Source organism: Prenolepis imparis, unplaced genomic scaffold, assembly GCF_030444845.1.
Source record: "Prenolepis imparis isolate NDT839.2.m4 unplaced genomic scaffold, iyPreImpa1.0 SCAF_56, whole genome shotgun sequence".
Taxonomy (NCBI): Eukaryota; Metazoa; Arthropoda; class Insecta; order Hymenoptera; family Formicidae; genus Prenolepis; species Prenolepis imparis.
Window position 1 is genome coordinate 73,735 of NW_028141214.1, and position 72,089 is coordinate 145,823.

At 44.0% G+C, this 72,089-nt stretch overlaps 9 protein-coding genes across 9 annotated transcripts; 4 read left to right on the forward strand and 5 right to left on the reverse strand.

Annotated features, from left to right (window-relative positions):
* Positions 1-4,609: 4,609 nt before the first annotated feature.
* LOC145947239 (uncharacterized) lies at positions 4,610-5,395 on the forward strand. The gene has a single exon (XM_083057042.1). The coding sequence runs from the start codon at positions 4,610-4,612 to the stop codon at positions 5,393-5,395; it is 786 nt and encodes a 261-aa protein (XP_082913168.1).
* On the forward strand, positions 5,392-6,999 carry LOC145947240 (uncharacterized). The gene has a single exon (XM_083057043.1). It carries the CDS (start codon positions 5,392-5,394, stop codon positions 6,997-6,999), a length of 1,608 nt encoding a protein of 535 aa, XP_082913169.1.
* Positions 7,000-15,248: 8,249 nt separating this feature from the next.
* Positions 15,249-16,622, reverse strand: LOC145947241 (uncharacterized). The gene has a single exon (XM_083057044.1). It carries the CDS (start codon positions 16,620-16,622, stop codon positions 15,249-15,251), a length of 1,374 nt encoding a protein of 457 aa, XP_082913170.1.
* A 247-nt stretch (positions 16,623-16,869) lies between these two features.
* Positions 16,870-19,974, reverse strand: LOC145947242 (uncharacterized). Its single transcript, XM_083057045.1, has one exon. The coding sequence runs from the start codon at positions 19,972-19,974 to the stop codon at positions 16,870-16,872; it is 3,105 nt and encodes a 1,034-aa protein (XP_082913171.1).
* Positions 19,975-23,545: 3,571 nt separating this feature from the next.
* On the reverse strand, positions 23,546-24,067 carry LOC145947244 (uncharacterized). Its single transcript, XM_083057046.1, has one exon. The coding sequence runs from the start codon at positions 24,065-24,067 to the stop codon at positions 23,546-23,548; it is 522 nt and encodes a 173-aa protein (XP_082913172.1).
* Positions 24,068-31,040: 6,973 nt separating this feature from the next.
* On the forward strand, positions 31,041-32,831 carry LOC145947245 (uncharacterized). The gene has a single exon (XM_083057047.1). The coding sequence runs from the start codon at positions 31,041-31,043 to the stop codon at positions 32,829-32,831; it is 1,791 nt and encodes a 596-aa protein (XP_082913173.1).
* Positions 32,832-33,131: 300 nt separating this feature from the next.
* Positions 33,132-33,818, forward strand: LOC145947246 (uncharacterized). The gene has a single exon (XM_083057048.1). It carries the CDS (start codon positions 33,132-33,134, stop codon positions 33,816-33,818), a length of 687 nt encoding a protein of 228 aa, XP_082913174.1.
* Positions 33,819-52,860: 19,042 nt separating this feature from the next.
* Positions 52,861-56,184, reverse strand: LOC145947247 (uncharacterized). Its single transcript, XM_083057050.1, has 3 exons — positions 54,634-56,184; positions 54,329-54,551; positions 52,861-54,233 (listed from the first exon to the last, which is right to left on the reverse strand). The coding sequence occupies exons 1-3, from the start codon at positions 56,182-56,184 to the stop codon at positions 52,861-52,863; spliced, it is 3,147 nt and encodes a 1,048-aa protein (XP_082913176.1).
* Positions 56,185-56,256: 72 nt separating this feature from the next.
* LOC145947248 (uncharacterized) lies at positions 56,257-57,045 on the reverse strand. Its single transcript, XM_083057051.1, has one exon. The coding sequence runs from the start codon at positions 57,043-57,045 to the stop codon at positions 56,257-56,259; it is 789 nt and encodes a 262-aa protein (XP_082913177.1).
* Between the last annotated feature and the right edge of the window lie 15,044 nt (positions 57,046-72,089).

Genomic DNA, 72,089 nt, shown 5'->3' on the forward strand with positions numbered 1-72,089 from the left:
ATAAACCAGTCGGTAAAATTCAGCACAGAGAAATCGACAGATTTATCAACGATCTAAAAGGTCAAGATGAAACAACAAGGGAGGAGGAACTTACCTGGAGCGAGCCGGATGGAAACTCAACGCCGATAGATGTGGAAATCACAGACGACGAAGCAGGAACGTCAACGGTCAGCCAGGAAGTCAACCAGAAATCCCTGAAGAGAAAGAGAAGAGAAAAGATTAGCGAAAAGGGGATGCGCCATATATCAAGAATAACCAAGTTGATGTACGGAAACAAACAAATTCCGTTCACCATGGGTCTAGTAGAAGGTCAAATAATGAAGATCTTGATGGACACACGTGGAGAATTCAATGTAATCACTAGAAAAGCAGTCCAGAGGATTGAAAGTGATGGACACATCTTGGAGAGGATAAAAACTCCAAAAAACATCCCAGCTTATCTGAAAAGAGAGAAGAATATTAAAATCCGAACAGTTCCAATAAAAATTGAAGCCTACGGAAAAGAGTTAAGAATAGAAGCGATGATTCTCGAAGGAGACGAACCATGTCTTATGATCGGGAGGATTACGCGTAGAGAACTTGCCAAAAATCTCAACAAGAGCAAAGGTGCATCGATCGACTCACAATATGCTCTAACGAGATGGAACGAACACTTATCTTTGGAGTCCAGGGGAGCAGACAGCCACGGTGACCAGAAGAATGACCAGGAACCCGGAAGCAGCCAAGCTGACCAGAAGGATGATTATAAACCCGAAGGAAGCCAACGCCAACCCCAAAACGAAGGACGACCCAAAATAAGGCAAAGTGTGCGCGAAAATAGTTTTCGTGTGCGCGAAAGCAGAGAAATTCCGATTCAATCGGAAATCCGTATTCCTGACAGTGCAAAAAGTGCATGCGTTGCGGAGAATTCCCAAATTAAGGGAAATCCGGATCAAACGAGAGTTTTCGGCAAAGACTTAAAAGACATTCATAGAGACTTTAAATTTAGTCCTAAGAAATCGAAACTATCCGAAATTAATCGGAATTTAACTTTAAGTCACGTAGATTTAAGGTACGATATCGAAAAGTCACTAGATTCTAGTGATAAGATATTTATAAAACAAGAATCGACTAATGAAGTCGAAATAGTCGATGTATTAACAAATTCATCGTTAGAATCAACATTTTCAACACCTATCGATAACGAGACAGAAAGCGGTGCAATGGCGATGCTAAGTACCCAAAAGTTGAACAAGTTACTTCAGAATAAAGAAAAAGGCAAAATTTTCAATAATTTAGCTGAATTTAAGGAAGTTACTAGGGAAAAATCACTAGAATTTAGTGAAAATTCACAAATTAATAATAATATAACAGGAATATGCGATTCCGAGAGGAAATATTCCAACAATTCGCTAACAATTAAGAAAATAGCGGATAACAGCGTTAATAATAATAATTTAGCGTTTAAGAATATTAAAAATAGTTCAAACTTTAGTAATAAGTTAGAATTAAGCAAGAAATCGCGAGAAACAGCGAAAAATACGATTTTCCAAAAAGTCACTAGTCTAGGGGAAAATATAAATCGTATTAGCATTGAAGGTAAAACTTCAGAACACACCCAGGATAGATGGCAGAAGAACAGCGACCACAGCTACATGGAAACATGCCCTGAGGTCAAGATTCAATATGGCCGTTTACGTGTGACAGCCGACAACACGTGCGACAGAGTAATAGTGAAATCCGAAAGAATCATGGACAAGGGACAGCAATCCAGCTCCATAAGTGATTTCTACAAGGAAGAGGACGCTGAATTCAAAAGAGCGTTGCAAGCGATAAGGCTGAAAGGCATCAAAAGGCGAAGAGAAACGCGAACACAAATGTTGCGAAAATTCGCCGACGCCGAAGAGGAATATTCGAGATTTACGTCAGAAGAAATTGACAAAATAATTGAGACCGAACACGAGAAGACCACGCGCATAAACGCGATGATTATTTCGGCGATAAAGGCACAGGGATTGTCGCAGACGTATTACGACAAGTCACTGTTGAAAGATGACAACGGAGAGGATCTGTTCGAAGTTCAAACAATTATCGAGGTGAAGTTCCTAAAAGAACAGGCGGAGAAATCCAGACCGTTCACAGCGGAGTTTAAAATAGAGAACGGGATAATGATGAAAGACGTCAAATTATGCGAAGCAGACGAGACGATCATCGAAGTGAAAGCCATCGAAGAAGGAAGAAGCAGGGCTAGCACGAGCAAGGAAAAGCTCAAACCAAAAATAGTGAGTGACATCCAAGTGAAAATGCCCAATAAAAGAAAACTATCCTTCGAGGAGGAAAACAAAGAAAACATTGGGGCATTGAAGGCCAACTTACCGACTGAATCACGCAAGATAAGTAAAGAGCTTTGTCGTGACAAAAGGCCACGACAAACCCCTTTAGGGGGGGCTATGCAGCCGGAAGTTAGGCTGAGAAGGATGGCCACAGATGGCTACAACCAGCGAGGAGCCAGCCAAGCAGCCGCCAAGCTCAACCAAAAAAGTGGAGACGGTTGGAGGGGCCCCGAAAGGCCAGATTCGGGACCCGGAGAAGAGATCAGCCGCTGCCGATTTCTTTTAAAGGTAACTAAGTGACAGAAGACACAACAGTTACCGACAGCCGACGGTCGGTAACTAACCGACCCAAAAAGGCTTTGCAAGTCGAGCCTGACCAATTACCGACGGACGATAAGTGACCGACCGCAAGGTCGACACAAAACTTACCGACTTACCGACCGAGCACAGTCGGTAAGTTTACCGATACCGACTTACCATCAATGGTACTTACCATTGAGAAGATAAGAGTAGTATATTTAGTTTCTTATGTAATCTTTATTATATTATTAATTAATATTAATTGCGGTAGAATTAAGCGTGTATTAAACCATAAGCGGTTAGATACAATAAGCGCATATGTATTTAGAGTTAAGACGCCTATGCGTAATTGTAGGAGGCGCTGGCGCAAGGAGCCCGCCATCATGCGGAGTGGGGGCCGTCGCCTATATAAGGAGAGCCGAGAGAGGAATCCAGGCTCTCTCTCCAGTAACCACCGACGCGTTCACGTCGCGGAGACAAGCGTGCAATTAACACGCAAAGCTTATTTTTGTTTTGTACGTAGAGAGTGATTTATTTTGTTTGGAAGAGGGCGAGTTAAGATATATTTTATATTTTATTCAATAAATATTTTATATTTATAATATAAAATCGAGTGCTCGTTCATTTATCCATTAACGAAATCCTGTGCGCGGAGACGTCTTCGGTGAATCCTGGACAGTTCCTGACGCATTAACGGGAAGCTGCCACATCCTGGTGATTCCTGGAATAATAATTAATACGATTAATTATTAACAACGCGTGTGACGCGAGTGTTGCGTCATTGCGTATGACGAACAAAGGTGACAGTTGGATGACGTCATCTTGTGCCTTTGTCTCTGACAAAGGAAGCTACGCAGTACAGCGAGCAGTGAAGCAGTAAAGGTGCTCATCTGCAGAAGGGGTTCTCATCCTGGGGATCCAAAGATCTTGTCGGGAGACAAGGTAAACCAAGTAGCAGTGGTGATCATCTGGAACAGGGGTTCTCATCCTGGGGATCCAGTGGTCCTGTCTGTGGACCAGGTAGACTACGCAGCAGCGGTACTCATCTGGCGAAGGGGTTCTCATTCCGGGGATCCAGAGATCTTGTCCGTAGTGTAGAGAAACGGACTGGCGACCGTGTTAAAGGTAGGAAAACTACCTAAATCACATAACTCCCGAACTCTCAAGACCCATCGTCCGGTCACAACCTTACTCAAGTCGACACGGTCCGCCTAGCTAAACTCGATTTTTCGAGAACCATCGCGCGTGAGCCTCTTTGGCAACCGCCTAGATACCTTGCACATTTAATAGACTCTGATAACCCACTCATGTAAATAGTTTTATTAGTGACGAAACAGAAATAAATACGTAAGGTGAAGCCTCTTTGTTTGTTCTCGCGAACTCTACGCGTTTAACTCCGGTGGCCACCGCTATCCGAATTCCATCCTATTTACCGCGCTATATGTGACCCGTCACCCGATCGCATTTTCGATGGACGCGGGCGATACATAAATTATTGGTCCTTCGAGCCGGATTCTTCGGTAATGGTAGTGGCTTGTGAAAAACCGCGTGCGATCCAGTGTTCGCCCGTTTATCGCTGCCACGTGGCTGCTTCGGAGCGAACTCCCCTTTCAAAGCGGGTAGGAGTACCGTCCGAATAGTGAACTCAGTGTGAAGTGCAGTGTGCTGCAACGTCATACACCGAGAACAAGACTCTAGAGTGCATCAAGTAGCTGCACCCCCCACGCGTATCTCGCGCCTTCGAGTGCGCGCTCCGTGCCTCGCGCTCCCCGCGCCTACGAGTGCGCGCTCCGTGCCTCGCGCGCCCCACGCCAACAAGTGCACGCTCCGTGCCTCGCACGCCCCGCACCTACCAGTGCGCGCTCCGTGCCTCGCACGCCCCGTGCCCACAAGTGTGTGCTCCGAGCTTTGCGCGCCCCGCGCCTACGCTCTTCTCTCTTGTGTCGCCGAGCGACCTTCCGTATTGTCCGGTGCTGTGAGATCTCAGTACCTCGACCATGGAATCTTTGCTGAAGAAGCAGATGACCACCCAAGGGTACATAGATCGGTTCTGGGAAAACCTCCTCAAGGTGGGGAAGACCCAGATTACGAAACATTACTTGAAGGCTCGCCTGGCTCTCCTTGAGACTTATTGGCACAGGTTCGAGGAATGCCATTACGACCTGATCGATCAGGACGATGCGGCTACCAAGGACTATCTGAAGCAAGATATATACACAGTCACTGAATATAAGTACATCCATGTCAAGGCTAAAATTACAGGCTTATTAGTAGAAGAAGGCTCCTCTACCAGACAGGATCCAGCGTCTGCGTTTCTCAAGCAGCTCCAACTGCCGAAGCTTAACCTTCTCACCTTCTCGGGAAACCAGCTAGCGTGGGAGAACTTCCGAAATCTCTTTAAATCTCTGGTTGATGAGGTGCCAGACCTGGCCCCCGCCCAGAAGCTAAAGTATTTAATGTCGAGTTTGACCGGCGAAGCAGCTGCTGCAGTTGGTGACGCGGAGTTCACCGAAGAGGGCTACGCGACGGCGTGGGCTGAGTTAAACGCGCGCTACGACAACAAGCGCGTGCTGTTGTCGACGCACATGCGTGCCCTCCTCAATAGTGCGGCTGTCACTAGGGCCTCCTCTTCGGAGCTCAAACGACTGATCAGCACAGCACTCAAAGCAAAGCAATCCTTCACGTCACTTGGTCGACCAGTCGAGCATTGGGACGACTGGTTCGTCCACGTCGTCGTGGAAAACTGGACTCTGCTTCACGCCTACTCTGGGAGGCATCGATGAAAACCAGTACGGAGTTTCCGACGTTTTGTCTGCTTCAGGACTTCTTGCAGACTCGGATAAGGTCCCTAGACGCCGCCCACCCTCGGAGTCCGGCCGCCCCGCCCACGGCTTCATCTTCGAAGCCCCAGAAGGGCAGGGTAAACGCGCTGTCAGCCTCGGTCACTGGAACGTCGGTGTCGTCTCGACGCTGTCCAATGTGCCAAGGTAACCATCTCTTCAATTACTGCTCAAGATTTAAGGAGCTTCAGGTACCTCAACGGAGGGAATATGCTAAGAAACAAGGAGCCTGCTTCAATTGCCTCAGAACGAAACATGCCGTTTCGAACTGTCCATCAGGTCTGCGCTGCCAACGGTGTCAGGAAAAGCACCATACTCTGTTACACGCTTCAGATTCCTCGCCGTCATCGGAGCCGCCTGACGTCACCTCACAGATGAAGGCCCAGGCCCCGTCTAAGGAGACACCGTCGAGCACGCCGGTGACTTCTAATGTTGCCGCTCTTGCAATTTCTTCAGGCCGCTCCGTCCTGCTGACTACCGCCCAGACGACCTTCGCCAGCGACCTGGGAGACAAGGTCACTGTCAGGGCTTTGCTGGATACCGGATCAGAGGCCTCCTTCCTCTCCGAACGCGCCGTGCGCGCCTTGAGACTTCCTCGGCGACGCGTGCACGTACCAGTGTCGGGCCTTCAGGGAGCCTCCTCAGGTGCCGCTGCGCATGCGATGTCGGTGACCCTAGGGTCGCCCCATTCTCCGGATTTCTGTCTCAGGTTGTCAGAAGTGCTGGTGCTGCCGAAACTGACGTCAACGCTGCCGCACTGCCGAGTCGCACGACTCGAGTGGCCTCATCTGAGGGGACTTCCCCTCGCTGATCCGCATTTTGACCACCCAGCCCCGGTGGACGCTATCTTGGGAGCGGATGTCTACGGGCTGCTTCTGCAAGAAGGACTACGGCCGGGCCCTCCAGGTGCACTTTCTGCCCAGCTGACGTCGCTGGGGTGGGTGTTGATGGGCCACGTAGCGAACGGAGATTCCACTTCCCCTGAACGGTCGGTGTCCGTGCATCACGCCATGACCATGGACGACGACCTAGGCCAGGTTCTCCAACGTTTTTGGGAACTGGAAGAACTCCCCCGGAAACAGGTCCTTTCGGAGGACGACGCACGATGCGAGGCTGTCTTCACGGCTTCGCACACCCGTGACTCACGCGGGCGATATATGGTCCGGCTGCCCAGACGGGAGGATTCTTCGGCGCAGTTAGTCGGCAAGCGGAGGGAGGCGCTCAGCCAACTACTCAGCCTGGAGCGACGACTGATGCGCAATGCTCGAATTCGCGAGCTGTACACAATGTTTATGACGGAGTATCAGACTCTGGGCCATATGGAGGCGGTGCCGGCCGTGGAGGTCCCTCGAAAAGACGCTTATTACTTACCGCATCATGCGGTGTTCAAAGGTTCCGACGCAGAAGGCAAAATCCGCGTTGTCTTTAACGCATCTTATCGCACGGCGTCGGGCTGGTCCCTCAACAATACGTTGCTGCCTGGACGGAAGTTGCAGTCGGAGCTGTGGCTGATCTTGTCCCGCTGGCGCCTCTATCGTTATGAGTAGATATACTAGTCGGGTTCTAACTACGGGGCAATGAGGGGGGGTAAGGGGCGAGGGGAACCCAGGGCGCGGGGGAATGACGTCACGCGGGAGGGGGGAATGACGTCACGCGGCGAGGGGGAATGACGTCACGCGGGAGGCGTCCACGATGTACCGCGAGGGGTCCGCGGGGAGGGGGAGCGTCCGCGATTTTGGTGCAGGATCCGCGAGGGGTCCGCGGGGAGGGGGAGCGTCCGCGAGGGGTCCGCGCGGAGGGGGAAGCGTCCGCAATTTTAGGGTCCGCGGGGAGGGGGTGGCGTCCGCGATTTTGGAGCCGGGTCCGCGAGGGGTCCGCGGGGAGAGAGGAACGCGAAGGAGAACGCGAGGCGAACGCGAGAGAGAGATGACGCACGCGAAGGAGAGAGCGGTCGCGAGATAGTGCGAGATAGCTAGGGTAGCGAGATGACGCGAGGCGTTCACGAAGGAGAGCGCGAGGCGCACGCGAGAGAGATGACGCAAGAGCGCGAGAGATAGCGCGAGATGATGAGAGGTAGCGAGATGATGCGGCGATGGAGAGCGCGAGAGCTGATGCAGTGAAGGAGAACGCAAAGAGAGAGGCGTTCGTAAGAGAGACTTTTTTTTTTTTTTTTTTTAATAATATTTATAGTAATTTTTAATTAATAATAAGATTTTAATAGGAGGAAGGGGAGAGAGGACTTATTCTAAAATAAATACATTTATTTAATATTTAAAATAATGTTTATTTATAACTGTGTGTGTGTGCAATGATACAATTTTGTGTGTGTGTGTGTGTGTTTAAAAATATAAGAATGATAAAAAATATAAATATAAGAATAATATAAAATATGAATATAATTGATATAAATATAATAAAATTGATATAAAATTTAAATATAAAATATAAAAATATAAATTAATATAAAATTTACGGCAGCAACACATGGTTGAGCAAGGCCTGTTTGAACGAGAGTGTCTAGATAACGGTGAGGCGGCCGAATGCTAGGTGCTGCGAGGCGACGGCTGGGCGAGGTGGATGCGGTTTCTGCATAACAAAAAATTTATATTAATTATTTTAATAATTTTTAAAAGTAAAAAGAAATACTTACTAGTTACAATTTTCCACCACAGGTTCAGGTGGATATGACTCTAGACCAAACAGCTCCCGAAGAGCGTACATGTTCTCCCATAGCCCATTGTAATTGGCATCCATTTCCCGCGCCTCTGCAGTTTCGCACCACATTTCTGCGAACATTCGCCAATGTTCCCACCTCACCATTCTCACCCACTCTCGTTCAGTCAAGCCTTGTTCCACCATGTGTTGCAGCCGTAAATTTTGTACAATGCTATCGATTATCTGAAAATATGAATATTTAATATACATCTAAACATATTGCAATATTCTGTACAATAGTTTTAAATAAATTGTACAACTTACTATTTCGGGGAGCGTACGGCGCAGAAAACCTCCAGTCATTTTTTAAAAATTGTTTTAGATACTAACACGTCAAACGTTGAAGACTTTATGACAAACGTCGCGGAGACAGACCCGCTCACGTTAAAAAGAGTAGGGGATGTATGACATAAGAATTAGCTTGAACGCTTACTCGGTACATGAGATAAGAAAACAGATGGTCCGAGACAAAGATTCCATGATGAGAATAAACATATGAATAATATTTAAAATTGAAACCACAATCGAACGTCAATAGAACCACGTTCGAACCACAATCGAACCTCGATCGAACCACTTTCGAACCACGATCAACCACCTTCAAACCACTTTCGAACCACTTTCATACCTCGATCAACCACCTTCGAATCACTTTCGAACCACTTTCAAACCACGTTCGAACATCGATCGAACATCAATCAACCACCTTCGAACCTCGATCGAACGTCAATAGAACCACGTTCGAACCACAATCGAACCTCGATCGAACCACGTTCTAACATCAATCAACCACATTGAAACCTCAATCGACTACATTTAAAATTATAACATAAGAATGCTGTCGCATACTGAAATTAATACGAGCACGTGCGGACATATAATTCTTGTATGCATATGAGGAAAAGGAGAGAGAGAACAAAGAGAATATTATTTTAATATTAATTTATTCAAAAAAAGGGTGTGGCGAATCATTGCGATGATTTGACCACCAATTAAATATTTTAAATACATTTTCTAAAGCGCAATTTTTTACATGTTTACCGCAACGTAGGCTATAGGTAGTATCTAAGTTGTTTAAGGTAGGAATATCTTCATAGTCTGCATCCAAGGTCTCAATAATGAAACCGTTTCTCGCATCGTCCATTATATCGGTCAACCATTCTCGCTTTTCATGGCCTTTTACATACACAAGAGAGGATGACTCTTCTTCTTCTTGTATCATACCAGCGATAGCTGTTGTAATCAAACGCTGAGCCATGCTGTATGGAACGTTTCCATTTACCCATTGCAATCCATGATGATTTCGAGTCAACCATGAGGCTTGACGTCTCGCCGATTTTATGAGCACATCCCATGGTACGGGGCATGCGAAAAAATAATGTGAAACAATGAATCCTCTTCTGAGGATCGCCGCTTCCTTCACAATAAACTGTTTATTGAAAATAAATCCTTGTAGATCCACAAACGTCGGTACATCCATATTGTTGCAAGAATGTTGGACGACTGATGTCGATTGTTAAAAATCTCAATCTTTTATATTGGAGGATAAATGCTGGTTAAGTAATTTTACGAACTATGTTGGTCAACGGACAATATTCAACAACATGATCGTGCAAAATGAGACAATAGGCGGTAGTATTTGCCGGTACATCTTCCTTACATTCAAATTCAATTCTCACGTCCACGGTAGAATTTTTGACAGATTCATTTTGTCGCGAACAATCAATAACTGCGAGAGGGCCGCAATGTAGAAATTTTGCGATAGTTAGTACATTCTCAATATCACACCCGTAATAAGATTTGCGAAAACGAGAGTACATATCATACAGAATCGACCATCTGTTTTTATCGAAATCTAAATTTAAATCATCGTAGGGATAAGATTCCGAGTTTAGATATAACTTAACGTTGGCTAATTTACAATGATCAAATGTAGTATTATCTTTTGTCATAACATTCTTTTTACCAGTCTGCAGTGCAAAGATCACATATCTCGGCTTTTCCAGCTGAGAGGCGGTTTTCACAGTCCACGAATGCTTGGTCGTACTATGTAACAGCGGAAATTCGTACAGATCCCAAGAGCGAAAACTCATGTTTAAGAATCGCCCGCTTTCCAATGCTCGTAACATAGGATAGTTTATTGATTTCGTTCAATATTACATGCGGCATACGCCATTGTATCTTGATCAATTCAATATCAGCTTCCGCACGTCCATACAGGCAATTGTTGTCGTTGCGCGAACGTATCAAAATTAATTCATGGCGAGCGTTAATCACAACTTGCTTGTAATCTTCGCAAAATCCCAACAGCATGTTGAGCGGTACGCAAAAGTTAAACATGCAACTATCACCACATGATCCATTATGCGTCATATCCCACCCGGCATTCTTCAAGATTTTACTTCTCTCGGTAGTTAAAGAGACATAATTTTTCAACGTAGAAGTTATTCCAACGTTTCTGTTGCGATCAATCTCTACACCATCGAGTTCATATCGAATTTCATCAAACATGAACGCAACGCAGTTATTTGCCAATACCAGTGTTTCATTTGCATCTATTTTAGATACCGTCAACTTTCCCTCAACATACAGAAAGCTTTCGCATGGTAACGTGTACAAATCCTGGTGGTGTATAGGTATCCTTATCTCATCACTATGTCCAAGCGATGAGTTGGCGTATGGATTGTACGTATGTGTCTCAACCTTGACGATACGATCATCAAAGACTGGCTCACCACCAATATTCAAAATGTCAATCATCTTTTCGTACGATGAATCCCAATGATTTTAAAAATTCGCGATTCAATGCGCTGAGTTTCTTTTTAGTGTAACGAGATCTCTGATTATTGTCGCTCACTGCCGCAGCTGCTCTCGCAAAAGTATTGTCCCTCGTAAAATTATTGTCTCTCACGTGCTCCGTATCATTTAGCACGAGCATCACACGCTAATTTTGTCGACGCCGTACGTGTAATCTTACAGTAACTTCCTCTCCTCGAAAATCCAGCAATCGTCCTTCTTGATCAACAATGCGTATCGTTAGATCAGTAATGCTCCGTACGACGATCGGGAGATAAATGATCTGTGCAGGCGTTTCCGATATCTTATATCCTGGCGGCACGCTCGGTGAAAATTCATGTATCGTGTGTACGCGCTTGTCATTACTGTACGCACCAGTGGTGACGCTACATTCTATACGGATAATATTCACGCTAATAATATTTATAGGTAAATCCGAATCATGCCATTTGTGAGGTTGCAATATACGATTCGACGAGAATTCCAACAGCGATCCTATGCTGTCTGGTTTATTAAAATTTATTCTATAGATGCATTTGATTTCGCTCTTTAGAGTATTATGATTGGCGCGAAGCACTATTGCATCATCATTCTGCTCTTTATTGGAAGGATATTGTGAAATTGCACGTCTTAGATACTCATCTATAGCTTGTATTTCGTATGATCCCTCGGGTATCGTAATTTTCTTGTCATCGTTCTCAAAGTAAAATTTATTATTCTTAGAATTCACATTCGGTATCGTATGATAAGTTTCAAAGTCTGTTAAACCGAGCTCATAATCACCATTCGATAAATCTATAGCTGGAAAGTAGCTTACAGCGAGAACGCTACTTTTACCAGTCAACGTTAGTGTTAGTGACATGTTGTCAAACTGAATCGTGATGATGAATTGACAGGCTTTATATCAGTCGTTTGAAGAAATCGTAAACACAATTGTCCACAATTATTCTGATTATAATTTTGATAGGATGTGTGATTGTATTCAATTTTCGTAACATTTAAATATTGCACCAATTCTTTGGGTGGTTGAAGATTGCCAAAACTATCGAAATATATTGCTCGATTTCCTCTCTTTACATATGCCACCCAATGGGTACCGGAACCATCAACGTCATCCAAATTTACAATACCGCTTTCATTTTGTCGTATACCGCTTATCGGTAAATTATTGCGCATGAAAACACTTCTAAAGAATGGTATACGCATACGTCTTGCCAGTTGTTGCAATTGTACATTAGTTGTTACACCCACAGGCATTTTTAGTGTTTTTTTTGACGTTTTTTTTTCTTAGTTGAGAATCCCTGTCCACGTTTGTATGGAGCGAGATAAACTCCACGACCTTCCATAGCGCGATTATGACGTTGCATTTCTTCAAGCTGACGTTGCGCAGCCTTGCTATCATTCACAGCCTTTGCGAGCAGCTCCCGCTGCTCCACCGGCCAACGAACCGAGAACTTCCAACAAAGGTAAAATTGGCAAGATACCACCACGCTTCGCCACAGGCAGTATTCGTTTCTTCTTCTTCTTCATCAAAGATTTTTTCGTCTTCATCCCCATACCGAATTTTGTCTTTGCTTTCATAGCTGCCCAAACAGTCGTAGCGGCTGCTCTTTCACCAAGAGTCGAATCTCTCGCAGTAATACGTTTTCGTGCTTTCGCAGCGAGTATATTATCAGCAACGTGTCGTTCTCTGAGGGCGTTGCTTTGAGAATATGCAATGTCGTGCTCGCAACACGCGGCATCCAATGGATTAATACCTCGATCACCTCTAGCCAATCGCTTTTCCAAATGAGTCCCCGGACCGCAAAACTGATAGCCGGGGATATGGAATTCGATCGGAAGTGCGTTTATCGGGCGATTAAAGAGACCACTACCTATTTTCGTTAACATTCGCTGCAATCCTTTATCATCGGCGCTGGACCGTCGATGTGCGTTTGCTGCCACGGTCGATTGTAATGTTTGAATCAGCGGCGACAGGTCTGAATCTCTGGATCAGCCTTTATGTGTTCCGGAAGCTTGTCCCACACGTAGTGGATGTGATTTTCATATCGCAATAAAAATGCTTTTGGCACAAATTGCAGCTGTTCGACGCTTAAACCGTGAATATCGGAAGCACTTGTTAGCAGAACAAACATTTTTTCGGTACTGAGAGATTCACGGTTCCGCGCAGCTATAAATAGGCTCTCCATGACTCATTCATTCATTCATTCGAGAGAAAACATGCGGTTCGTTCAGCAATCGACGATAATCAAAGTTACAAATTTCGACGATAAAACGGTTAATGTTGGATAAAGAAATACGCAGACATGGAAACATGCTACCAAATACTATACGCGGTATCATCTGCGGCCCCTCGAATTGCGGTAAAACTAACACGTTGATTAGTTTGATAGAAAGCCCGTATGGTGTTCGCTTCGAGAACATGTACGTTTACTCGAAATCGCTTCAACAACCGAAATATCAATATTTGGAAAATTTGCTATCATCGATAGAAGAAATTGGTTATTTTACATTCTCTAATAATAGCGATGTCATTCCACCGAGTGAGGCGCTTCCGAATTCCATTTTTATCTTTGATGACGTGGCATGCGACATGCAAGATATGATAAGAGAGTACTTTGCAATGGGACGACACTCGAGCGTCGACTGTTTCTATCTTTGTCAAACGTATGCCAAGATACCCAAGCATCTTATACGTGACAATGCAAACTTATTAATTTTATTTAAACAAGATGGGACAAACTTGAAACATGTGTACAACGATCACGTAAATACAGATATGTCTTACGATAATTTTCGCGCTTTTTGTCAGAAATGTTGGCAACATAAATATGGATTCGCGGCGATTGACAAGGACAGTCCGCTGACTAATGGACGATACAGAAAAGGATTTAATGAATTTGCAATACCGCAAAGCAATTAGTCGCTTTCGATACATTGATCGAGCAACGTCTAAATTGCAACATGATGAATAACGATCGTGAAAAGATTGTGAGAGAGATTGCAAAAACGAGCGATTCAATCCGTAAAAAATATCGTTTCTTGAAAACTGGTAAAATGGAGAAGGACGATGCATTGGAGAGGCATTTTAAACCAATCTCTGAACCTCTGAAACAGCTTGTTGAAAATACAGTTGGTGTTGAGTCTGGTGAAGAAAAGATTGAACCATCGAGTATGCTCGGAGAGAAAAAAGAGTTTAAAACAAAGCGATCAAATATATCATTGAGCGATATTGTGCAATATCGCGGCAAGTGAAGCGCGGTCAGTGCGCGAGCGAATTAGACAAAGGAGACGGCACAGCACGGCACAAAAAAAGAAGAAGATAAATTTCACACGACGAGAATATATTTACAGAACTATATACAAAAGTGCGTTTAATGTTGTTCGAAAGTAGCGACAGAAAAGCGCACGACAATTGCAAGAAGTGCAATCGATAGAACGATCGAAAGTGCTTGTGAAAAAGCGAAAAAAGCAAAAGCGTACTAATCTCGGTCTGTGCGTGTAGAAATCGACAAGACGAGTGCGAGGAAAAGGCGCCGAACAAACGGTCTTTATCCCGCTGACCTTCGAGAAGATTCTGAGACAAAATCACAGTATTTGTGATTTTGTAATATAAAGATATCGAATCCTCTCGAAAGTCGGAGGACAAAGCCGTTTGTTTTCGTCGTTATTGTTTTCGCCCACGGAACGGTTACTCGTGAGCGATTAAACGGCGGTGATATTTAGCGCGCGAACCGCGCGCTGCGACGCGATATAGCGGGGCGCATCGTGGTGCCATTGGCGCACGGGCGGAAAGCGCGTGTCGCCGCGCCAAATTTGAGCGCGTTAATTGTCGCAACCGGCTGCGCGCTCGTTGCGAAGAGAACGTGCATCCGCGTTGCACCTTACACACACACATATAAGCACACCCTCTCCTTCTCTCTCTCTATCTCTCTATCTCTCTCTCTCTATCTCTCTCTCTCTCTCTAATCCGCAACATCCCGCTCGCCTCGTCGGGATACGAACGACGAAAGAGTCTAGGGTTTACTGGGGAATGCATCTGATAGTGCGTTATCGCGGCCGCGAACCGGGGGTGTCGCGCGCGCGCTCGCGAGTTGACAGGCGAGGTTAGGAACCCCGTGTGCAACGTGGTGAGAGCATGGAGATACGCCGGAGGACGAGATTTCACGAGACAGGTGAGTACGCGAGGACGCAATGTAGAAAAATATGAGTTAAGCATGATGAAAACGACTATTTACAATAATGTACATTATTTACAGGCGCGATGGGACTCGCGATACGCGGTCTACGCGGGTGGCCCTGCATCCGTGGCGGCTGCCGTCGGCAGTGGTACGATTTTAACCACTGGCCGGGTCAGCTCGCCGACGGAGGTGCGGATGTCCACCACGCGCACTTGCCCGTCCTCTCCCGGGTGTAAACGCGTGATTCGGGCGAGCGGCCACCGGCATGGCGGGGTGCTCTCGCCTTTCACGAGGCACAGCTGGCCTTTGCGGATGGCTTCCCGGGTGGCCCACCATTTGGGCCGCGGAGTGAGCCCCTGTAGGTACTCGCGGGTCCATCGCTGCCAGAGGTGATCCCGCATCTGTTGAAGAAGTCGCCACCGGGTGAGACGGTTGGAAGGTGCCTCCAAAAGTGATGGCTCCGGAATGGCGGTGAGAGGGCCTCCCACCAGGAAGTGCCCGGGCGTTAGAGCGCCCAGGTCGTCCGGATCATCGTACAAGGCCCCGAGTGGCCTTGAGTTTAGGCAGGCCTCGACCTGTGCGAGGAACGTGGAAAGTTCCTCAAAGGTGAGCCGGGCCTCGCCGATGGTGCGCCGCAGGTGGTGCTTGACGGCCTTGACGGCCGCTTCCCACAGGCCGCCGAAGTGGGGAGCCGACGGCGGATTAAATTGCCACCGGACTCCTTCATCTGCGAGGCGTCCGATTATGGATTGGGCCTCGCGGCTGTTCGCCTTGAAGAGGTCCCTGAGTTGCCGGTCCGCTCCCACGAAGTTCGTGCCGCAATCGCTGTGGACGACCGTGCACAGCCCCCGTCGTGATATGAACCGGCGGAAGGCAGCGAGGAAGGCCTCAGCGGAGTAATCGCTGACGGCCTCCAGGTGTACAACGCGGGAGCTAAAACACACAAAAACAACAAGGAAGCCTTTGTAGGCTTTGTGACCGCGGCCCTTTGTCGTCCTGAGCCAGACAGGTCCTGCCAGATCCACGCCGGTCTGCTCAAATGGTCGGCTCGGCGTGACGCGCGTCCTCGGCAAATCGCCCATCACCGGCTGCGGAGTGGCCGCCCGCCATCGCAAGCAGGGAAGACAGCGGTGGATATGGCGGCGAACCAGCTTGCGGGCTCGCGGGATCCAAAATCGCTGCCTGATGTCGCTCACGGTCGCCTGGACTCCTCCATGAAGAGTGCGTTTGTGGGCGGCGTCGATTATCAGGTTAGTGACATGAGATTCCGGCGGCAGAATCATCGGATGTCGTTGGTCGATGTCTAAAACAGCATGTTTCAGCCGCCGGCCAACCCGCAGGATGTCCTCTTTGTCGCACATGGGAGCCAGTTTGCGGAGCGGGCTCCTGGCAGACAATGGCTTCCCGGCATGGATGTCCCGCAGTTCTGAAGGGAAGCCCAAGGCTTGGGCCACTCGGATCCAGCGGGATAGTGCCATCTTCAGCTCCTCCGGTTCCAGAAGCGTAAGCGCAACCTTGCCGCCTGCCGCGCGACGTTGCCGACTCCTCCAGCGCCAGATCCAGGCCGACACGCGAAGTAGACGACGAAGATTAGAGAAACGGCAAAGCTCCGCAGGTTCCCGCACCTCGGCGACCACGTGGCATGTTGAAGGTCGCTACTCCGGGAGATTCGTCTCTGAGAGGCCGACGCCCCTCGGCCAAGTGTCCGGGTGGCTGCAGAGGAAATCAGGTCCCCGCCACCACAGCGGATGACGCACCAGCTCTCTGGGCGATATCCCTCGGGAGGCGCAGTTCTCCTGCCGGGTTCTCCTGACCAGGTATGTGCCGCCATCGCGCCTCCTGGTTTTCGCGGTGGATCTCTGCGACTCGATTCGCTACATATGTTGTCCATCTTGCAGGGTGTCCTCGAATCCAGCCAAGCGCAACTGTGGAGTCCGTCCACAGGTGGACCGCTGACTTCTCCAGGCCCAGGGAGACGCGGACATGTTCGGCTAGTTTGGCTAAGAGGGCCGCCCCGCAGAGTTCCAGGCGGGGAAGCGATACACGCATCAATGGTTCGACCTTGCTTTTCGCGACCACCAAGCTCACGCTCGGCCTTCCGTCAGTCTCAGCCCTGATGTAAACCACGGCGGCGAAGGCACGTTCGGAGGCGTCAGAAAACCCGTGAAGTTCCAAGGAACTGTGCGGAGCGTCGTGGTGCAACCAGCGTGGCAACCTGATGTCCTCGAGCACTGGTAGCTCCTCTTCGAGGCTGGTCCACAAGGCGGCGTCCTCCCCGACCAATGGTGCGTCCCAGTCTAGCTGCTGCAACCAGGCAGACTGGATCAGCAGCTTCGCACGCACGACGATCGGCGCCAGCCAGCCAAGCGGGTCAAAGAGACGTGCGGTTTGCGAGAGCACGGATCTCTTTGTGGGTGGAACGGTCGATGTCAGCCGCACGGACAGCGAGAAGGCGTCATCCCTCGGGTTCCAGCGGAGGCCCAGCACCGAGTGTTCGTCCGTCGGCAGTCGGGCGCCCGTCGTGGTGCCCAGTTGGTGTTCGCGAGGGATCTTCTCCAAGAGGCGATCGTCGTTGGCGGCCCATTTCCTTAGTGGAAAGCCGCCCGCCGTGCAGAGGGCGACCACCTGGTCTAGCAAGCTGCACGTGGCTTCCAGACTGGCCGCTCCGGTGAGTATATCGTCCACATATACGTCATGCTGCAGTACGTCGGCGCCCAGCGGGAAGCGGTCGGCTTCGTCGCTCGCGAGCTGACGCAGCACGCGGACGGCGAGATACGGCGCGCTCGCTAGGCCGTACGTCACTGTGTTGAGCTGGTATTCGCGGATCTGACCCTCTTCTCCCCACAGGATCCGCTGCAGGTCCCGGTCATCTGGATGAAGCTGGATCTGCCGATACATCATTTGGATATCGGCAGCGAACACGTAGCGATGCCGCCGCCATCGAGTCAACGTGTCAGCAAGCGATGGCAGCAGGTTAGGTCCGATGAGTAGGTGACCGTTGAGTGACGCTCCGGCGCCCGTGCGTGTGGAGCCGTTGAAGACCACGCGGATCTTAGAGCCGGCACTCGAACTCCGGAGCACTCCGTGATGCGGCAGGAAACTGATCCGGCCGCTTGGTGATGACGGCGCGGCTCCGACTGGCGACATATGCCCTAGCGTGCTGTACTCGCTCATGAAGGCGCGGTACAGCATCCCGAAGTCCCGATCGCGGTCGAAGCGACGTTGCATGACGTCGAGGAGGCGAGATGCAGCTCGGCGTGTGGAGCTAAGGTCCGGCAGCCCCTGGCGAAGCGGAAGTCGCACCTGGTAGCGACCGCCTGGAAGTCGTTCGTGCGTGCGCACGAAGTGGTCCTCGCACTCCTGCTCGTCAGCGGTCAGCGGAAGGACGGCACGGGGAGGCTCCTCTGCCTCCCAAAAGCGGCGTACGAGGTCAGCGAGGTCATCTGCGGTGGAGCACTGAAGCGATGACACGGGAGTCGCGACGTGGCAGGCTCCGACTAAGCCTAGCAATACCCAGCCGAAGCGAGTCAGCTGGACACCTGGTTCTCGAGGGCCTCCTCGGCGAAGACCTTCCGGCAAGGCGAGGTCCAGGTAGACGTCGGCCCCGAGTAGCAGCTCCACAGGATCCTGGCGGTGGAATTCAGGATCAGCGAGGTCGAGGTCATCAAGGTGAGGCCACGAACGAGCCTCACCCTCTGAAGTACCGCTATAGATGGTGAGGCGCGGCAACACGAGCGGCGAGACGGCGAGTGCGAAGCGCTCGTCGCGAGAAAAGACGTTGACTGCCACTCGACCGCGAGAGGCTCCCGTCTGGAGGCCACCCACTCCGAAGATGGCCACTGAGGATGGTGTCCGCGGCAGGCGAAGCCGCTGCGCCAGAGATTCCGCGATCAACGACGTTTCCGAACCCGGGTCGATCAGGGCGCGGGCCGCGTGACGAGTGCCCGCGCGATCGGCTACTAGCACGCACGCGGTAGCTAGCAGCGCTGGTCCGCACTCCACTGGCTGCCGTCGCGCAACGTGGACCGTCACCGATGAAGATGACCCTTCAGCAGGAAGGGCCACGGCTGTGAAGGCGTCATGCAGTGTAGTGTGATGTTTCCCGGAGCACGTGGCACAGGCCTTGGACGACTTGCAGTCGGCAAGCAGGTGTCGACCCAGGCAGTTCCAGCACCTCTGGTGAGTGTAAACGGCCTCTCGTTTTTCCTGCACGGTCTTCTTCTTGTAGAGCTCGCAGTATGCAATGAAATGGTCCTTTTTACAGAGTGGGCAGCTGCGGCTTGGATCGGACCCTTTGGTACCCACGTGACTGCTGCGAGAGGCGCGACTAGTCTTCTCCGGAGACTTGGTTGACGACCCGGACTTCACGGCCTGGAGGACCTCCCACGTCATGAGCTGCTCCTGTAGGAACTCTCGGAGCTTGTCATACGAAGGCGGCTCGGACGACTTGCCGAGGGAGCTCTCCCATTCCCGACGAGTTTCGGCATCCAGCAGCTCGATGACCAGGTGCACGAAAAGGTCGGTGCAATCGGAGATTGGACGCCCAATGCCCTTGAGAGCGCCGACTGTCGAGAGTACGCCGTGAAAAAGTCGGCGTAGTCCGTCGGCTGACGGAGTCTTCAACCGCGGCAACGAGGTAAACGCTGTCAGGTAAGATCTGACTAGAAGGCGCTTGTTCTCAAAATAGGTGCTCAACAGGTCCCACGCTTGTTCCAGGTTCTCCTCCATGGACGGCAGGTTCCTAATTAGTTGCTCAGCATCGCCCTTGACGCTTGTCTTTAGGTAGTGGAGCCTCTCAATTTTGGACAAGGATGGCTCCTCAAGAACCATCGAGCGGAACAGATCCCGGAAGGCTGGCCAGTCCTCGAACTTACCGCTGAACTGAGGCAGGTTGATCCGCGGCAAGGCCCTGCGCAACGGCGCGGTGTCTCGGGCCCGTTCGGCGAGCTCAGTTTCCTTCGGCTTGGTGAGTTTGTCCTCGAGCTCGCACAATTCAGAGCGCTGCGAGTAATATGCTGACTCTACCTTACTCGGCAGGTCGTCCGTCGTGTAGTCGTCCTCCTTGAGCTGCTTCCAGAAGGCGGCTCGGAGCTCTTCATGCTGCTCCACGAACTTCGCCCACTTATCGTCCAGGACGCGAATCGCGGTGCGGACGACGTGAACGGTTATCTTGGCCGCCCCGATCTTCTTCAAGTTCTCGATACTGCGCAAGATTCGCGCGTGAAGATCGTGCTGCGCGTCGATCATCTGATCCATCTCCATTTTTCTGTCACAGGTCACTGGACACGCTCCTGGTTACGGAACACGCACTCACTCCGACGGCGAAGTTCAAAAGGTGCCGGACGCGACGAAGACGCGGAAATCCGGCTCGAAGGACCAGCAAATGTGCAATATCGCGGCAAGTGAAGCGGTCAGTGCGCGAGCGAGTTAGACAAAGGAGACGGCACAGCACGGCACAAAAAAAGAAGAAGGTAAATTTCACACGACGAGAATATATTTACAGAACTATATACAAAAGTGCGTTTAATGTTGCTCGAAAGTAGCGACAGAAAAGCGCACGACAATTGCAAGAAGTGCAATCGATAGAACGATCGAAAGTGCTTGTGAAAAAGCGAAAAAAGCAAAAGCGTACTAATCTCGGTCTGTGCGTGTAGAAATCGACAAGACGAGTGCGAGGAAAAGGCGCCGAACAAACGGTCTTTATCCCGCTGACCTTCGAGAAGATTCTGAGACAAAATCACAGTATTTGTGATTTTGTAATATAAAGATATCGAATCCTCTCGAAAGTCGGAGGACAAAGCCGTTTGTTTTCGTCGTTATTGTTTTCGCCCACGGAACGGTTACTCGTGAGCGATTAAACGGCGGTGATATTTAGCGCGCGAACCGCGCGCTGCGACGCGATATAGCGGGGCGCGTCGTGGTGCCATTGGCGCACGGGCGGAAAGCGCGTGTCGCCGCGCCAAATTTGAGCGCGTTAATTGTCGCAACCGGCTGCGCGCTCGTTGCGAAGAGAACGTGCATCCGCGTTGCACCTTACACACACATATAAGCACACCCTCTCCTTCTCTCTCTCTATCTCTCTATCTCTCTCTCTCTATCTCTCTCTCTCTCTAATCCGCAACAGATATAACTTCTACTCCAAAGCGAATAAAAACAGGCGAATGCAACAATTATTGGATGCCACTACTTCTACTCCGATACAAGATGTACAACCAAGGCAATTATTGCATGATAAGACGTCTATCGAGGAAATTTTCGAGACTTCACCTGAATCGCTTGTGACATCAATTCAACATTCATTACAAACATCTGAGGGTCAAAATTCATTGCGAAATCACCTGGGTCCACTTGCTCAAAAATATGTGGCAGCTATATTGAGTCAAGATAAAAATTCCAAGATGGATTACGTATACGGTGTTAAATTTATCGACAAAGGAATGATGCTCGGTAATAAAAATTTCGATGTGGATAAAAATGATAATATAATTATCGATGGCTCAAAATACGTTGGAACAGCAGGTCTTTACGAGTTGGTTTTCAAGAGAATTCCCGACGATGAAATATATACTGCAAATGACTTGCAAAACTACAAAAGTATATTAATAAGAACAAATGCGCACAGACGAAATGGTAATGTGAATCAGCCTGTATTAGGTAACAAGGGATACAAATATAAATATATAATCGCACCATTATTCTCTGATAAAAAATCTGGAAAAGGTATACCGCGTGCTATGATCTTAAACAATAATAAGATTGATTACGTGCATTGGAATGATCCCAACGAGTTGGTAGATCGTCTGCGATTGCTTGAAGCTTCACGTCAAGCCGGCAACAACGCCCACGATAATGAAATATTGTCGATTTTCGAGGAACTTTATGAAGCTGGTATTATTATAAAATAAGTTATACATCCACGATACGAGTCAGTCTGTCAATATAATATATATTAGTGGTATCGAAATGTCGATTAATAAATTTGGATTATCACTTGGAACGTCGAATAATAATTCATATTATCAATGGAATGGATTACTAAGAAATTACGTGCGCGATAACACTCTGTGTCTAACAACCTCCGGCTATGACGCAAGGTCGCGCAAGATACGACGTGTAGCGCAACCGGAAGATGATAATGATGCAGCCAACAAACGATATGTCGAAGCGAGTGTCAAGCTTTTGAGAGATCAACAGAAAGAAATTGAGAAAAAAATAATCAGGCTTGAAAGGAATATGCAGGCGCTGTTATTAACGCTGGATAAAATGGTTGTAACGCAGCCTACATCAAAAGATACATAAAGAACTGTATGTGAAAATTATATCACATTATTACAAATATGCCTCGACCAAACACCTCTGAAAAGCAGCTACTCGTGGAGGAATTGCACGCTCCAGCGAGAAGAAATTTTCCGCGTAGACGCGTCATAGTACGTGGATACGACGATCTGTGGCAAGCTGACGTGGTCGAGATGCGTCCTTATGCAAGAGTCAACAAAGGTACAATTACATACTCACCGTCATCGATGTGTTGAGCAAGTATGCATGGGCCGTGCCGCTCAAGAATAAGAGCGGACGCGAAACAGCTGACGCTATCGCCGAGATAATTCGAGATAGCAAGAGATGTCCGAGAAACGTTCAAACCGATAGAGGAAAAGAATTTTACAATGCAAATGTGCAGAAACTCGTAAAAAAACACAACATCAATCATTACTCGACGTATTCTGTTATGAAAGCCTCAGTAGTGGAACGATTTAATCGTACTTTAAAGAACAATATGTGGAAAATGTTTACACTTAATGGCAATTACAAGTGGATCGACGCGCTGTCCCGACTCGTTGCAGAGTACAATGCACGAAAGCATCGCACTATCGGCATGAAACCTATCGATGTTACTCCGGAGATTGCCGAAAAACTTTTAAATACGGTATACAGTAACGTAAAAATTGCTGCTCCGGCAAGATTTAAAGTAGGCTGTCAGGTACGCGTGAGTAAATTCAAGACCATCTTCGAAAAAGGTTTTACACCAAATTGGACTACCGAAATATTTAAAATTATCAAAGTGCAGAAAACTAATCCTGCGACATATATACTTGAAGATTCGCGCGGAAATTCCGTCGCCGGAGGATTCTACGAGTACGAGTTACATCACTTTGCAAATCCCGATGTATATCTCGTGGAAAAGGTTTTGCGGAAAAAAGGTGATGATGTTTATGTGAAATGGTTGGGACTGGATAAATCTCACAACTCATGGATTCATAAAAATAATGTATTATAAACATTTATTTAAAATATTTGTACACTGTTTATTTTACAATATATTTATCTAATAATTTTATAAATACAAATATACATATAATATACATATTTATACAAAATATACATATTTTACAACAAATATTATTTACAAAGGTATTTTGTAATGTCCCCATGGTAATGTATCAGTGGTTTCAGGTATGATATACCGCTTGTCATCGTGAGAACTTAGAGCAATTTTCGTCTCACGAATGGTGTATACTTCATGCAATTTCGATCTTATACATGACTGACTACGTGTCATTTCAATCTCTTCATTCAAACACCGCGTGTAATCATCAAACGTTATCGTTCTCGCGACAACGTTACTCTTGACACCTTTTACTTTTTTCGTATCTTTCTTGCCATCCACTTGCAAGGCATACATTTTTGCTCTAAGCCCTACAAATTCGGTCATAATCACACCGTTGTTTTCATCTTTCATTAGACCAGGTACCTTTTTATTCACGAGCGGTATACCGTACACATTGTCTGCAGTGTAATCGCTCTTATCAAATTTGTCGAGGTTGCGCTTTATATTCTCGTATACATCTTCACATTCGATGTGGTATATTAGGCTGTCTGTGTCGGTGTACATTACCCGGCATCTGTCACGATACAGCGGTGACATGTACTCATGATGAAATTCATATAAACATGTTTTGGAGATGTCGAGTATGCACATGCCAACATAGATTGGTTTATAAAATTTTACCTCGAGTTTGCGTAATTCGATAGCGATTAGATTTTCCGAAAAGATGCTTCTACTGTGGAAATTTGGTTTCGCAATCATTGCCTCTGCACCGTATCTTCCTTCCCAATGTGTGATAAGTTTTACATCAACCCAATTACGCACATTTTCCATCGTTTTGCCGAATACTGCATTATTCATCAATTTATATAAATTTTTTTCAAAATCATTTTTTGCTTGCGTTCTAAATTGCGTATTAAGTTCGATATAATTTCGAAGCCATGGAGATTGCGCGAATTGTAATATGCGATGTATCTTTGCAACGCGAAGGCCGTGACGCGTACATTGCTGCAGGTTGCGGTAATGTATCACATATCGCTTCTTGTCGTATAGCGTTGCGAGAAGCTTATCTTCCCGCTTGCCTGGTGGCTTGTCGCGTGTCGGGCAAAACGGTAGGTCAGTGTGCGTGTCGTGAAGATGTCGCGGATATTCTAAATCTACCTCGAGGATGTAGCCTGTGGGTGAATCGAGCGCGATAGATGATGTGTCGAAATTAGATACATCGTCGACCAATTGAAAATCAGCATAAGGCAATGGTTGACACATTGCCCATCCATACAAATTATTTACATCGAAATACATTAGATATGAAGATGGTTTCAATGGATCGTACGACTGCATGTACTTGTTATTAGCGTGTGCATATCTGTTTGAACATTGACTCAGACCGCCGCGTATACCCCGTTCGATAAACATTACCATGTCAACGTCTGTAAGTAATTCGAATGTAATTTTTGTGTGCTTTAACATGGCGTCCCACGTATACCCGGGGAGAGTATAGTAATACGCGGGGTCGAGCCCATAACTCTCGATACATTTATCCCGGAAATTTTCAAAAATGTCGGCTAATAACATAACACCAGTTTTTAAATATAAGTCGCTATATTCGCCCAGCGTTCGAATGGAGAACCGCTCCCCTACGTTTTCAGCGTGCGCGTAATCGTTCTCGGATACAGTGTCGCCGGTCAAGGAACTATAAAACGATTCGCGCGGTGGTAGACACGTATCATGCATCCTTTCAAAACAGTTGATGTATTCATACGGAAAGACACCTTTCCGTGTTAATAAATTGAAATTTTCGGTAGATAAATTTTGAAATTTCAATTGTAAATTTTTGAGTTTATCTTTACTTAGAAATGATGCCAATTTGTCGAGACTAGTATTGAGAAATTTATATGAATCGATAAAACGTAATTTTATGCAAGCTTTCCAATCTTTGTCATCGTTGGTACTATTGACAGTTTTTGTAAATGATATATATTTTTCTTTAGTTATTGGAAGTAATTCGATTCCCCCTTCGAACGCTGTAGCTATTTCCTTAATTATGAAATGTGAGTCGTAACCGGATAAATTATGAAATACTATTGGAATACAAAAAGAGTTTTTATAATTTAAGTTGCAATTTGAGTGCGCGGGACCTCTGTACCGCCCGGTCAGATGGCAATGATCGCGTACGCGTGTATCGTCATCTTGCATGAATGGTTTCTCGCATATATGACAATGCGTCGCGCTATGAAATTTTTCCCACTCGTCTGATGTTAAATTTACCATGGGGACGTTAGTTGCTAAAATATTCTTTACGCGTATCGCTAAATTTTGTAGTTGTTCGGAAAACCACGAAACGCAATCTACACTACGACGAGAATAATACTCGGATAATGAATCGTCATATGAGCAATGTACATAATATGCTATACTAAATACTTGGTGATGTTGATATAAATTCTTTTCTTCTTCCTTCTTATCCGTCTTTGTCAGCACACATTCGAGGTCAGCGTATACGACAAAAGGAAGTCGCTCTTTGCGATTAAAGTTGTTGAACGCGAGCCACTTGTCCTTATCGCTCGGTAACCGGATAGCGCAGTCATTCATCTTTCCGCAGTCTACCATATGTGACTGCAACTTGTCTTCCGAACCGAAATAATGCAGACATCTGTAAAATAACAATTATAAACACTTTATAATTATTTTATGATTATTTAATATATAATTTGCAATAAATATACATACCGATCGCAGATATATTTTCTGTCATTGTTTTTGCTCAATTGTGAGCTGACAAGTCGGGAGAGATTCTTGATCCAGGTGAAATGTCCAACGCTGTTGCTGTCTTCCACGTACAGCAAGTTGACGTGTCTGTCTTTCTTTTGCTCGCTGAGACGTATCGAGACAATGTTCTTTTCTTCGATGCTGTACACATTTATCGAAATGTTGTTTGATAGTTCAAATTTCTTAATTTGATTCACAGTCACTGGAAACTCAATGTCCTGGAGATTCAACACTGTTGTGTAATGGGGATATGAAGATTCTAGTTGCACATTTCTTTCGGCGGGGTACAGAGCAGCGACCACAGCCCACGCAAAACATGCATTGTCTTTTGATTGCACGTTCACCACCGCTTTTTTCATCATTATTTCTCGCGGCAATTTAATGTGACATCCCGCACGCATTGGATTATACTTGTTTATATTTACAATTGAATTGATTATTCGCGACAATGCCCAACCACTATCGCGTTCCTGAAATTCTTCTAGTGATGCTAGCGTGGGCTCGATAACGCGGTGATCGTACCAATCATGTAAATCGGAGGTGTGAAAGATTTCAAAGTTTTTTGTATTGATAGTTTTATTAGCACGCTTATCGCCCGACACGAACTCGCCATTAAACATAGTGTTCACTTTCACACTAGGGTATTTTTGCAATACTTTTTGCACGTGTCTGATCACAATGTCTTTGGCATCCTCTAGAAATTGACGAGGTTCGATGTGATTGCTGTTTATCACCGCACCAGTCAAGATGCGGCTCTCGAACGCCGTATCAATCTCTCGCCATATGAGTCCGATGTCTCGCGAACTGCTTCCGGCACCTGCGTGTACAAAACGTCTGCGTACCGAATTCTTCAACCCTTCGAGACGCGCGATTTGGGAGATAAGCGATTGTCGAACTCCGATCGGCAATCGTGGACGTTTTATTCGACTTTGTTCTTCCAGTGATTCGATGTATTCGTCACATTGCTGCTCCCACACAATATATTCTTCCACCGAATTCACCCTTGCGGCTTGCTCCAACAAACTTGCTTCCAATTGTGCCATTTTTGAGATGCTCTTGCTGAACCTCTGACAAAGATACTGACAGAGTATGCCTCCTTACCAGCATTTTTATTTGATCACTGACACTTGAAAAACTCGAATATGTTGCATTTTGCACATTTGACCTTGACAATAATTCTAACATTTCATTTGAGGATGATGTCATAGCAGCCGCGCATCGGGGCTTGAAAATTTTGAATATGTTGCATTTAGAACACCTGGGATTGATGTCATAGCAGCAGCTGTGCATTAGCGCTTAAAATTTTGAATATGTTACATTTTGCACATTTTGACCTTGACAATAATTCTAACATTTCATTTGAGGATGATGTCATAGCAGCCGCGCATCGGCGCTTGAAAATTTTGAATATGCTGCATTTTGAACACCTGGGTCTGATGTCATAGCAGTAGCTGTGCATTAGCGCTTAAAATTTTGAATATGTTGCATTTTGCACATTTTGACCTTGACAATAATTCTAACATTTCATTTGAGGATGATGTCATAGCAGCCGCGCATCGGCGCTTGAAAATTTTGAATATGCTGCATTTTGAACACCTGGGTCTGATGTCATAGCAGCAGCTGTGCATTAGCGCTTAAAATTTTGAATATGTTGCATTTTGCACATTTTGACCTTGACAATAATTCTAACATTTCATTTGAGGATGATATCATAGCAGCCGCGCATCGGCGCTTGAAAATTTTGAATATGCTGCATTTTGAACACCTGGGTCTGATGTCATAGCAGCAGCTGTGCATTAGCGCTTTAAATTTTGAATATGTTACATTTTGCACATTTTGACCTTAACAATAATTCTAACATTTCATTTGAGGATGATGTCATAGCAGCCGCGCATCGGCGCTTGAAAATTTTAAATATGCTGCATTTTGAACACCTGGGACTGATGTCATAGCAGCAGCTGTGCATCGGTGCTTTGATTGGTTGAAAATAATATCGGATCAGCAATAATCCCCACCCCATCACAATGGATATTATGGATAAAATTTAAAAATAATTTAGTATCACATTGCTCAATCGATTGAAAAGGTTCTTTTAAAATGTACTCCGCCAGCATGAATTATTACGTTCCAGTACAAGAGAGCAATGTTTTGTGCAAGAAGAAATGTGACAAATAAGTTTCAATATTATCTGTTAAATGAATTTTTCAATAATGATTTTTAAATAATTTTTGAAATATTGTTCTAATTATTTTCAATAAAAGTTTTTGTAGCGCTTCATCTCATCGTGCGGCTTATATACTTGGAAGAAGATACGTCTTAACCCCAACATCATACAAATATTTGGAAATAGGAATCAGCGTTGGAGCTGTATCATATGTGGAATTGGCTCTCGGTGATAATCGAGGCAATCAAATAATATTACCCATTGAAACATGGAAATCTCTAATGCGGAAACGAGCAGACATTGAGCAGCTAACTGAAACTCCGCTATGGATTAGTGATCTGACACTCGAAGCGGTTAACATGTATACTTCAAAAATTATAAAAATTACATTATCTGATAATTCTTTGTACATGAAACCATCAACGTTACTACATTTATTCGATTTCGACAAATGTATTGATCATATGTATTCCTGGCTGTGTGAGAATACTTATAGTGTTAATGAAAAATTTAAGCAATTTGTAAATATTTTACAATGTGATAATATCCGCGATGTGAGCAATGCCGCAAAGGCGATACGTGATAGTAATATGTTTAATAGCGAATCACTTATAGATTGTGAATTGATAACTTGTGCTATAAATGAAATTATTTATAATGCTTGCAAAATAAATTATTTTACTGTTAAACTGTGTTTAATTATTTCTTCCCTGTCTGATATACATAGTCGACAAAACTCTCTGGAGATGTAGAAAAATGATGAGCTAGATGATACTCCAGTTAGAACAGAGAGATGAAGAGATGAAGAGAGATGTAGAATTAAAATCAAGAGGGGAGCAACATTATAATATATGTGTCGTGTCATAGAGTAGCAGACTTATACTCACATGCTCATGCTGTGCGGTTGCATGAAACTGTAAGATATACTCTAATTGAAGGGAAAACGTGTTGTAAAGATGATAACTCTGGAGGAATACATTGAATTACTGGAACAACTTGTGTTGGTGACGGTTGCTGAGCTGAAAGAATGTGCTTTAATGGGATTGCATGAAATTGATAAAACGTTTTACTGTATGTGGGAGCCAGATTGCGATGGTTGTATCGATTTGCTAGAATGCCCGCAAGAACTAATGAGAATTTTCGGAATGAAAATCAACCCAAAGAAATTATTAATTAAAAATTTGCAATCACGGACAGCTCGAATCGCGCGACTTGAAGAAATAAGAAGATCGCTACGCAAACGTTACTTCGGTGCAGATACCAATGTTCCAGCACTATCGACGAATACTCCAGTAAATTCAATTGTGCAGGCATTACACGGGCGCGAAATAGGTTTGAAAAAACCTCATACCGATGCTCTAAAATATCAACTATGGTCTATGAAACTATGGGATGATCCGAAAAAACGCTCTCTCCTATTCCAGTCGAACGTTTCTAGATTTTCCTATGCTGAGCATAGAGAATCCTCTGAGGAGGAATAATTGTTGTAAGTATTTCTTTTCATTTATAAATTAATAAAATAATAAAATGACTCATAAAATTATTAAATTAATTAATAAAAACTTTTTTCTGTTATGCAGGAGCCTTTCACGGCCGCTGCATCATCGTGCCGCGCCAACGTCCGCCGACACCCACCACCTCGCAGCCACCATCACGTTGCTGTATACATTTTACATTTTTATATTATTATTGTATTATTATATTTCATATTTTAAGTTTTATACTTTATATTTTATATTTAAATTTTATATCAATTTTATTATATTTATATGAATTATATTCATATTTTATATTATTCTTATATTCATATTTTTTATCATTCTTATATTTTTAAACACACACACACACAAAATTGTATCATTGCACACACACACAGTTATAAATAAACATTATTTTAAATATTAAATAAATGTATTTATTTTAGAATAAGTCCTCTCTCCCCTTCCTCCTATTAAAATCTTATTATTAATTAAAAATTACTATAAATATTATTAAAAAAAAAAAAAAAAAAGTTTCTCTTACGAACGCCTCTCTCTTTGCGTTCTCCTTCGCTGCATCAGCTATCGCGCTCTCCATCGCCGCATCATCTCGCTACCTCTCATCATTTCGCGCTATCTCTCGCGCTCTTGCGTCATCTCTATCGCGTGCGCCTCGCGCTCTCCTTCGCGAACGCCTCGCGTCATCTCGCTACCTAGCCATCTCGCACTATCTCGCGACCGCTATCTCTCTCCTTCGCGTGCGTCATCTCTCTCTCGCGTTCGCCTCGCGCTCTCCTTTGCGTTCCTCTCGCCCCGCGGACCCCTCGCGGACCCGGCTCCAAAATCGCGGACGCCACCCCCACCCCGCGGATCCTAAAATCGCGGACGCTTCCCTCTCCGCGCGGACCCCTCGCGGACGCTCCCCCTCCCCGCGGACCCCTCGCGGATCCTGCACCAAAATCGCGGACGCTCCCCCTCCCCGCGGACCCCTCGCGGTACATCGCGGACGCCTCCCGCGTGACGTCATTCCCCCTCCCCGCGTGACGTCATTCCCCCGCGCCCTGGGTTCCCCTCGCCCCTCACCCCCCCCCCCCTCATTGCCCCGTAGTTAGAACCCGCCTAGTATATCTACTGTTATGCGTTCACAACTGACATCGTAAAAATGTTTAGACAGATCCTGGTCCACCCGGAGCAAACTCATCTGCAGCGTATCTTGTGGCGTCCGAATCCCATGGCCGAGGTTCGAGATTTCCGTCTACTAACGGTGGTCTACGGGACGGCACCGGCACCCTACCTGGCCCTCCGCACACTGATTCAGCTTTCGGACGATGGGCAACGGGACTATCCGCTTGGAGCAGCTGCCATCCGGACCAACTCGTACGTCGACGACATCCTTACCGGCGGTCACACTCTGGATCACGCGTTGGAGACCCAACGGCAGCTCGTCGCGCTCCTCAAGGATGGCAGTTTTGAGCTGAGCAAGTGGGCCTCAAATGTACTGGAGCTGTGTCCGGTCGACGGCTCGACGTCGAAGCTGTTTCACGACCGCGAAGGAGTGAGCACCTTGGGCGTGCTGTGGAGTCCAACAGATGACAGCTTCGCTCTACGCGTTGCACTGACGGCGAGGACGGCCGGCAACACTAAGCGGACCATCTTGTCAGAAGTGGCCCGCTTCTTCGATCCGCTAGGCTGGGCTTCGCCGGTGCTGGTGTTCGGCAAAATATTCATCCAGGACTTATGGATGACCGGAATCGAGTGGGATCAATCCCTGCCCGAGAAACTCCAGTCTTCATGGACCGGGTTTGCTGGAAGCCTGCCACGCTTGGATCGACTGACCATTCCCGGTTGGGTCGGGTACCACGACACGAAAGGTTCCGTCGAGCTACACGGATTCTCCGATGCATCTAGCCGTGCCTATGCGGCTGCAGTATATCTCCGGTGCACCGATGACGCTGGCTACGTCTCCGTGCGACTGCTGGTCGCCAAAACTAGGGTCGCCCCGGTCAAGCCGGTCTCCATCCCGCGGCTAGAGCTGTGCGGCGCCCTACTGGTCGCCAGACTCCTCCGCGCCACAGCCGAGGGCCTTGATCTCGTTGACGCTCCGACTCTCGCCTGGACGGACGCTATGGTCGTGCTGGCCTGGATCCGCTCTCACCTTTCCCGGTGGAAACCCTTTGTCTGCAATCGAGTAGCAGAACTACAAGGCCTCGTGCCGCCTCAGAGCTGGAGATATGTGACGACCGCGGACAACCCGGCGGATACAGCAACCAGGGGGATCACGCCTGACGACCTGTCTGACTTGACGCTTTGGTGGGAGGGACCGCCCTGGCTGAGCGACCCCGACTATATTTGGTCGGCACCGGACGCTGGGGATTCTCGGATGGGAGAGGAGGAGTTGCGAGTCGTCGCGACCCATGTCGCGCTTCCCAGAGAGGACCACCCTGTCCTCCTCCAATTCTCATCCCTCCCACGCTTACTTCGTACCACAGCTCTCTGTTTCAGATTCTGTCACAATGTACATAACCCACAGGATAAGCGGTCCGGATTCATCACACAGAAAGAATTGGACGCAGGTCGCCAACGCTGGGTTCGAATTGCGCAGCTGTCGGACTTTCCGGACGAGATCGCGAAGCTGAGCCGGTCGCAACCTCTTCCTGCGCGCTCACCTCTTCTACCTCTCCGACCGTTCTTGGACTGCCAAGGGCTGCTGCGTCTGGGTGGCCGCCTCCAACATGCGCTGCTGCCGTACGCGGAGAAGTATCCTCTAATCTTGGCTAAGTCCAACCACCTCACGCTCCTGTTCGTCCGCGAGGCACACGTCGCCTCGCTTCATGGCCCTCAGCTTACCCGCAGTCTTCTTTTGAGGCAGGTTTGGATTCTCCAGGCCAACTCTCGTGCGGGATGTCATCCACAAGTGCGTTCGTTGCGCTCGATTCAGGGCCGTCACCGCTGAGCAGCAAATGGGCCAGCTGTTAGCGGAACGAACGCGTCCCGGCCGACCCTTCCAGTCATCCGGAGTTGACTATGCTGGGCCGGTCCCTCTCCGTACAACGAAGGGACGGGGCCATAAGGCCATTAAGGGATATATTTGTTTATTTATTTGCCTGTCTTCCACCTCGAAGTGGCTTCTGATCTGACGACTGACTCCTTTTTAGCCGCCTTCAAGCGTTTTACCTCCCGAAGGGGTCCTTGTCATCACCTGGTGAGCGACAACGGAAGTAACTTCCAGGGAGCCGCACGCGAGCTCCGCTCAATGTTTAGGGCTGCCTCTGCATTCTACAACGAATGCGCCGCCAGCCTAGCTAACCTGGGCACCGACTGGTCCTTTATTCCGCCCGGAGCGCCTCACTTTGGAGGTCTTTGGGAGGCCGGGGTCAAGTCGGTCAAGTATCACCTGCGGAGGATTATCGGAGAGCATTCCCTCACGTACGAAGAGATGTCAACGCTGTTGGTCCAGGTCGAGGCGTGCCTCAACTCACGTCCTCTGCACGCACTCAGCAACGACCCGGCGGACTTGACCGCCCTGACCCCAGGTCATCTTCTGATTGGAGAGCCGCTGATCAACGCCCTCGAGCCGTCTCTATTGGACGTCGACCAAAAGCGCCTGTCGTCGCGATGGGCCCTAATCTCAAGCATGCGCGACCATCTCTGGAAACGATGGTCAGCCGAATACGTGCATCACTTGCAACAACTAAAAAAATGGAGAAAGAGCTGTCCCAATCTCGCGGTTGGCAGCCTCGTGTTAATCAAGAACGAGTTGCTGCCGCCCGCGAGATGGGCCCTGGCACGAATTACGAAATTACACCCGGGCCCGGACGGACTGGTTCGCGTGATCAGCCTGAGGACCGCCAGCGCCGTTCTCAAGCGCCCTGTAGCTAAATTGTGTCCGCTTCCGGTGGAACCACCACCTGGTGACCACGCCGATAGTGGTCCTGCTTGAGCTTCATCAGGTTGTAATGTTGCCGCTGGAAGGGTCATCGAGCGCGACCTGCGACTTGTTCCCTCTACCTCTACTTAAAATTAATTTCATGTTTTTTATGTTTATTTTCTAAGGTTATACTCTATCTCGTTGTCACTAGTTTTGTTGTAAGCATCTGTTACATAAGTATTCAGGTGCTATTCTATTGTACCCCCGCCATCTTTTACGGCGGGCGGTATACCGCCGCGACCACGCTGATTTCGTCCTGAGGACGAGGCGAGCGGTGAATGTTCGACTCGAAGCTGAGGAATTTGCCCGATCTGCGACCGCTGATGTTTATTTTGACACCGGTGTGCCTCGGATGCCTTCCCCTCGCACCCCCCTCGCGACCAGATGGATCGAGTAGTCTGGGAGCGGGGGTGAGGCGGGGGCGGGTACCGAGGCCCACCTCGTATGATCGGTAGCACCCCTCTAAAATGAGTCGCGATCCGGACCTTACTCAAGTTGACACGGTTCGCCTAGCTAAGCTCGATTTTTCGAGAACCATCGCGCGTGAGCCTCTTTGGCAACCGCCTAGATACCTTGCACATTTAATAGACTCTGATAACCCACTCATGTAAATAGTTTTATTAGTGACGAAACAGAAATAAATACGTAAGGTGAAGCCTCTTTGTTTGTTCTCGCGAACTCTACGCGTTTAACTCCGGTGGCCACCACTATCCGAATTCCATCCTATTTACCGCGCTATATGTGACCCGTCGCCCGATCGCATTTTCGATGGACGCGGGCGATACATATATATATATATATACACACACACACAAACACACACGCACAGCTGCTATATAGATCTATTACTGGATTAACTTATTTACAGAATTATTTTGCATTTATATGTCCCAAGTAGCAAGAGAGAGAGAGAGAGAGAGAGAGAGAGAGAGAGAGAGAGAGAGAGAGAGAGAGAGAGAGAGAGAGAGAGAGAGAGAGAGAGAGAGAGAGAGAGAGAGAGAGGGAGGGAGGGAGGGAGAGAGAGAGGGAGGGAGGGAGAGAGGGAGGGAGGGAGAGGGAGGGTGGGTGGGAGAGGGAGGGTGGGAGGGAGAGGGAGGGAGAGAGGGAGAGAGGGAGGGAGGGAGGGAGAGAGACAGAGAGACAGAGAGACAGAGAGAGAGAGAGAGACAGAGACAGAGAGACAGAGACAGAGAGACAGAGACAGAGAGACAGAGACAGAGAGACAGAGAGAGAGAGAGAGATTGATATTTATTAGCTTTCTCAGCTATTTGTAAAATACAAGTCTAATTTACATTAATTACAATATACTCCTTTAACTCTCGCTTAAACGCTTCCAGTTCTTCGATTCGTCTTATTTCAGCTGGTAAGGCATTGTACATTTTCACTCCCTCATAAAACATACTCTTCTGTGCACTCGTTGTTCTACGAAACTGTACTACAATGTCCCCGGCTTGCCCTGTCTGTCTTTCATTCTCATTTCCCACTATTGTTAACTTATTTCTTAATTGCTCCGGTAACAAATTCTTTAAAATCTTAAAGATAAATATACACACATTATAATTCAGCCTCTGTCTTATGGACATAAACTGCAGCGCTTGCAGCATAATCTCCACTTTGGTATATCTATCACATTGCAATATGACCTTCATGGCCCGGTTTTGCGCTTTTTGCAATTCATTCAGTTGTGTTTCTCCCATATCAATTAACAGCGTCGCACAATACTCAAAGTGAGGCGCTATGATTGACTTATATATAATACATCTAGTGTATGCCGATATGTAGTTACCTATTCTATTTAAAAAACTCACTTTTTTCCCTATTTTCTTTAGCATATAATCACAGTGGTCCTTAAATATTAACCTATCGTCAATAATTATGCCTAGATATCTTATTCTTTCCACACGCTCTATCTCCGTTCCATCCAAACATTTCAGTGTAATGTTACCTCTCAGTTCTTTTCTTATACTTCGAACTATCATATATTTCGTTTTCCCTGCGTTCATTTTTAACTTATTCGTATTCACCCATCTTTCCACTGTAACAAATGCCATATTCATTTTTCTTTCTAATTCCGCACTACTCCCTCCAGTCACATACACTAGCGTATCGTCTGCAAACATTTTTATACTACATCCCTCCGGACAGACTTTAATTATATCGTTTATATATATTATAAATAACAAAGGTCCTAATACAGATCCCTGTGGTACTTCATATTCTGTGGTCAATAATGTGAACCATTCATTGTTAAATCGTACCTGCTGTATTCTATTCTTTAAATATGGATCTTAATCATTCTAAAGCTGTTCCTCTAATTCCGTATTGATATAATTTCTCTAACAGTCTTTCTCTATCTATCGTTTCAAATGCTCGCTTGAGATCCATGAAAATTACCCCCACCATTTTTGCCTCACTAACTACCACTTTCCATTCGTCAATGACTGTTTGAATCGCTGTTTCACACGAAAACTGTTTTCTAAAACCTGACTGATGTTCTGTTATAATACAGTTATCTTCTAAATACGCCTCAATTTGCTTTTTAACTACTAATTCTAATACTTTCTCGAATATTGGTAACATATTAATAGGCCTAAATTCACTTGCTTTTCTGGCTTTTTCTATTTTTGGAATCGGTATTATCGTAGACGTTTTCCAACCTTCTGGACAGCAACCTTCCCTCAAAGAGTTATTTATTATATCAATAAATTCCTCTTTTATTACATAAAATACTGCTTTAAGTATATCACTAGTTAATCCCTCCTCCGTACCTTTCTTTTTTGGTAGTTCCATAACAATTTCTTGTAAATGCTCTATTCTAATCATCTCAAAATTTTCCATTATTCCCTCGCTTTCAATAACAAAAATAATTCTTTTACCTGGACTTCCTAACTTATCTCTACTTATAGATTTTACTATGTTCTCAATACTCTGTATATAATATAAATTAAATTTATTAGCTATATTGCACCCTTCAGTATTATCTAATATTTCAAAATCTATATTCTCTATTTTTTTTGTACCCGTTGGTTCGCCCCTTATTATTTCTTTTAAGGTTTTCCACATAGATGTCGGATTTCTCTTGTTATGATCTATCATATTTTCATAGTATTCTTTTTTCTTTGTCCTGATTAGTTTAACCACTGCATTTCTTTCGATTTTAAACTGTGACCAATTTTCATCCGTGTCATCATACAACGCTTTACTGTATGCCTCATCCCTTTTAGCCGCTGCTTCCCTTATTTCATCCGAAAACCACTTTTTCCCTTCCCATATTTTCGGAATTCTAAATTTTTTTCTAGGTGCTGTAGCATCCAACGCATCTACTATATTATCGACAAGTTTCTTCGCTCTCACACTGACATTCATATCTTGGCTTTTTCCTAATTTATTTTCCACTAATTTAATAAATTCATCTACATTAAACTCTTTAAAATTCCTAGCACTAAATTCTCTGTATTTATTATCAATTTTATTCGCATTAAGATCAACTTTTAACCACGCATGGTCCGTTATTTTAGGTTCATGAATTACTTGCACTTCTATTTTATTATTAGCGTAAATTAAATCTATAATTGTCTTACTATCTTTCGTAATTCTCGTCGGTTTATTTACATATTGTTTCATGCCTAAGCTCAACATTGTCGTTTGTAACTTCTTTGTATAAAACGAGTCCAACATAATATCTATATTAAATTCTCCTATTACTATACATTCTCCCCGTATTATTAATTCTTCTATTATATCCTCCAGAAATCTCACGAACTCACCATGCGATGAACTCGGTGAATGATATATTACTGTTATCACTCCTTTATACAATTTATCTTTCACCTCAATCGCAGCACACCAACAATTCGCTTCTAACTTTTTTACTAATACTATCTCATATTTAATATCGTCCCTTACATATAAAAGAACCCCTCCTGTATTTCTGTTTTCAGCATCACATCTAATCATACTATACCCCGGTACGTTCACTTCACAGTCTTCAATTTCAGCAGTCACTCTGGTTTCTGATAACGCTATGAACGCAGGATTCATTTTCTTCATAATCTGATCCTGTATCTCGTCTTTATGCGCCATCAAACTTTGCGCATTTGTATATAGTATTAATTCCGTTTCCTTCTGTAGTTGCTATTTATCTTCCTCCCATCCGGCCCTCCTCTTCTCCTCCTGTATCGCCCTCTTGAAAGTCGGACATTCCGGATCAAGTGCGCCATGCTCATCATTTATTTTCAAATTGTATGTTTGAATCTTAAACATACAATTTATACATCTTTTCTTTGTCGCTGTACATTCACTCACCTTGTAATTTCCTGCACATTTGTGACATGTTTCATTACGCGTACAATTCTTTGCAATATGATAATAACCCCAGCATTTAAAACATCTTTTAATGTTAATGTGATTGAATGCAGGACACTTTCTCCATCCTACATTCAGTTTCCCTTTTCTCAACATTACTTCATGAGTCTCTTCATCTGCTTCAATTATTACGATACCATCTTTTCCTCTTCTTCCGGACTGATCTTTCTCATTTATTTTCTCTTTAACTATTTTCTTCACTATTCGCATATGAATTCCTTCATTTTTCGCGTCAATTTTGTTCTGCTTCTTAATTGTACCTATTAAATCATCATCATTCAGCTCCATTTCTTCCTCGCCAATATTGACAATTTTTATCTTAGGTTTCATCCGCGGTGACTCAGTAACGTTAAAATTCTCGCCCAGCTTGGCTTGTACTGTCGCCTTTAGCTTTTCCATTTCTTCTCCAGTCTCACAGCCGAGAATCACTGTTCCCTTACTTCCTTTTTTTAACTTCGTTATTCCCATAGCCATATTCTTGATATCTACCTTTTCTTTTATCAGTTTTTTAGTTGCTTCACTCTCCTGTTGCACCTTGGGTTTGACAATTATAATATTTTCTTTTTTCTTCTCTTTAACTGCTTCACTATAACATCTTTGAACTCCTCCTGCCAGTCCACCCGCTCCTCCTTGTATAATTCTTCTCAAGTCTTCCAGTTCTTGTTTAATACTTCCAAATTCTTCTCGAACTATTTCCTTAACCATCATTTTAATTTCCTTCTTACATGCTGTTTCGTCTTTTATTTCTTTCACAGTTTTTACAAGCCAATCTATTTTTACGTCAATACTCGATGATCCACTCGCTCCTGATATCCTATTTCCACTGCTTGATGTCGTAAACGAACCCGTAGATCCTGTAGATCCTTGTCTTTCCCTGCTGCTCCCCGCTGTCGGTGCCTTCTTCATATCTGCTTCACTTTCAATTGTAAATTTCTCAAATGGGCCAGGACACGACACCAGTTCGCGATTTCTATCATAAATTTTATGTTTACTTGCACATCCTGGATGGTAAAACAGCTTAACACAAGACTTGCATGCAACAACTTGATTTTTTATTGACTTCTTACATGCCGAGCATCGATACTCGTCATATTCATCGTTCATATCGATAATTACCGGCCGAAGCTGTTAATACCAGCATAGGCGGTCAATTACCTTTGTCCAAATTCACACGTCAGCGCTTTGTGTCCACCTTTAATGTCTACCTGTCGCGTAAAATCTCGATGCCTCATACAAGAAATATAACTCTCACGCTCACAAATCAGCATATTCCTGTTAGATAACACTCATGTCTATTCCCGGTCTATGCAACTATTACTTCAATACTTTTTCGCCACTCTCCCTCACTATATAACCACTTAAAAGTTATCACTTTTGCAGAGCGATGTTTGACACGTCTTCTCTCAGAGAAAAAAGAGAGAGAGAGAGAGAGAGAGAGAGAGAGAGAGAGAGAGAGAGAGAAAGTATAAAAATAAATCCCTTTCATTAAAAAAACGTTTATTTTCACGTTAATGTAATATACGTATAAATATTAATTTAACGTTTACTTAATTTCATTAATAAAATATGAATAAAATACTAATAAAATAAATATGTATTTATTTCATTAATATTTTATTAATATTTTTTAATGAAATATTAAATATTTAATAAACTTTAAATAAAAATAGTGTTAAAATAATGAATGTTTTTTTAATGAATAAAAAGGGACTTCTCATTATTTTAACATTTTAAAAATATCTTTGAAAATGAGTTACATTTTTTATACATTCTTGTGCTATAATACTTGGGATGTGTGTAGTTGAAAAATGATAATATTTTCAATATTTAAAAATTTTTAAGTTTGTCGCCTTTACAAAATATATTTTTTAATAATTTTTGTATATGCCAATGTATTATAAAAAATTGATATTGATAAATTTGAACTCAAGTTTTCTGGGTGACAGGCTGAAAATTATTCTTTCATTGAGCCATCATACGTTACTCCTAAAAGTTCTTTCACGTTATAAGTATTTATGGAGTAGAGATTATACAATAACATCAATAATCTAAAAGAAATAAAGATTCAACATATTCGCCAATCTATAATTGCTACAGGATAATGAAACAAGATTTTCCTATTATCTCTCTATCGCGCTGACGATACATAAAAAAATATCGATGAAAAGTATAAGTGAAAAAGCAATAAATTGCCAAGCCTAATAAGCGCCCGCGTCTTACATGCTGTGTATTAGTTAACGCTACGAATTATTATTTTATTATTATTATATATCATTGTACAATTTGGAAACATAAATTTTTGATGCACATATATGCATAAGCATATATAAAATTAACAACAAACGAGTGCTTATTAGTCTTGCTACGTTACTGCCTTCTGCTACAGAAGGCCAGAAAGCATTTTCACGTATCTCGCGTGTAGCATGTCACGTGATTAGCACGGTAGAGGGCACAAGGATAACGTGATTATCGATCCTTGTCTCTTTACCGTGCGTCCGCGTGAGCAATGCAATGGTGTGTGTACGTGTACAGACATACACCATTACATAAAACCTGAGAGTTAGTTTCTTAGCGTTGGCAACACTTCACGTTATCACCGCGTGAGGTCTCCAACATAAATTCGGAGTTTGCCTGGGTCGCCTGCCGACCTTTAAAAGACGATACACTAATATATAGAGAAAAAATTACACTCATTAGCATAACAGGTCATAAAGCGCAGACAGTAGGAAAAATACATGCAACAATCAACTTTGACAAGAGGAAAATAAAACATACAATTTACGTCGTCAAAAACGATTTTCCCATGGAATATGAAGGAATCCTCGGGATAGATTTTTTGCGGAAGCATGAAGCCAACTGCGATTTTAAGAAACGGGAACTCACACGTTACAACCGCGCAACGAAACGATAGTACGGGCCGCTACAAATCTAAATAGCATAGAAATCGTAAGAGCCGAGGAAATCACACCTAGAGTCTATATAGGGCGATGCTTAGTCGAACCGGAAAATTTCGAATGTCCGATTAGCGTCATCAATACCACCGACGAGATCGTCGAAATCAGAACACCATTGGTAACAATAGACGACATAAACATAACACCAACGCACGAAATAAATGGTATAGGAACAGAAACTCCGAAATATTCGTCCGAAAGGAACAGAGAAATATGACAATTACTAAGGACAGAGCACCTCAACTCAGAAGGTCGACAGGCAATACATAGGATAGCGAAGAATATAGCGACTTATTTCTTTTGGGCGGAGAGTCACTGAGCTGCACCGCGACAGTGAAACACGAGATAGCCACGTGCGCTGACACAACATTGGTCAATGTACGACCGTATCGTCTGCCGGAGAAACACAAGGCAGAAGTAAACAAACAAGTGCAAGAAATGTTAGAGGCCGGTATTATTCGGACAAGCATTAGTCAATGGAACGCGCCATTACTAGTAGTACCGAAAAAAGCAGATACATCCGGAAAACCGAAATTAAGGATAGTTGTAGATTTCAGGCGGTTAAATAATTTAACGATAGCGACTCATTCCTGCTGCTAAATATCACAGATATATTAGATCAGCTGGGAAACGCCAAATATTTTACCACCTTGGATCTGGCATCAGGATATCACCAGATACCAATGGCGGAACAGGATAAAAGCAAGACAGCCTTCTCAACCCTTTACGGACATTACGAATTTAACCGAATGCCGTTTGGACTGAAGAATGCGCCAGCAACTTTCCAACGCCTGATGAATTCAGTACTTACTGGAATACAAGGGCTCAGATGTCTAGTCTATTTAGATGATATCGTTATCTACGGATCTCGCCTGGAGAATCATAACCGAAGACTCGTAGAAGTCCTGCAGAGACTACGAGGACACAACCTGAAGCTACAACCGGATAAATGTGAATTTCTGTGGAAGGAGGTAATATATCTGGGACATATTATCTCCGAAAATGGAATATTACCGGATCCATCAAAATTAACAGCGATAAAAGACTTTCCGACACCGAGAAAAGTAAAAGACATCCAGTCATTCATCGGACTAGCCGGATATTATCGCAAGTTTATACAAGATTTTTCAAGAACCGCGAAACCTCTAACAAAATTAACGAAGAAAAGTGAAACATTCGCGTGGAATAGCGAACAACAAATAGCATTCGATATAATAAACTAATGACAGCACCAGTGCTACAATATCCAGATTTCAGTCAAGAATTTAATGTGACCACAGATGCTTCCGACTATGCAATCGGAGCTGTGCTGTCACAGGGACCGATAGGCAACGACCGACCCATCGCTGACGCAAGCAGAGTATTATCTCGCGCGGAGCAAAATTACAACACAACAGAAAAAGAATTACTAGCGATCGTATGGGCCGTGAAACATTTTAGACCATATGTCTATGGAACGAAATTTAAAATCATTACGGATCACAAACCCTTGGTATGGCTTTTCAACGTAAACGATCCCGGATCAAGATTAATCCGCTGAAGATTGAAATTAGAAGAATATGATTATGAAATCATACACAAGGCCGGACGAGCGAACGCGAACGCCGACGCGCTAAGTCGAAGTGTAACAAGAGACGCCAACCAAGAAGAACGGGAAGAAGAGATTCACAAGTTAGAAAAGGAAGAATAAAAAGACGATTTCGATAACGAAAAATTATACACTGAAGAAGAAAAACGGCAAATACTTTACGAATATCACAACGCACCCATTGGAGGACAAGGAATCGAAAGAACAATTAAACGAATTTGCCTAAACCACAATTGGCCGGGTTTAACAAAAGATGTTGAACAATATATCACAAGATGCGAATCTTGTCAAAAAAATAAATTATCGCAAAAAAATAAAGTATCGCTAATAATTACGGATACGCCTAATCAACCGTTTGAAAAATGCGCGTTAGATATTGTAGGGCCATTAACGGTAACTACAAATGGAAATAAATATTTGCTGACCTTTCAAGACAGTTTAACAAAGTTCAGTAAAGCAATCCCGATACCGAATCAAGAAGCCGGAACAATCGCAAAAGAATTCGTAATCAAAATAATTTGCGAACACGGAATTCCGGATAGAATTTGAACAGACCAAGGGACGAACTTTCTCAGCGAAATATTTAAAAATATATGTAAACTATTAAAAATCGAAAAATTACAAACAACCGCGTATCATCCGGAAACAAACGGAGCGTTCAAGCGATCACACAGGACGCTAGCCGAATATCTTCGTCATTATATTAACGCCGATCAAATTGACTGGGACAAATGGACGCCGTACGCAATGTTTACGTACAACACAACCCCGCACACAGCAACGGGATACACACCCTTTGAGCTAATCTACGGATATAGAGCCAACCTACCGACGGCATTGACAAAACCACCGAGAACAACATACAGTTACGACGATTACGCTCAAGAACTCAGGGAAAGATTAAGGGCCACCCAGCAGATCGCGAAGGACCGCATAAAGGAAGAAAAAATTAAAGCGAAAAAATATTACGATAAAGACACGAAAGAGACAAAATTCAAAGTTGGCGAAAAAGTGCTAATGCACGATGAAACGCTACGACGCGGACGATCAAAGAAACTTGACGCGCTATGGACGGGACCGTACACGGTAATCGAAAAGAACTCCGTCAACTATACCATAAAAAGGGGAAGACGGACGATACGAATACATGCAAACAAGTTGAAACCGTACAGAAACCGTATAGAAAATTAAGAAAATAAATTTAAACATATCCAACCGCTGGTTCGTCCTTGACATCCGCTAGTTCCTCCTTACAATCAGTATTGGCGGAAGAAACAATACCCGCAGTAGACCATGGACCAAGCATCCTCCGGCACAACCGGAGACAATCCTTCATAGGGGAGCAACGATGACGGCATACCTCCGTGATAAGGGAAGGACCGACCTTCCTCAACAGCCTGTAAGGCGCACCGAAGAGGAACATCGGCCACCCTCTCCCCGGGCACAGGCACAAGTTCCTGAACCACACGTTCACCAGTGGTAACGTCAAAGGTCACACGTAACGAATACGGTGTATCGGAACATCGATACACCGCTTCGCAGGCCCGTAACATAGGGTCGTATGGCAACTCAAGCCCCACCACAAGCTGGCGATAACAGGACTCACAAAGGGGAGTACACTGTCCCTCACAGAGAGATACGTCGCACTCACAACATGAATAAAAAGAGCACATGATGCGATGAATAGTCAAGACAAGACTAAGAAAAATTTTCGCAGTAATATCCCATGAGGCGAAAAGAAGTTGAAAACGCCCCACTTAAAACCTGTAATAGGATCCCATATAAAGATAGAATAAGAAGAATTATATCATTACAGGATGCTCATATTCAGTGCCAACGCAGCGTTAATAAGACAGCCAGAACAAAAGCAGGACTATGAAATCGAAAAATGCATCAGCAACCCAGGAGTGTATTTTGAAAAAATAGGTCAGTTACATCACTCCACGAAAAAATGGAAGTTAGTAATAAAATTGGACTTAACAACAATAAACCGCAGACAGGAACAAGTAAAGAATTATTTACAACAAACAAAAACATGCGACACAATGGAATTTCAAACTGAATATCATAAAGAAACTTGCATCCATTTAAATAATATTATAAAAAGAGAATTGACGTACTTACAAAATATTATGATGCAAATAAATACCATATATAAAACGCCAACTAACAGACGCAGAGGACTGATAGACGGAATAGGCACAATAGCAAAAACATTATTCGGAACAATGGACGCGAACGACGAATACCATATTAACGAACAGCTATACATACTTCAAACACAACAGCAAATCACTCAACACGCAGTATGAAATCAAATAAGAGTATTAAATGACAGGGTAGCTCATCTCGATAAATTAGAAGATATAATTGACCGAAACGAAAAATTATTACAAAAACGCGTAACTGAATATATAAATCACGAGGAAATCATAGAACATTTTATAACCATTATAGCAATTATGACAGACCTAATACGAGACATAGAAAATATAATAGAATATCTCACGTATTTACGTAAAGAGATGTTACATCCAAAATTAATGCCAATCGATAGTATCATTACTTATTTAAAAGAAGCATCAACTCAGCTATCGCAAGGAGAATATTTTCCGTTTAGAATTCACAGGGAAGATTGGTTAGAAATAGAGGAAAATATAGCAATAACCGCATACTGCGATAAAACAAATGTATAGACTATTTTAAGCTTTCCTATAATTACGCAACCTACATGTGATATAATAAAAACGATTGAATTCCCCACACCTTCATATAAAAATGTATTTAGTCATATAGAAATTAATAATAAGATAATCGCGATAGATAAGGAAAAATTAACGTATTTAGCCGTAACAGAAAACGACTTACAAAAATGTAATAAAATAAATTCACATTATATATGCGAACGAAGTACGCCAGTATATCGAATAAACTCGAATGCACCATGCGAAGTACAAATATATACACAACAACCGAAATATCAGCACTTTTGTAATATAAGACATTACGCTTCAACCCATATGATATGGATCACATTACAGCAATCCCAGACTTGGTTATACTTTACCGCCGCGGAACGAACAATCACTATACAATGCAACGAACAATCCGAAGAAAGAGAAATAATAAAAAGTACGGGTAAAATTACTCTAAGAGGGGAATGCAAACTAACAACGACAGACATGACGAAACAGACAAAAGAAGCAAACTATGGAATAAAAATAAAAACCTATATTTACCCGAAATTAATATAACGTTACCACAGGACAATAACGTGACAATATACGAACATGAAATTAGAAAGTACACTACAACACCATGCAGAATTAATAAAACTCAAGGCCAAATTAGAAAGTATAGACAACGATCTACAAAACAATGAACAAAACTTTTATACACAAAAACAATTTATTTATCCTACGGCGTCTAGTGGAATAATCATAGTGTTAATAACAGCATTTTTAATATGGATTATTGTTAAAAGTAAGAACAAACAAGAAAATAAAATCGGGAAACGACCATCTATCGTCTTCGATGAGTGGAGAGTACCAAGATCCATATTGAAAAGAAGCCAAAGCACGCGTTTCTAGAATTAAGAAACGATTATAATTATATTGTACACGGGAAAATATATTGTATATTATATTATTAAGCGAAAAACTACGTACCTCCGTTTTTCTTTTCCAACGGGGGAGGGGTGTTATAGCCCTCAATAGCTATAACTACTTAAATTACATCCGCTTGACAACGCGTTGGCTACAAAAAAACCGCATACGCAGCGAGTCACGCGCGAAATCTAAAAATTGCAAAAATGCAAGCGAAGCGAAGGAGACTTCGAATTTCCTTCGCTTGCACCCGGGATTTTGACCAAGAGGGCCTGTTACCAGGCACCCCCTCCGATCAAAAGACTCCAAAATCCGGCTATAAAACCGAACAATAGACGCGCTCGCAGTCGCAAATTAAGAACCGAATTAAGTGTAACGCCGTCGCTAAGATTATAACATACGCGACTCGCCGAACGTTCTAAGCTATACGAACGTCACGGAACGACTGTAATCCTAAACCATTCAAGGATACGACACGAGCGCGAGTACTCTAACTGAGATAAGAGTTAAATAAAAGTGTAAACAGTTAAATAAAAATCAAGTATATTTTTATGAAAATCTACAGTTTATTTATAAAATATAAGATCCCGGACCGGACAACCCTGACATTCAGAGATCCCAATCCCAAATTCGACGCGACCCCTGTGCCTTACCCGAGGCACACAACAGTGTATATATGCGCAGGAAGATATATTTATAGGCGCGTAATGTCGCTTGTTTCTTAATGTATTAATATTTTTATAATCAGAGTCATTTATAACATATTTGATTTCGATTCTGCAGGTTAATACATCTACCGTAATGACTCTGGGGTGATAAAGCAATTCTATATTGTTATAGCCCTATAACCAATATTGAAATAGTATTAGAACTTATTATAAAGCATTTATAAGAATTTATTATAAAGCATTATAAAATATTTTTACTTATAAAAGAGCGCTCTCGCCAAACGCTCGTCGCGCGAAAACGCTAACGCAGCGAGACACGCGCGAAGCACCGGAAATCGCGAGATGCAAAGACCTGCGACTTCGACCTGCTTCGCTTGCACTTAGACTAAAAACGCGTGAATACTATTAAACAATCAGAGACCTGTTTCCAAGGGCCTCTCCCAAAAGAAATCCAAGAAACAAAGAATATATAAGACCGAGAGTCAGCCCGCGAGGGCAGTTGCTAACAGGAATCTAAAAGACTAAGACAAAGAAACGCTAGGAAAGACCTACGCTTGTTAATTAATCACCGATTATTATATATCTATTTAACTGGAAAGAAGAACCAATAAAGTGTAAACCTGTTCAACTCAAATAAAAGTGTATTTTAAAAGAACGAGAAGAGTACAACACTCCTAACTTCCTACGAAGTCCTGCACGACCCGAGGATCCCTATCCTTAAACTCGGCGCAACCCCAGTGCCGTTACGCGGCACACAACAAAATTGGTGGCAGCAGTGGGATTGCGCTGACGGACCGCCAGGACCAGCAGGAACCTGAAGACCTGAAAACAATACAACCGTATTAGAAAAATTAGGCATGTCGAAATAATCGACGGACGACACAGAAAGCAGTATATTAAAAATTAAGACCCGCAATACACACATACAAACCTACACAACGTGTGGAAGCAGGCACGTCAGTTAGAAAAACAGCTGATGGAAATAAGCAGAAGCCACAGTGCAGTGAGAGAGAAGGACGGACAACGCAAGCAGTACGAAGAGCGATAAGCAAGCAGCTGAGAGTCGAGTAGGATCGCCAACGTCCCAAGGACAACGCCGACCTGCGACAATTTCACGGACAACGCGTCATCACCGGGCGACGACCTGCCGTATCGAGCACAAGCACCGAGCCGCCAGCTGTTATCAGCCCACGAGCGATCGAGTTGCATCAGCAGCAGCCGAGCCGTACCAAGCGATATAGAGCGTAAAGATGCGAGCCGTAATACTGTAAGTCCTTATAATATTTCTGCGTGAAAGTCGGAAGGATACGAAACCCCTCGACAACCGATATTAAACAAGTCGTGGTTACATAGCGATCCCGCGAAGCGAGCGATTCGAGTGTTACCAATAACTTTGGAAAATCTCGAGCGAGTTCGTGGAAAATTAGAGAGCGAATATTCAAAAGAAAACGAAGTTGAATTATCCGCGAATGTCACCGTTAAACGCGAGTTCCCCTTTGATAGCTTTGACGAAAGCGTACTAAAGGCACGAACTGACAGTAAGCGCGAAACTAACTATTATAAAATACTCTTGTAAAAAGCAATCAACCTCTCTAGCGTCGAGAAATAAGCCCGAAGTTATTCAATGTCGGAACGATCGAAAAAACGCGTCTCATTTAAACCACGATTCTGGAGCGGACCAGCTCGACTTAATCGTAGACTTGGTTTCGTAACGCCCGTACAAGTAGCCGAGGAAGCGGTACACGACATTCGCGATAATGTACGCGCAAATTTAGATAAACATTACTCAGGCGCTAGCTCGCCAGAATCAGAAGCCTAACCGATCGAGGAAAACGCACGTCCTTCTAATATAGACGAAAGAAGACGTCCCTCGGATCGCGCGTCTTCCGAGCGAATTTCGGTTAGGAGAAACTATTCTCCCGTATCAGTCGACGATAGCGTCTTAGGCACGCAAAGCGAGGACGACATGAAACGAAACCCTCCGACGCGGAATGCCCCCCCTGAAGATGTCGACAGAGAAATCGAACGCTTACGATCAATAATCGACGGTAATGCCGCCGCGTGTTATGCAGATGCCGGACATCCAGTATCCGACCCGAATAACGCCCTACTCACTGAACTCGTGAAAGGATTTCGGGAAATGAGAACCAAATTAGATTCCTTGCGCGACCAAATACACGATCGCCCTGCAAATACGAGAGAAGTACGACAGACGCGAAACGGGTACCGCCCCGAGGGCAACCGATACACGGATCGCATCAAAACATACAACGACGACCCCAACGCAACGTACACATACGGAAGATCCGAAAATGATATTAGAAACCGACGTAGCACCTCTTTGCAATATTTAACCTTAAAAGAAGCAAGGACAATGATCCCAGACTTCGACGGAACTTTGCAACAAAAACTCCAAAAGTTTTTTAACGCGTGCACTTATGCCATGCAAAACATCAATCCCGCGGATGAAGTCATTAATTCAAGCAATACTATACACAAAATTAGACGGAAAGGCCATGCAAGATTTCGAAACGCATGATATTCAAACTTACGAAGAACTCAAACAACAATTAGAAGCCTGTTATCAGACGAAACAGAGCACGACGCATCTACAATTAGAATTCAACTCGTTAAAACAAAAAACAAACGAAAACGCGCATGATTTCGGCCAACGCGTCGACCTACTAGCCATGAAATTACACAACTTAATGATTGAGGGGGAAAACCACCCCCCCCCCCTATGTTTAAACGCGCTATTCACCAAACAATCAAAAAACAAGGATTAATTAATTTTCAAATCTGGCTACGAAACGACCTCAAAATTCTCGTTCGAGCGCAACGATACACTACCCTGCAGGAAGCGATAACCGGCGCGGGCGAAAAAGAAAAAAACTTCTCGAAAATCCTCGGTCTGAAGACAAAAATAAAGCCGAATCAAGTTATTCGCAACAAACTCACACTCTACGCACACAATGTTATAAATGCGGAAAATCGGGGCATTATGGACGCAACAGTACATACGCGTTATTCAAATCGGACAAGCCCCCTCGCGCAAATACCATAGAGAAATTCTGCAATTATTGTAAAAAACGCGGACACAATCGCGACGAATGTTGGACCTTAAATGGAAAACCGAAGACAAATACATCGGACCGCGATAAGAGAACTGATAATAAAGACCCGCGAAGCATTAATAAAATTGAAAATCATAAAAAACCGCAACCGCGAAAAAGAGATACCGATTCCGAGCATAGTAGTGACGAGGAAGAACGGCAAGAAGGAAATAATAAAAAGACACGCGCGATAGAATATCAGGTGATACACGTGCGACAGACGTCTCGTGGAGCAGCGAGCCTGAATTTGATAACTCTACCTATACGCGAAGTAAAGAACGGCAAGATTAACATGCTCTACAATTCTGGTGCTACTGTCTCTCTAATAAAGGTTAAACATTTGAAAGGCGAAACCAAGATATATAATGTGCAATCACGGGATCGCGTTCGCGGTCTGGTGCGCGTTAGTTGAGTGTGGGAGTGACAAGGAAGTTGGCTTGAACTTTTCTTACACTTTGGAGAGAAATGACAACTTTATTCTTAACGACGTTCTGTTAGAAGCGGCGTTACAATTTGTCCGTGACTCGAAGGAAGTACGAGACAAGAATTCTGTGTGAGCAACGAGATTACTAATCGAACGCTTACGAGGGCAGGAACGGTATTGATGAGTCTGGAGCATCGAACACGCGCCTTTATTTCGCCGATCTTCTAGAACAGTGCTGGGATTTACTTGCCATTTACGGCGAGATTTCGAGACGCACGCCTCTTGCCCCCCACTCCTCGCTCGCGCCATAACAACGCAGCGCCGGCCGCTCGTAACTAAGGAGCGCGGCACATAGTCTCAGGAACGTGCGTATCAAACGTAATAGCACAATTAGCATTCTAATAGCAAAAGAACACATATACGTGATTAATAATAGAATAATAACTATTTGTATTATTAATACAAAATAAAAGATTGAATAGAAAATTTTAATAATAACTTTTGCTATTAGAATGCTAATTGTGCTATTACGTTTGATACGCACGTTCCTGAGACCATGTGCCGCGCTCCTTAGTTACGAGCGGCCGGCGCTGCGTTGTTATGGCGCGAGCGAGGAGGGGGGGCAAGAAGCGTGTGTCTCGAAATCTCGCCGTAAATGGCAAGTAAATCCCAGCACTGTTCTAGAAGTATCTACGAGCGACATAACAAGACGATGTTAGCTTCAAGACAAAGGCGGTGACAATTTTGAGACGGTTGGAGGGCAACAGTGTTTTCGAAAAGTGTTTTTGTGCGCGGGCGTTCGAACGCGGCGACCGTTCGAGTCTATTGTGTCGAGCGCGCCTCTCGCCAAAGCGCGCGATCGAGAGAACGTGGACGGTCGCGATTTGCGCGCCAGCCGAGTAGCGCGGCTCTCGCGCGCGCTATTTAAACGCGATATATGATAAGAGAATCTCGGCACAATTTGTAAGCGCGCACACCCTCTCATACATACATACACACAAGCGTTCCGCTCCGATGTTAATACGCAACATCCCGCCCGCCTCGTCAAAGTCGACGATCTCCACTAAGGTTTTTCACGGCGGTGATTCTGGCGACACGGCGCCGTGATCGATATCGAGCTATCTGATCGATATGGCGCGCAGGCGACAGCTGCCACTCTCAGCTGTCACTATCCGGCCAGTTTGTTGACTGGGCTAAACTAACCTCGCACGTCAATGCGAGATCATCGCGGAGAGTGTAAAGTGCCGGTAACAAGGACGACACTCGAACCTTTCAATTACTGTAAGTACTGAGGGCCTAATCTACTGCAAACGAAAATTATACAAATATATACACTCTATGTACAGTTTATTCTAAACGCAGGTCCCGATAGTCTAAGACGGCGAATTCGGGTTCGCGGCGTTCACCGACGGTAGCGGAACGATTTTGACGACCGGGTGCCTGAGCTCTCCACCGGCGGTTCGGATATCCACCACGCGGACTCGACCGTCCTCTCCCGGGTGTAGGCGTTTTACGCGTGCAAGCGGCCAGCGACACGCGGGAGTGGCCTCGTTTTTCAGGAAGCACATCTGACCTTCCTTCAGGTTGTCGCAGGTGGCCCACCACTTCGGACGCGGGGTTAGACCCTGTAGATATTCACGGGCCCAGCGCTGCCACAGATTGTCTCGCATCTGCTGCAGCAGGCGCCAGTGGCTCAGTCTGTTGGTCGGCACGTCCATGAGCGACGGTTCCGGGATTGTGCTGAGCGGGCCCCCGACCAGGAAGTGGCCGGGAGTCAAGCAGCTGAGGTCCTCCGGATCGTCAGACATCGCCTGCAGTGGCCTCGAGTTGAGGCAAGCTTCGACCTCTGCGAGAAAGGTTGCCATCTCCTCGAAAGTAAGTCTGGTCTCCCCTATGACTCGCCGTAGGTGATGTTTGACGGCTCTTACAGCCGCCTCCCAGAGCCCGCCAAAATGAGAAGCAGCAGGCGGGTTGAACAGCCATCGGATGCCTTCGTCAGCCAGCCGTCCGGCTATGGCGTGGACCTCACTGCTCGCCGCCTTGAAGAGGGCTCGGAGCCGAGCATCGGCCCCTACGAAATTTGTCCCGCAGTCGCTGTAGATGACCTCGCATATGCCTCGACGGGACACGAAGCGACGGAAGGCGGCCAAGAAGGCATCGGCGGAGTAGTCGCTGACCGCTTCGAGGTGCACGGCGCGGGAGCTAAAACATACAAAGACGGCTAGGAAGCCCTTATACGCCCTGTGCCCTCTGGTCGTCCGGAGCCATATCGGGCCGGCGAAATCCACCCCGGTGTGGCGGAACAGTCGGCTTGGAGTGACGCGTGCCCTTGGCAGGTCACCCATCATTGGCTGTGGAGTTGCCGCCCGCCATCGCACACATGGTAGACATGGATGGATGTGACGCCGGACCAATTGGCGTCCTCTCGGGATCCATTAACGCTGCCGGATGCAGGCCAGGAAAAAAAAAGACCAGGGTGGTCTGAACTCCTCCGTGCATGGTTCGTCGGTGGCAGTCGCCGATCACCAGGTAGGTGAGATGAGATTCCGGCGGCAGAATTACTGGATGTCGCTGGTCGTGATCCAGTAGCGAGTATTTAAGTCGCCCTTTGACCTGTAGGATCTCTTCGCCATCGAGCGTAGGCGTCAGTTTCCTGAGGGGACTTCGACCGAGCGCCGGCCTTCCGGAGCGGATTTCCTCCAGATCGCGGCTGAAGCTCATGGATTGCACCACCCTGATCCAGTGAGTGGTCGCGGCTTGGAGCTCCTCTGGACCCAGGAAGGAATGTGGTGCTCTTGCGGGTGCTCCGTCTATCGCATCGCGAGGACGATCACGCCAGCGCCACATCCAGGCCGAGACCCGCAGTAAGCGTTGGAGGGAAGAGAATCGCCGTAACTCTTCGGGCTCCCGTAGGTCATCGGTCACGTGACAGCGTGTGGGTCGTTGCTCAGGAAGCTCGGCCTCTTTGTGGCCGGTGTCCATTGGCCATGCATCAGGGGGCTGCCTGAGATAATCAGGTCCTTGCCACCAGAGAGGATGTACCAACAGCTCCTTCGGGGACAATCCCCGGGAGGCGCAGTCGGCTGGGTTCTCTCGACCAGGTACGTGAAGCCATCTCGCATCCTGGTTTATCCGCTGAATTTCAGCGACTCGGTTCGCTACGTAAGTTGTCCACCTTGCAGGGTGTCCATGGATCCAACCAAGCGTGACAGTGGAGTCGGTCCATAGGTTGACGGATGTCTTCTTCACGTCCAGCATGCTCCGAACGTGCTCCGCCAATTTGGCTAACAAAGTCGCCGCGCAGAGCTCTAAGCGAGGAAGCGACACTCGCTTGAGTGGGGCGACCTTGGTTTTAGCGACGATCAAGGATACGCTGGGTTGCTCGTTGGTGGACCGGAGGTACACCACTGCAGCGTAGGCTCGCTCGGATGCATCTGAGGAGCCATGGAGTTCCAGGGTGGTCGACGAGGTCCCGCAACGTAGCCAGCGCGGCAAGCGCACTCCTTCCAGCAACGGAAGCTCTTCCTTTAGGTTGATCCAGGCTGATGCTTCCTCTCTAATAGCGGAGTGTCCCAGTTGAGCTGTTGGAGCCATGCCGTCTGGATGAGCAGCTTCGTCCGGACCACAATCGGTGCTAGCCATCCCAGGGGGTCGAACAGGCGGGCCGTCTGGGAGAGCACAGTCCTCTTCGTGGGGGAAGCCTTGAGTAACTTCCGGATAGTGAGCGCAAACTCATCGGTCTCCGGGTTCCACCTCAACCCTAAGACTGAGGGATCGTTCGTTGGCAGCATGACGCCCGTAGGACCTGTCAGGTGATGTTCTGGCGGGATGTCCTCCAGGAGGGCTTCGTGATTGGCGGCCCATTTTCGCAGCGGGAAGCCACCCGCCGCGCAGAGAGAGGCTACTTCCCCCAGGAGCCGTCGACTCGACTCTAAACTGGCTGACCCGGTGAGTATATCGTCCATATACGTATCCTGAAGCACCGCTACAGCGCCTAACGGGAAGCGACCTTCCTCGTCCGCTGCAAGCTGATGGAGAACATGTATGGCAAGGTAGGGCGCACTCGCCAGGCCATACGTGACAGTGTTTAGCCGGAATTCTGACACTTGCCCTTTGTCTTCCCACAGAATCCGCTGCAGATCCCGATCGTCTGGATGCACGAGGATTTGGCGGTACATCTTCTCCACGTCGGCGACGAAGACGTAGCGGTACCGTCGCCAACGGGTCAGGATGTCGGCTAGCGCCGGCAACAGGTTTGGTCCGGTGAACAGAGCGGCGTTGAGAGAGTGCCCGGCGGCGGTGCGCGAAGAACCATTGAAGACCACCCGGATTTTCGTACCGGCGTCGGAGGCCCGCATCACTCCGTGGAGGGGCAGGTAGCACGTCCTGCTCCCGGGCGCGCAACATCTCTTCTACTGGCGACATATGGTCTAGAGCCTGGTAGCCCTGCATGAAGTCGCGGTACAGCTCCCCGAAGTCCTTGTCGCGATCGAATCGGCGCGTCATGACGTCCAGCAGGCGGGACGCGGCGAGGCGAGTCGATCTGAGATCTTGTAGATCTAGTGTGACTGACAGGCGCACTTGGTAGCGCCCGTTGGACAACCTCACGTACGAGCGTGAAAAATGATCCTCGCACGCCTGCTCGTCGATAGTCATAGGCAAGGCGGGGCGAGGCGGCTCCTCCGCCTCCCAGATTCGGCGCATGAGGTCTGTCAGTTGCAGCACGGCGGAACACTGGAGCGACGATACGGAAGCAGCGATGTGGTGAGCTTCCATCGCACCCAGGAGTACCCAACCCAGGCGGGTTTGTTGAGCGATAGGTTCCCGCGGCCCCCCGCGGCGCAGGTCTGGCTGAACGATGCTGGCGTAAGCCTCGGCTCCGAGGAGAAGCTCCACCGGGTCCTGGCGCTGGAACTCAGGATCCGCGAGCTCGAGGCCTATTACGTGCGACCAGGAGCGATGTCCACTTCCCGGCGCCCCACTATAGATGGATAGCCGCGGTAGTACCAAGACTGACACAGATAACGAGAAGAGTCCGGAACGCGCTGAGAGGATTACAGTGATCCGTCCCCGCGACGAACCCGTCTGAATACCACCGACCCCGAATATAGCCACTGAAGCCGGAGTTCGCGGCAGGCGGAGACGCTGCGCCAGCGACTCCGCGATCAAGGACGTTTCAGAGTCCACTAGAGCGCGGACGGCATGGCGATTCCCGTGGTGATCTTGCACTACAACGCGAGCGGTCGCGAGAAGCACGGGCCCGCACTCCACTTTTGGGCGTTTGGCGACGTGGACGGTTGATGACTGGCTGGGCCCGGCCGTCGCTTGAGCAACGGCAGTGAAAGCGTACTGCAGGGTCGTATGATGCCGACTTGAGCACTTGGCACATACCTTTGCTGACGTGCAATTGCTGAGCTGGTGGCGACCTAGGCAGTTCCAGCACCGCTGGTGAGTACCCACTGCCTCTCGTTTCTCCTGAGCAGTGTTCTTCCTGTACTGGTCGCAGTACGCCAAAAAATGCTCTTTTTTGCAGAGAGGGGAGCTTCGGTTGGAGTCCGATCCTCGACCTCCTACGTGGCTGGCACGTGCGGTCCGGCTAGATTTCTCGGCGAATTTCCCGTACTGCTCCGCAGAGACGCTCTGTAGCACATCCTGTGTCATCAGCTGCTCTTCCAGGAAATCGCGCAGATCTTCATAGGAAGGGGGCTCGGCAGATCTCCCTAGCGACTTCTCTCAATCTCGACGGGTCTTCGGATCGAGCAGTTCGATCACGAAGTGGACGAAGAGATCCGTAGATTCTGAAATCGGACGCCCAATGCTCTCGAGTGCTCCGACGGTGGAGACCACACAGTGGAAGATTTTACGGAGTCCGGCAGCGGCCGGGGCCTTCTTTCGCGGAAGTGCGGTGAGGGCAGGCAGGTAAGCACTCACGAGGAACCTTTTGTTCTCGAAGTGGTTCGTCAGGGTGGCCCAGGCGCACTCAAAGTTCTCTTCCGTCGAAGGTAGGTTCCGTATCAGCTGTTCGGTGTCGCCCTTTATGCCGACCTTCAAATACTGCATCTTTTGTACTCTCGATAGTGACGGCTCCTCGACTACGATGGACTGAAACAGATCTCGGAAAGTAGGCCAGTCTTCGAACTTGCCGGAGAATTGCGGCAGTTGGAGCCGCGGCAAGACGTTACGCGGTGACTTGGCCTCCGCCTGGATGGGCTTATCTTCCTTCCATGGACCAGCGAGACTCCTCTCTATCTCCAGTAACTTCGCTTGCTGCTCGAGGAAAGTAGCTTCGACGGTATTAACGAGGTCTGAGGTGATGTAATCTGTCTCATCGAGCTTGTCATGGAACTCGGTCTTTAGAATGTCGTGCTGTTCCTCAAACTTATCCCACTTCTTTTCCAGGATAGCTAGTGCCGACTGGATCAAGAAGATCGACAACTTAGCGGCACCGACCTTCTTCAGGTTATCGTAAGATCGGGCTATACGCCCGAACAGCTCTACCTGAGACGCTATTAATTTATCCATTGTCTTCCGCAGGATATTCACTGACTCTATCACAGAAGCACTGACTCATCAGGGATGCGACAGGCGCGACGATTGCAAGGGGTGTCGGCTGCCACAAAGAGGCCTATCCGGCTCGAAGGACCAGAATGTGCAATCACGGGATCGCGTTCGCGGTCTGGTGCGCGTTAGTGGAGTGTGGGAGTGACAAGGAAGTTGGCTTGAACTTTTCTTACACTTTGGAGAGAAATAACAACTTTATTCTTAACGACGTTCTGTTAGAAGCGGCGTTACAATTTGTCCGTGACTCGAAGGAAGTACGAGACAAGAATTCTGTGTGAGCAACGAGATTACTAATCGAACGCTTACGAGGGCAGGAACGGTAGTGATGAGTCTGGAGCATCGAACACGCGCCTTTATTTCGCCGATCTTCTAGAAGTATCTACGAGCGACATAACAAGACGATGTTAGCTTCAAGACAAAGGCGGTGACAATTTTGAGACGGTTGGAGGGCAACAGTGTTTTCGAAAAGTGTTTTTGTGCGCGGGCGTTCGAACGCGGCGACCGTTCGAGTCTATTGTGTCGAGCGCGCCTCTCGCCAAAGCGCGCGATCGAGAGAGCGTGGACGGTCGCGATTGGCGCGCGGGCCGAGTAGCGCGGCTCTCGCGCGCGCTATTTAAACGCGATATATGATAAGAGAATCTCGGCACAATTTGTAAGCGCGCACACCCTCTCATACATACATACATACACACAAGCGTTCCGCTCCGATGTTAATACGCAACATATAACGACAAAATTACTTTGATTGGCATAACCGGGCATAAAGCGCGAACAACAGGAAAATTCTACGCGACTATCGATTTAGGCATCCGAAAAATCAAACACGCGATGTATGTCGTAAAGGACGACTTCCCAATGGAGTAGGGATCATAGGAATTGATTTTCTACAAAAGCAACAAGTCGCGTGCGATTACAAAAAACAGGAGCTTCAAATAGGAAACGCCATATTAAAATTACGACCGTACAACAAAATTCAATTAAAATCGCGTAGCGAAACAATAATACAAGCGGCAACGAATCGTAACAAGATAGACGTGATAAAGGCCGAAGAAACAGCACCGGGAATATATATCGGACGATGCCTGGTAGAACCCAAAAATCTTTTGTGCCCCGTCAGTATAATTAATACGACCGATGAGACCGTAGGGATTAGTACGCCGCTCGTAACCGTAGAAGACATATGTGAAGATAACGCACACGAAGTATATATGATACACACGGGCGACATTCATAACTCTTCAACGCGCGACGAACGAATTTGACAATTATTACGCACGGATCATCTAAACGCCGAAGAAAAACGCTCAGTACAACGGATATGCGAAGATTATAGCGATATATTTCTTTTAAATGGAGAACTACTGACATGCACCGCGACGATAAAGCACGAGATAAATACGCGCGCCGACACCTCGACGGTAGTACGCCAACGTAAGACCATACCGCCTCCCGAGAAGCATAAAGCAGAGGTAAATAAGCAAGTTTAAGAAATGCTAAAAGACGGAATTATTAGAACAAGCGTAAGCCAATGGAATGCTCCATTATTAGTAGTGCCGAAAAAAGCCGATGCGTCAGAAAAACCAAGACTCAGGGTAGTAGTAGACTTCCGAAAAGTTCACGATTTAACTATAGGCGACTCATTCCTTCTGCCTAATATTACCGAAATATTGGACCAGTTAGGGAACGCCAAATATTTTACGACGCTTGATCTAGCATCAGGATATCACCAGATACCGATGACCGAACGCGATAAAAATAACACCGCCTTTTCAATCCCCTATGGACACTACGAGTTCAACCGAATGCCGTTTGGATTAAAATACGCGCCTGCGACCTTCCAACGATTGATGAATTCGGTACTAACAGGGACACAAGGGTTCAGATGTCTCGTTTATCTCGACGACATCGTTATATACGGATCCAGCTTAGAGGATCATAACAGAAGACTCGCTGAAGTACTACAGAGATTACGAAAACATAATTTAAAATTGCAACCGAAAAAGTGCGAATTTTTACGTAAAGAAGTAATATACTTAGGGCATATTATTTCCGAGAACTGCATATTACCCGATCCGTCGAAACTAGACGCGGTAAAAAATTTCCCGACGCCACGAAAAGTAAAAGACATACAATCGTTTATCGGACTAGCGGACTACTATCGCAAATTCATTGAAGATTTCTCGCGAATCGCGAAACCGTTAACAAAACTAACAAAAAAGGCGGAAGTTTTCGTATGGGGAAACGAACAACAAATCGCGTTCGACACCCTAAAAGAAAAATTAATGACCGCGCCAGTGTTAAAATATCTGGACTTCAACGAAGAATTCAACGTGACCACCGATGCCTCCGACTATGCAATCGGAGTCGTGCTGTCACAGGGACCGGTAGGCAATGACCGACCTATCGCTTACGCCAGCCGAGTGTTATCTCGCGCGGAGCAAAATTATAATACGACCGAAAAAGAATTGTTAGCGATCGTATGGGCAGTTAAACATTTTCGACCGTATGTCTATGGAACATAATTTAAAATAATAACCGACCATAAACCTCTAATTTGGCTATTTAACGTCACGGACCCCGGATCAAGACTCATCCGCTGGAGATTAGAATTAGAAGAGTATGATTACGAGATAATTCACAAGGCCGGACGGGCAAACGCGAACGCCGACGCGCTAAGCCGACACGTAACTCGAGATATCACCGAGGGAAGAAAGAGAGAAATCTTCAAAGTAGAAGAAGAGGAAGACGAGGAAGAGGAAAAACTCGCCGATAACGCAAGAATATATACCGAAGAGGAGAAGCAACAAATACTCTACGAATATAACGATGCGCCGAGGGCAGGAGGACATCAGGGTATCGAACGTACAATAAAAAGAATTCGATTAAATCATAACTGGCCTAGTAAGGGTTGACAAGAGATGTCGAAAAATATATCTCGAAATGCGAATCTTGCCAGAAAAATAAATTATTGCGACGAGTAAAAGCACTCCTCATTATTACGGACACGCCGGGTAAACCATTCGAGAAATGCGCGCTAGATATAGTCGGACCGTTAACAATTACTAATAACGGAAATAAATATTTACTAACTTTTCAAGATAATTTAACCAAATTTAGCAAAGCGATACCGATCGCAAACCAAGAAGCTAACACGATCGCGAAAGAATTTGCCACGAAAATAATTTTTGAATACGGGATTCCCGAAAAAATTCTAACCGACCAAGGAACAAAGTAAGTGAAATATTTAAAAATACATGCAAATTATTTAAAATAGATAAAATTCAGACAACAGCTTATCACCCCGAAAGCAACGGAGCATTAGAGCGTTCACACCGTACGCCGAATATTTAAGACACTATATAAATGCCGACCAGACAGACTGGGACGAGTGGATTCTCTACGCAATGTTTACGTATAATACGACCCCACACACGGCTACGGGGTATACACCCTTCGAATTAGTATACGGACATCAAGCGGACCTACCGACAGCCCTAGCGAGACCGCCTAAACTAACGTATAGTTACGATGACTACTCGCAAGAATTAAAACAGAGAATACGGGCGACAAACCAGCTCGCGAAAGAAAATATTAAAGAAGAAAAAATAAAAGCCAAAGAGTACTACGATAAATCCGCAAAGAAACAAAATTTAAGATAGGCGACAAAGTACTCGTATACGACGAGACGCTCCGACGGGGACGATCGAAAAAATTAGACGCGCTATGGACAGGACCGTACGTAATAACCGGAAAGAATTCCGACGTAAACTACACAGTCCCCAAAAAGGGAAGAAAAGCAGCGCGCATCCATACAAATAGATTAAAGCTATTTATAGAAAACTAATACTTACTTAATCGTCCTCCTCACCAGCGTCACGGCGGTAGTCGATGACTTTGACATACCAAGATCAATATTTAAAAAAAATCAAAGTACTAGATTTTAGGAATAAAAAACGATTATAATACTATAGTGTAAACGGGAATTATAATTGTACGTAGCATTTGAAATAATTTTAACGTAAAATAAGAAAGAAAGCGAAAAACTTCTGTGTTTCTGAGACCAAACGGCATTTTTAAGAATTGATAGTGACCATGTGGCGTTGAGAATGCTGTCTTGTGAGCATCGGCTGGATCCATTGGTATTTGATGAAATCCACTGGCGAGATCGAGTACCGAAAAATATTTCGCTCCACCAAGTTGATCCAATATGTCGTAGATATTTAGTAGAGGGTAAGCATCTCCTAAAGATTTTTTATTTACTTTTCTATAGTCAATAACCATGCGCCACTTTTTGTTTCCCATTGAATCTGATTTTTTTGGAACAATCCATACAGGTGAATTATACGGCGATGTCGATGGTTCCACAATCTTCTTCTGGAGAAGTTCATCTACTTATTTAGTTATTTCTTGACGATGTATCGGAGGAAATTGATACTGCTTCGTGTGTATCGGCACTTCGTAGCTGGTAATTATTTTATGTTTTATCGCGGTTGTTTCTCCCAAGTACTCGTCTGATAAGTAGAATCTATCGCTATTTTCTTTTACTAATGTAATGATATTATTTTTCTCTATAGCATTATGATGGTCGAGTCGTAATAATTGTAAGATCTTGTCTATTGTTTCTCCCAAGTACTTGTCTGATAAGTAGAATCTATCGCTATTTTCTTTTACTAATGTAATGATATTATTTTTCTCTATAGCATTATGATGGTCGAGTCATAATAATTGTAAGATTTTGTCTATTCTTTTGATATTACAATTTTCACCGGGATCTAAATTGTGTTTCGTGATTACAATTTTTTTATCATATAGATTATTACAATACTCGTTAGCCTTGATTGGTTTTACAATTTGTTCGTCATATGCATCGTTACTAAATAGCGGTTCGCTGAAATTATTAATATTATTATTATTATCGTTACTGTCATTTTGCAAAATTTCTTGGTAATTACACACATTGATATATTTATTTTTATTTTTATTTACTAAGATATTATCACCCTTTTTGCTGGCGGTAATATTTGTTTGATGTTGATTAATTTTTGATTCGTTTTCGACGATCGTTTCTGAAAAGGTTTGCAAATTCTCATTAATTATATTAGACTGATTTCCTTTTTTGTTTGCAGCCACATATGAAAAGGAATAGTTCGCGATTGCAAGTAGAGGGAGAGAGTGAAAAGAATAATTAGTAAGAGAAGGAGTGCCTGGATTCATCAGGTCATCACCTTGAAAAAGAGTTTGCACCAGAGCGAGTACGTCGGCGTCGTCTGCTGGCGTGATAGGGGGTGCCTTTTGCGGCGATAATTTGTGAAGAAATAGTAAGAATAGAGGAAGATTTGTTTGCATGTGTGGAGACAATTGTTGATTTGGAAATCATTTTTGTTTCAAGAGAGGATACGAGGAGTGGAGAGGTATTTTTGGGATGTGGATCTGAATCGACGACGCACCTTAATGCGGCAAAAGTAAAGCAGTGCTCCTGCCCGTGAAGATGCTGATCTAAATCAGCGGCTCGCGTTTGCGCGCCAAAAGGAGTAAGGTTACAATTGCATTTATTATTTAGTGTTTGGTTTTTGATGCGTGATTGTTTAGAATTATTTTTATAGTTATTTTTATAATTGTTTTTAGGTCGATTGGACATGGTTTGCGTATTTGTAGCGGATTCAGCGTATTTGTGTGCAGTCTCTGCTACGGATTGAAATAAATTCTCTGAATTTTTATTATTATCATTATTATTATTATTATTATTATTATTATTATTATTATTATTATTATTAGGCGGATTTTTTTAGATTTCCGCAATTTCTAAAATTGTAATTGTTGGTATGAAAAATTTAATTGGATCATCTAGAGTATTGATGACTCTAATGTATGCTTTATCATTTATACAGATTACAACCGATTCTCCGGCATAAACTCCATCACGATTTATTTTTAGTCGAGGGATGTAACCAGTTTTGATCTCTGAGTTCGAAATACGAATTGTAACTCTTGAATTTGTACGCGGAGGTACAATTACTGATTCTTTATTCTTAAATTGAAAAGAGCAATTGTGCCATGTAATTGATTACCGTAATTTATACATGCATTATGTTCTGTAAAAAATGTTGATTCTAGAATTCCTTGTGTTATTATAGGAAATTCATCGGGTACAACGTGGAACGTCACCGGTGCGTAAGAGATATGTGCTACTATGGAGCCTAAAGTATTGACAACATTTTCAGTGATACCGGTGAGTTGAATTATATCTTTATTATTGATATAAACTTCTGGGTTAATACACCCTTTTTTATTATATTAGACTGTGCTCCTGTGTCGAGCATAAAGGCAAAGGGTCCTCTGAAGGATGGAGATTCGAGTTCGACAGCGGGTACTGTTTCGTCGTCTCCCCTGAGGATATGGAAGGACCTGGGTTGCTCTCCATGTAATGCGTTGACAGGGCTTTGCCAAGGTCTCTGAGTGCCCTGTTGTCCGAAACCTCTGAGCGGTTTCCCGTATTTCGCGGAGGTGCGTTATAATGATCATTATTGTTGTTGTAATTATTATAATTATTATTATTTCTATGATTATACTGGTCAACACTAATTTTGTCACAAAAGGAATGACAGGTGATTTCGATAGGATTTTCCCCGTAGATTACGAATCTGAAACCTAAAATGTTCCATCATGTCACGTTTTTGAGAAAAACGTCAAAGTGTCAAAAGAACTCGTTTTTGACACTTTTTGAATCTCTGTCACAAAGAAACGGCACGTGATAGAATACTTTTTGTACTCAAATTAAAGCTTGAACCTTAAACTTTAATATTATAAAGCAAAAAAACATGTGACAATACTGTGAAGTTGTGTAGCACAGGTTTTTTTGACTGGGCGCGCGCCAATTTTGATCTCGTAAGTAAGTGGAGTTTTAATATGCTGGCTGACTACTGTTGGACACTTAAAAATTTTCCTGAAGCAAAATACTCCAGAAAATCATAAAATTATAGCCTTAAATTAGTTTGTTCAATCGATAAATTTTTTTGATTTACTTAATAATAGTGAGAGGCGAGAGAAATCATTTTATTGATGAGACCCGTAATTTAATTACGGGACTATAATTTTATGATTTTCTAAAGTATTTTGCTTCAGGAAAGTCTCTTTTAAGTGTCCAACAGTAGTCAGCCAGCATATTAAAACTCCACTTACTTACGAGATCAAAATTGGCGCGCGGCCAGTCAAAAAACCTGTGCTACACGACTTCACAGTATTGTCACATGTTCTTTTGCTTTATAACATTAAAGTTTAAGGTTCAAGCTTTAATTTGAGCCCACAGAAAGTATTCTATCACGTGCCGTTTCTTTGTGACAGAGGTTCAAAAAGTGCCAAAAACGGGTTTTTTGACACTTTGACCCCATTTTTCTCAAAAACGTGACGTGATGGAACATTTTGCATTTCAGATTCGTAATCTATGGGAAAAATCCTATCGAAATCACCTGTCATTCCTTTTGTGACATAAAAAAAGTCGAAAAATATTGACCAGTGTTATTATAATTGCTATTATGGTTATAACTATTATTCCTGTTATGATTAGTATTATTATAATAGTTATTGTTACCGAATCTTTCGCGGTATTGTCTTGTGCGACATTCATGTACTAAATGTCCGAATCTTTTGCAGTAACTACAGATTTTCTGCGCCCCGGAGACTGGAGGACTAGATGGTGCGTTCGAGGAGGTAGGAGGATTACGATGCAGTATTTGCTTTGAATTCACAGGTGCGCGGTTATCTCGAGAATTGCGAGGGTTTTTATTTCTCGCTTCTTCTCTTTCTAGGCGCTTATTAATGACGAGCACTTTTGAGCAAGTCGAGGAAGCCGTTGTAACTTTCCGCGCGAAGTTCAGTTTTGTATTCTCGTGGGAGGCCTTTGTAAAAAGTTTCTAGAGTGATTCGATGGACACGAGTTCTACTTCGTTTAGTGTTCTGTTAAGGTTCTGTTAAGGTTAGTCTGATCTCTCTCAATTATAGCTGTTCTTAAATCTTTAATTCGACCAATGTAATCAAGGATGTGTTCGTTCGGTTTCTTATAGATCATACTTAATTGTCCGCGATAATAATTGAAACTTCTACCGAGTCCGAAGGTGCGTTTGAGACAGTCGACGAATTTTTCTACCGTTGGGTGAATTTCATCTTCTACGGCGAGATACGCGTGGTGAGTTAACTTATTACGTAACATGCGTACGAAGAGTGCTTTGTCCACTAACGGTACTGACTCTTTTGCTTTTTTACAGGCTCTTGCGAACTGCCAGACGGGAATATTGTGCCCATTGTATTTTGTTATTAGTTTGAGAGCATCGCGGAGATACGATTCGGATATCCCGTTGTTTGAGGAATACTATTCATCGTGGTTGCCGTTGCGTTGGCGAATTTGGAAAATTAAAAGTAAGATTCATATTTTCCAACATTTCGGTACGTTTGCTAAGCTCTATTTCTTTTTCGTGCATTTCTTTGAACGCGGTTTCATAATTGACACGATCCTCGTTTTTCGCGGAATAATTTGAAGTGTCCTCTGAACAATCCATTTTTTTATAATTACGCGTTTGTATATGTTTGTTATAAATATTCGAAATAATTACTAGTTATTATGTAGTATCAATTAATATTATGTGTATTATATATAATGTAATTTACTTATAAATGTATATGTATTATGTATTAAAAATGTGTGTTAAGGATTTGTAGAATCGCGTTAAAATAAATTATTATTTTATTTTGTTTCAGAATTTCGGATGAGTGTCGATATCTCACCTCGCTGTAACCAATTTTGATATGTTACGGCCTAGTGGGAAGTTTTTAACGCGTTCTGGCGTGACTCTACAAAGGTACACAATAGTATGCCTGGTTCGCGGGCCAAGCGGTAAAACACGCGTGGTCAGGGCTTACGTGGAGAACGCGACGTGCCAGGACGACATATTTATTCTTGAGTGAAAATTAATACGCACGCTGAAGTATGGGTGCGTGTATGATTGCAATGGAAGGAAGTGTAAGTAATAAATACGAGACCTCTTATATACTATGTTATTGCTTGTGGTAAGAAATAATGTTAAATTGATGTAAGATATATATATATATATATATATATATATATATATATCTTACATCAATTTAACATTATTTCTTACCACAAGCAATAACATAGTATATAAGAGGTCTCGTATTTATTACTTACACTTCCTTCCATTGCGATCATACACGCGATATATATATATATATATATATATGTGTGTATTTACTGACTTTATTTATTAGTATATAATTAGTTCAGTCTTTTATTAATTGCAGGTAGAGAAGCAAGTGCGTTGCGCCCTGAGAGAGACGTGACCTTGAGGATAGGCGGAGGCTCACCCTTATACAGGCGCTTCCCGAGAGTTGGGTATAGAGCAGGAGAGAATGTCAAGGATCGCTCGCCCTTTCGGAGGCGCTCTGATGGATTGGAGCAGTACGACGCCCTGTGAGAGGCGCGCGTAGATGGATAAAATTATTAACAGAAGACTGGATTATAATTAGATAAGTATAAAAAAGTTCTTTATATAATAATTATTTCCTCTATATAGCAGTCTGAAGTTGTGGTTATTTACAGGTTAAGAGAATCATGCAATAAGGAGCGAACTCAATTAATGTAGCGGCAGTAGTGAGATAAGAGTATAGGCGGACACTGAAGGAGAGTTAAGAGTTGCACCGTCGCGCAGGATTGTGAGTAAATATTATAATTAAAATTTTAATGTAATAAAAAATTTAATTTTCAATTGAATGTTTTGAATTAAAAGATGTGCTTTGGGAGGTTTATCATCATTGCGTGACCGCATGACATTGCAATTACTACCGTACCGCTTGAGCATCAAAACATTCACAACATTATTCTCCTATTAATCCACACGTTCAGCAATGTAAACAAAAATCTCGAATTAGTCGTCTGAGAGACTTTGAGCCAGAAAGACATTTGACAGATATTCACTCGTAATCGATAATTATAGTGAAATAGTAGCAAGAACTGCAATCTGTAACTTATAACAGATAAGTGTTTATAATATAATTATACTACGTTTACGCGAGTGTTACTTCTGTAGTAACTTAAATTATCGTAACTTACGATAATTCATTTCGCGTAAATGGGGGTCTAGTCTGTACTTCATGACGCGAAGTGAATTATCGTAAGTTATGATAATTTGAGTAAGTTTCTACAGAAGTAGCACTCGCGTAAACGTAGTAAATGTATAAAATGTAAATCCTTTTCGTAAAATTGTTTTGACAATCTATTCACTGTTTCAGTCTTTAATTATTTGTTATTTCCTACATGAAGAACATTGCAATAATAAAGGACACCGCACTTTTTGTACGTACTAGAACAACACAAGCGCGCGCTAGGCGCGCGCCATTTTTCGATTTTATATTAAAAAAATAATATTTTTATATAAAGTTTGTTTAAACATGATTAATATTTTTTGACAGAAATTAACTGATTAAAGCATTAATTTGCTAATTAAATTTTAAAAATAAAATGTTATAAAAATTAAAATAATCTTATAAATAATATGTTATAATACTATAAACTCGAATAATATTTTTTGACAGAAATTAGCTGATAACTGTCAAAAAATATTAATCAAGTTTAAAGTACTATAATATTTTATTTAAAGCATATTTTTATTTTATAATTTTTATTACATACTATTATTTTTAAATTTAATTAACAAATTAACGTTTTAATCAGCTGATTTCTGTTAAAAAATAATAATCGAGGCAAATGTATTATAACATATTGCTATTCTAATTTTTATAATTTAATTAGCTCGTTATATTAATACTTTTTAATATATACCGGGTGTTCAAAATAAAACGTTACAAATTTTTATTTCCAAAAATATTGTTTCTAGAAAAAAATGTTTCAAATAAAAGTTGCATTATTTTAAGGGGAAAATAAGGTAATGTTATGGAAATGTTTGTAGGAGACGGTTTTCAAGGTCATTTTAAGCTCAACTTGATTTTTTAAAATGGAATTACTCTAAATATTTTATGTAAATAGATTTCTTGTAACATTCTGCATAAAAAATTATAATGGTAAGATAATCAAAAATCGAACGGTTCACGAGATATTTACATCTTAATATCTGACATATTTTGATATAAAATACAAAATATCTCGTGAATTATTTAGTTTTCAATTATCTTACCTTAATACTTTTATATATAGAATAATTAGACAAATCAATTGATATAATGAAAATACATACTTATTTTACAGAAAAAATATACAATTTGCAACATGCATTACATATTTTTTCTCAAAAACAAGTATGTATTTTCTTTCTTACAAGGAATCTATTTATATAAAATATTTAGGGTAATTCCATTTAAAAAAATCAAGTTGACCTTAAAATAACTTTGAAAACCGTCTTCTACAAACATTTCTATAACATCAACTTATCTCGCCCTTGAAATAATGCAACTTTTATTTGAAACATTTTTTTCTAAAAACAATATTTTTGGAGATAAAAATTTGTAACACTTTATTTTGAACACCCGGTATATATATATATATAATTACCTTTATATATATATATACATATACCTTTAATACATTTGAATCTTCTATAAATTCGTGTTTTCTTTATTTTTATTATAAAATATTATAACCTTAATAAACTCGTTCAGAGTATAAATAATTATTTCGAAATTTAATATTTAATAAATAATTTTTAATGTCAATATTTATTAGTTTGTTTAGAAATTCAATATTAGATTTATTTTGCATTTTAAAGTGAGTTTCTCGCGAGTGCTTTACGCTGGTACAGTTAGTACCGCCGTTGTACCGCGAGATGGCTCCCCGGCAAACAATCTGTGGAGTTTGTTCGTAAATGATAGAGACTTTTGTAATTTAGATATATGTATTTAAACAACTTAATAACATGTCTTTACAGGACTGTAAGCAAACAAAGAATGAATATATAATATGAATTATGTTTTCAATAAATAAGAAAATCGTTGCCAATCAATATTAAATCAATAAAACAATGAATTGTATAAATGTGTAATGACGGTAAATAAAACTGAATCGGTAAAATCGATAAGTATGATTTCTTCATTAACGGTAAAGTTGCCACAGTACTCCCCCTCGAGCAACGTCTTACAACGTTGCGAAATGAATCCTTTTCTTTGAACGGGCATAAGTCCGAAGAGGCACAGTAGTTGTAGGCATAGTGGTTGCAGGCACAGTTGTTGCAGGAACAGTTGTTGGAGGAACAGTAGTTGCAGGAATATTGAGTGCCGTTGAAGAAGAAGAAGAAGGTGACATAGCAGAAGAATCAGGTGAATCAGCAATAACTTCTTTGGGTAAGAATGCTGGTTTAAGACGCTCAGTGGAAACATTAACAATTTTACCTGAAACTTCAATAGCAAAAAGATTATCATTAATTCTGTTAACAATAGGAAATGGTCCTTAATAAGGAGGTTGAAGAGATTTCCGAACAGCATCTTCACGAATCCATACATGTAAGCAATTATATAAATTTTTATGGACAAAAGGTGTCTTCTTATTTGATGTGAAGTAGGTCTTGATTTAATATCTCTCATATGAATTCTGTGTTTTTCAAGGAAAATTTCTGGGTCTTGCGGAAAATCTTCTTCAATAAAAAATTCTCCTGGGATCCGAAGAGTGGATCCATAAAGCATATCTGCTGGCGAAGCGCATAAATCTTCTTTAAAGCAGGTGCGTAGTCCTAATAAGACCGTAGGTAGAACTTCAATCCAATTTCCTTTTGAATGACACATTATAGAACCTTTAAGTGTGCGATGCCATCTTTCCAGAATTCCGTTCAAGGCTGGATGATAAGCAGAAGTCCTGATCCGCTCGCAACCAATAAGGTTGGTGAGAGCTTTGAAGATTGTTGCTTCAAATTGAGGACCTTGATCCGTGGTAATGGTATGTGGAGCACCATATCTTGCTACCCAGTGTGTATAGAAGGCAGTCGCGACTGTATCGGCAGAAATTTCCATTAAAGGAATTGCCTCTGGCCATCTTGAAAATCTGTCAATCATCGTAAGACAGTATCGATAATTCTGACAAGGAGGCATAGGACCAATCAAATCTAAGTGAACGTGTTGAAAACGTTGTTCAGGTACTGTAATCTTCTGAGGCATATTCTTTGTATGTTTGCTGATCTTAGCTCGTTGACACGATAAACAAGTTCGAGACCACTCTTTAATATTTTTCCTCATGGTAAGCCATATAAATTTCTGTTGTATTAATTTACAGGTGCACGATCACTAGGATGTGCTAGACCATGCACAACGTCAAAAATCTTTCTTCGAAGAAGCTGAGGAATGTAAGGACGAATATTAACTGTTGAACAATCACAGAAAATTGGAGCAGTTAAACCTGTAAGTATTAATTTCTGTAGTTTAAGAGAAGAATTTGTAAGCAATGATTTTAATTCTTCGTCATCTTTTTGAAATATAGCCAAGTCTTCAAGTGAAACTATAACTGGCATAGAGACAGATTCGATCCTTGAAAATGCATCGGCAACAACATTCTCCTTACCAGAGATATATTCTAAATCAATGGAAAATTGTGCAATAAAATCCAGTTGACGAATTTGTCTAGGAGAGGCTTTATCCAACTTCTGGCGAAAAGCATAAATCAAGGGTTTATGATCAGTACGGATAAGTAATTGACGTCCCTCGAGTAAATACCGAAAATGCTTAATGGCTAAATAAATACCAAGAAGTTCTCGATCGTAAGTGCTATAATTCTTCTGAGTATTATCTAATTTCCTGGAGAAAAATGCTATTGGTCTATCAAGACCATTTACAACTTGTTCTAGAGAGGCACCTACCGCAAAATCAGAGGCATCACTAATTAGAATAAGAGGAACTGTAGAAGCAGGATGTGATAAAATAGTGGCATTCAAAAGCTCATCCTTGCAATTCTTGAAAGCTGCTTCGGCTTCAGGAGTCCAGGTAACTAACCTCTTATCTTTGCGTTTGCTATCCTTCAAATAGTCTGTTAAAACAGCTTGATGTGCTGCGGCATTCTTAAGACTTCTGCGATAAAAATTGATGATGCCTAAATATCTTCTTAAATCATGTATAGTTTGTGGTTTTTTGTAATTAACAATCGCTTGAACTTTATCTGTTAAAGGTTTAATTCCTTGTTTGGAAACTAGAAATCCAAGAAAAGGAATTTCCTCTTGACCAAAAAGACATTTGGAAAGATTAATGGTTAAGCCATATTGTTTCAAGCGAGATAAAACAGTACAAAGATGTTGAAAATGTTCTTTTTCATCGAAGGATGCAATACGTATGTCATCAAGATAGCAGAAGTAAAAGTCAAGTCCAGAAAGAATGATGTTCATCAGCCGCTGGAAAGTTTGAGCTGCATTTCTTAAACCAAATGGCATAACCAAAAATTCAAATAAGCCAAAAGGAGTAGTTACAGTCGTCTTGGGTATGTCCTCTTCTGCAACAGGTACTTGATAATAAGCCTTGACTAAATCTATTTTAGAAAATATGTCTTTATTATAAAGACCAGCCGTAAAATCTTGAATATGAGGAAGCGGATATCTATCTGGGATAGTGACTGCATTGAGGGCTCTGTAATCTCCACAAAGTCTCCATGAATTGGAACTATTTTTCGGAACCATATGAAGCGGAGCTGCCCAGGTACTACTCGAAGGACGACAAATTCCTTGTTCCACCATGAATTTAAATTCATCTCGAGCAAATTTTAATTTTTTAGGAGACAGTCTACGAGGAGTAGAAGCAATTGGAGGGCCTTTAGTAACTATATGATGTGCCATTTGATGTATCTTCTTCGTTGAAATGGGAGAAAAACGAGTCAATTCAGGAAATTCTATCAAAATCCTGTGAAAAGGTGAATCAGAAGAGGTGGTGCAGATGGAAAAATGATGGATTTTTGATAGTTTCCCTTTATTTGAAAGTCCAGTAACACTATCTAAAAATCGTTTATTTTTAATATC

Excerpts from the sequence above, each read along its gene's own strand:
- LOC145947239 (XM_083057042.1), top strand. The coding sequence starts at position 4,610 with ATGGAATCTTTGCTGAAGAAGCAGATGACCACCCAAGGGTACATAGAT.
- LOC145947240 (XM_083057043.1), top strand. The coding sequence starts at position 5,392 with ATGAAAACCAGTACGGAGTTTCCGACGTTTTGTCTGCTTCAGGACTTC.
- LOC145947241 (XM_083057044.1), bottom strand. The coding sequence starts at position 16,622 with ATGGCACTATCCCGCTGGATCCGAGTGGCCCAAGCCTTGGGCTTCCCT.
- LOC145947242 (XM_083057045.1), bottom strand. The coding sequence starts at position 19,974 with ATGGTTCTTGAGGAGCCATCCTTGTCCAAAATTGAGAGGCTCCACTAC.
- LOC145947244 (XM_083057046.1), bottom strand. The coding sequence starts at position 24,067 with ATGTCACCGCTGTATCGTGACAGATGCCGGGTAATGTACACCGACACA.
- LOC145947245 (XM_083057047.1), top strand. The coding sequence starts at position 31,041 with ATGTTTAGACAGATCCTGGTCCACCCGGAGCAAACTCATCTGCAGCGT.
- LOC145947246 (XM_083057048.1), top strand. The coding sequence starts at position 33,132 with ATGTTTAGGGCTGCCTCTGCATTCTACAACGAATGCGCCGCCAGCCTA.
- LOC145947247 (XM_083057050.1), bottom strand. The coding sequence starts at position 56,184 with ATGACACAGGATGTGCTACAGAGCGTCTCTGCGGAGCAGTACGGGAAA. Across the intron at positions 54,552-54,633 it reads ATTCTGTGGGAAGACAAAGG|CTTGCAGCGGACGAGGAAGG; the intron begins GCAAGTGTCAGA and ends GTTCTCCATCAG. Across the intron at positions 54,234-54,328 it reads GCCAGAACATCACCTGACAG|TTACTCAAGGCTTCCCCCAC; the intron begins GTCCTACGGGCG and ends ACTATCCGGAAG.
- LOC145947248 (XM_083057051.1), bottom strand. The coding sequence starts at position 57,045 with ATGGATAAATTAATAGCGTCTCAGGTAGAGCTGTTCGGGCGTATAGCC.